Source organism: Antechinus flavipes, chromosome 4 (genome assembly GCF_016432865.1).
Source record: "Antechinus flavipes isolate AdamAnt ecotype Samford, QLD, Australia chromosome 4, AdamAnt_v2, whole genome shotgun sequence".
NCBI lineage: Eukaryota > Metazoa > Chordata > Mammalia > Dasyuromorphia > Dasyuridae > Antechinus > Antechinus flavipes.
The window spans coordinates 242120904-242192992 of record NC_067401.1 but is presented as its reverse complement, the minus strand read 5'-3'; the positions used below and the strand labels follow the sequence as shown (position 1 = coordinate 242192992).

The following is a 72089-nucleotide window of genomic DNA, read 5'->3' as shown; positions in this document are numbered from 1 at the left end:
AGACAATGTATTCTTCAAACTGTAGATCAGGAAAATTGCCTTTGATTCCAATCTGCAATTTATGGTTTTATCGAGTTTTCTAGAACACCAAGAGGCTTCCCTGTCTCCCTTAATTGCTTTTACCTAGGGAGTTGATTACAAGTTTCCCTCATACGCTCTAATATCCCAGATCCACAAACTGCTCAATTCTTAGAGAGCTTCTTAGAATAACTAATTAGTTTCCCTATCAAGAGATTAGGTGATTTGCTCATGGTCAGACAGTAATTTAAGTGAAATTCTTTTGGCAAAATCAGTTTCTTATAATTCCAAAATAAGAAAAGCCCTTCTAGGGTTTTAAGCCACTAAAAGTAATGTAATAAAAGGCTTTCTTATTTCTTTACATGAATTTAAAGAGAAAATTCACCTCTTCTCAGTCAATCCTTCACACAACAAAAATGATCCTTTCTTCAAGGTTCCTCAAATCATAGTTTTACTCCAGTCAGATCATCTTTAGGATCTTCCTGTCAACTGTGTTCAGCTCTTGGTTTCTCAACCTTTCCAGTTTCATCACGTTCTGTGTTCTTTCTAGAAACAACTTTTTCCATCGGTTTCTCAAGCTGTGCCTTCTTATTCTCCTGATAAGATTCTTCTGCCTAACATCAGAGCCTCTTCATATGTGGTGATTCACCTCTACCTTAAGATGAATAAATCAGAACCCACATTTCTGATACATATGACACAAATGATTTATATATAATTTTCCATAGTTCCCAATCTGTTCCTTGATTCCAGAATTTTCTAGCAATAAATTCCAAAATATATTTAAATTAGCTGCTGGCAAACAATTTACTCAAACCATCTCTAATCTATGACTCAATACCTAAGCAACTTTCATTCAAGTCTTCTCAATCTGATCTCTTCTAGAAATTTTTTGAGGTTTCATATTCTCTAAAGATATTATACAAATGTCTCTTTTTTTCCCTTTTCAGTAAATTAAAATATCCACATAAGAAAGGGAGAGTGCCTTACAATTCTATGACCCTAGGAATATTGGTCATCAAGAGAAAGAAAGTGGGGTACTAGGCTCTTAAAGCAGATATAGGTGAAATTAAATAAATACACATACACACTTCATAAAGAGTTGACTGTTCTCTCAATTATTACTACTGTTTCCATGGCAAAAATGATCATTGCTATTTCTTAAGTCCTAAACTTAAAGATATTCACAGAAATTCTTAGTGAATGAAGTATACATATAACCTAAGTCTACTTCCAAATTCATAAACTCATCTGCCATTCTGCTATTTTCATATACTAGTTTTCTGTTTCACTAATAAAATTAATAGTGTCCCAAGAGTCTTAGTGCAATAATCTACACTAATACTTTTAAGATGCCCTTTATTTCAACCCAATTGACTCCTCTATCAGACTCATATATGTTTTCCAATAAATTGTTTTGGTGCTTATTTTTTGAAATTTCAAAGGTAATCTGATTTACAAAGGAAAAATGAAAAGTTGTAAAGCAGATCACTAGGAAAGCCTTATGGTCATTCAAGAAAAGATGAGAAAGCTAAAGGTAGTTTTTCAAGATCTCATTTTTCATAAGGAAGAAAGTTGTAGCAGATTGATGATTTTATTGTGTAAGAAGTTTCCAGTGTGGAAACTACTTTTATCAATGAATGTCAACTGGTATCTCCATTCTGGTTTACAGTCTCAGAGAGTTCCCCATGGGCCCCAAGAGATTAAATGCTTTGCCTTTGATCACATAGTCCACATGTGTCATAGGCAAGATTTGATTCCAGTTCTTTCTGACTCCAAGACCCCACCTTTTATCTACTCTGCTACAGTGCCTCCCAAAAAAACCATAAAACATTTTCAGAAAGAGGAAGAACAAATGAAAGAATTCAAGATGAGGCCTGATTCCCTGGATGTGTAAATAAATGTGATTTGTTTTCAAGCCAAGAACATTTTTTACATTTTCATCCTTTTATATGTGCATGGAAGTAATCAAGACAACCTATATGGCAATCTCTTACTGCAAACAAGAATGTAGCCTAGACATTCTTGAAAAAAAAAAAACATTAAGGATAGGGGGTAAAAGGAAGGAATCTAAATTGAAAACTCCACAGTTGTTTAAAAAAAATTAAAGAGCGACATCTCTGTATCTTCAGGTTTTTATGAGTAGTAATTAAATTTCTTGGCATTTTTATGCAACAGATGGGAGCCTTCCTGTACTGATGTGTTTCAGAGATAATATGAGATTGAAGTACAGAACATAAGCACTCTGAAGTCAACACTGAGAACCCATCATCCTCACTCTCCCCACCCTACAAAGGGAACATTAAAACTAATCTAAATTTAGGCTAATTGCATTTTATATAAAGCTGGTCTGAATTTATTTTTCATATTTCAATTATTGAAAGTATGAGTAAAAATATTTCCATGATCTATCTATACTTTGCTGTTTCAAGAAGGCAAAATTTCCTAACAATTTCTCCAGTTAGATGTTGTTTCAACAATGGATTTGGGCAAAACCAGAAGATTTATTAAACTCCTGTGTTTGAAACTCCCAGGGAAGTACCCCAGTTTTCTTGCAAATTTGATCATGCACAGAAGATAAAGAACCTCATTGTGTTTAATCACGTCAGTTTTAACTCATCCATCCTTTGGCTTCAAAAAATAGCAAAGATAGTTACTGAATTTGAAATTGGATAGACTTTGAAGTTAAATCACACTAAAGACATTCACTTGCTGGGCTTATTCTTTTCTATTCTTAGCTTTCCTATTTTAAAAAAAAAGAGAGTGGGAAAGTTAATATCTATATCATTAACTTACAGGATTATTGTAAGGACCAAATGAAATGATATATATAAAGTACTTTGCAAACTTTAGTAATTAGCATTATTACCCAAATTATTTAAAGTTCTACACTTCAAAGATATGCTTCTTTGCCAGACATTTTAACATCAATGTTAAATTTAATTTTTAAAGACTTAAATATGCATCTTATGTAAAAATAAAATTCAATTATTTATAGTAGCTCTTTTTGTGATGACAAAATTGGAAATTGAAGGAGATGACCATCAATTGAGGAATAACTGAATAAGTTGTGGTATGTGATTATGATGAAATATTATTGTGCCATAAAAAATGATGAGCAGGATGATTTCAGAAAAATCTGGAAAGATTTATACAAACTGATACAAAGTGAAGTGAGCAGAACCAGAAGAACATTGTATACCATAACAGAAATATTGTTTGATGATCAATTCTGAAGAACTCCTAGGTTCTCAGCAATACAGTGATCCAAGAAAATTCCAAAGGACTTATGGTGAAAAATGCTATCCACCTCCAGAAAAAGAACTGATGGAATCTAAAAGCATATTAAAGCACATTATTTTTCATCTTATTTTTTTCTTTTTTCTTTTATTTTAGTATGTTTTCTTTTACAACATGGCATATGGAAATATGAAAGAAAATATAGTTAGATGCAAATTTATTAAAACATTGCTTATCTTATGAAATATAAAGTATGAATTTTGGTATGTTGAGACAGACAGAGAAAATAAGGGAATTGTAAGGAAAGGAAGTAGAATGATAATTTGGAAGGGGAGAACCTACCAGTTATTTTCATGTAAATTAGACCAGGGTGAATTCTGATTTTTGAAAGAAGGTGATAAAGGACAAGATTCTCAGTCAAGCCTACTGCACCCATCTTGTTTTCTTTCCCTTTTACCATCACAGCTCCCCTTCTTGGAAGATCCCTCATTTTTAACTATTCTTCCTTAAAATGAGGTGTTACAATGGCCAAATACAATTTGAAAAGTCTCATGGTGAAACATGATACCCACTTAAAGATAAAGACAATGAATTCAGAATGCAGATTGAGGATTTGGGGAGGAAGTGGAACAAACAATATGAGAATTTATTTTGTTTGACTATACATGTTTGTAATGGTTTTGCCTTTCTTGTTTTCTCAATTGAGGAGAAAGGAAAATAAGAAAGTCAACTGAAAATAAATAAAATGCGGCACTCAATTATGAAAACAATAATTTCTCAGATTTAATCTGAACAGAATAGAATAGAAAGTATTATCACTTCCCTAGTACTGAAAATCCTTTGATACTTTGATGAATTGGTGGTCTCATCAATCCAAGCACTCCATCCAGTCTTGCATATTGTAGCCTATCCATGTCTACACCTGCTATCCAATTATGGCCTGTGTTAGATCAAAATATCCACCTCAAGAGATACAATCAACATGCTCACAGCCATCTTCTGAATTTCTTGGCATAAATATAAATATCAAGGGTCACATAGGCTGCTCAACTATTATTACTCCTGCTCACTAAGTGATTAGTCTATTTTTTCCAGTCATCCATTACACTGATGACATTATTTATATGTGCAATACAATTCTTTATTCTTAATGAATGACAACTTTCCCATGCCCATAATATGCCTCTTCGTTGTCTTTTGGGTGATCTTCAATTTTCCTTCTTCAGAGACTGACAATTAAGAGCCATGAAATAAAATTAGAAAGCTATTAAGACTAAATATCTAAGAAGATTCTTTCTTCTCCTTGGAATTTTTCTTCCTTAATGTCTGGGCCCTCATTATACCTGAATAATGCTACCTAAGATTGCATTAGGTTCTTTGACTACCATATCATACTATTGATTCATATTGTGCTTCCTAGCCATCAAACAATAGTAGCATTTATATAGCATTTTACAACAAAAATGGCACATGGCTAGAGTGCTGAGTCTGAAGTCAGAAAGATATCTTCAAATCCAGTCTCAGACACTAATAGTATGACTCTGGGCAACTCACTTAACCCTGTTTGCCTCAAAATTCTTCATTTGTAAAATGAGCTAGAGGATGAAATAGCAAACCACTCCAGTATTCTTGCCAAGAAAATTCCAAATACAATCAAAAGGAGTAATATATGAGTGAAACAACATTACAATTAAATTTATTTTACCTTTAATTAATCAAACCTTAATTAATTTAATTTAAAGTTAAAGTTAAAATATTTAAATATATAAAGCATTTTACAAGTATTATCTCATTTTATCTTCACTACAATCTTGGGTAGTTGATGTTATCATTCTCCCATCTTACAGAAGAGGAAATTGAGGTTGAGAGAAGTTACATGACTTTTCCAATATCACATAGCTAATGAGTATCCAAGGATTGTTTTGAACTCAAATCTTCCTGATTCTAATTCTAGAACTCTATTCTCTGTACCATCTAGTTGCCAAAAAAGCTGCTCTTTCTCAGATAAAGTACGGTCTAGACACAACTCATCCGTCTTGTATTTGTAAAGACAATATTTTGAACCCCAGTGTAAAATTTTACATTTATTCCTAATAAATTTTATCATAATAAATTTGACCCAACATTCAAATCTGACAAAATCTTTTAGGAAACTCTCTTCCAGTATACTAGCCATCTTTCTCATTTTATTTTAAAATTGGATTGTTTAATTAAGGATTGTTAGTCTTTACACATCTACATATGCACATGCATATATACATATATATATATATATGCACATACATTTGTGTCTATCTACTTATTTTCACATGTCATTCTTACCGAACCAAGCAAATCTTTAAAAGGCAGACCAGACAATTTCTAAGCTATTATTGGCTTCTGTCTGCAGGAATATTTAGCATTCTACATTGCTAAATATGCTCATTTCAAATAGAGAGAAAAAATTGTCCTTTAAAGTCACCAAATATGCCTCCTAATGTTCCAAGCCTGGAGGAAAATCCAGATGATGGTTCTTTGAGTGCTCATGGAATGTCTAGTATGGCAGGTGAATGAAAAGTCTGAAGAGGTTTCCAGAATTTCACAATCAGGTCAATATGTACATTTTCGGTTTCCAAGATAATCTACTGCATTTCATGCATTTTTCTGACCTGTCTGTAGTTTTGGGGGCATCTTCTATTATGTTTCTTTCCTTATCACCATAATAATTAGAAGCTGTTGGGTGGCACCAAAAATAGAAAATTGGAATTGATTTCAAATGCAGTCTCAGAGCTCTAAGCAAGTTGTTCAATCTCTATATATCTCATTTTCCTCATCTGAAATATAATCACAGACATATATACACACCCAAGGTTGTTATGAGTATAAAGTGAGAAAATAGTTGCAAAATGCTATATATATTATAGATATTGTTATTAATTATCCAAACACATAAACCAGTCATGTTACAGATGAATACATTAAAATATTGTTGAACTACTGCATGTTTTTCGGCAAATATGGACTTGAAGGAATGGTTATAAATGGAGTGTAACCAGCTTGCTGATATTAAGAGAAAAGCACTTGTGTGGGAGTCAGGGGACTTGTGTTCAAATTCTAACGCTACCATTTATAAACTGTATGAATTTATGACCTGTGTGACTCTGGGCAATTTATTTAATTTATTTGTGTTTCAGTTTCCTCATCTGAAAAATGAGGCAATTGGATTAGATGACCTCTAAGATCTCTTATAGTTTGACACTCATGCTATATGTTGAAAGGAGAGAAAGTGCATGAGAAGCAGCTCTTGAGAGTATCCACTATCAAGGTAAAAGGCCTATATAATGCACAAAAGTTAATTTGCTACTTAATAGAAAATTGGGATAGGTCCCTATGGGATAGGAAATGGGAACCTGTTGTGAGCTTTTTCTTCTCAAAAAGCAGCCAGGTGATAAAAGTTCAGATCTTTTATTATCCCAATATAGCCCGGTTAGCTTAGAGGCCTATCTCTCTGCTTGGTTCCAAGAGCTCTCTCCAAATGTCTTTAAATCCAAAGGTCTGGTCCTTCAGCCTCTGCCTCTGCTTTCTTCAGCCTCCAGCCAGCTCCAGTCTTCATGTCATTCCGGTGAAATCTCAACTTGTAGCGTCTTCCTCTCTAGAACTCTCCGACTGGCCCATTGGCCTATTTATGCTCCTTCCAGAGAGAGGGATTATGGGTAGTTCTACTTAGTACCTTGTTTCAGGTTCTGCCCAAAACATCTTCTTGTAAGATTAGATCAACTCTAATTAGTTAGCAGTTAGTAAGGATTCCAACATCTCCCCCTTTCTTTTGTTTTAAAACATAGGGGGTTTCTGAGGGGGTACACATAAATCCATCAATATGGGCCAGAACTTTGTAACAGATATACATGGTATACATAAATCCATCAATATGGGAGGCATTATACATAATTTACATAAGTACATAGCAATATAACACAGGTTAGTAGTAATGTAACAACATGAATCAACCTGAAAATTTACACATGTCCATAAGTCCTAGAAATAGTCCATAAGCAATCCATTGTCCATGAGTTCATGTGCCAGGAATCTAATCTCAGGGAACCCAATGATTTCTGAAGATTTTAAGAATCCTTTTGACAGTCTCATTGTCAGCTATCTGATTCTTTCTTCATCTGTGGAAATATAAGCAGATCCTCTTCCCAAGCAGTTAATCTAATTCCCTTCTATTTACCAAATTTGGGATTTCTCCTCATCATCTGGTAATTACATTGGAGTTGTTTGCATTGGATATTGTCTTGTTGTCTTAAAAGGCCTGTATTCTTCCCAACTGTAATCCTGATTGCTTTTCTGTTGGTTGATGACATCAGAGTTCTGAATTTCTAAAGTCTCTCTGGGTGTAACCTCAGCTGCTATCATGCCCCACCTGTCCTTTGATTGATACTTTGGAGCTGGGCCTTGCCTCTCATTCTTCTGGGTCAATATACATTTAGAAGCCCAGTGAAAGCCTTGGTTACATTTTGGACATGGGGTTTTGGGTTTTCTCTCACCCTGTCTTCTCACTTTATCTCCATTTCTACATTGGGCTCTTAGATGTCCAATTTTTCCGCACTGGAAACATCGATGAGTTTCTCTATAATTCCTTTGCCAAGAAGGACCTTGTCTTTCCATGTTCATCATAGTCTGGGTATAATAAGCATTTGTGCCCACTGTGGCACAGCGTCTAATGATCTCCTCTAAAGAAGCATTTTTGTCTAGCCCCCATATAATTCTCTTGCAAACCTCATTGGCATTTTCCTTAGCCAAATGTCTAGTCATTATTTCTGTGGCTGTATTATTTCCAATGGTTCTTATTACAGCTGTTTGTAAACGTCCCACAAAATCTGCAAAAGGTTCATTGGGACCTTGATCTATTTTTGTGAAAGCATTATTTCCATCTTTCTGTCCAGGGAGAGAATTCCAAGCTTTTATTGCAGCCTTAGAAATTTGCTCATACACTGTTATGGGATAATAAATCTGTTCTGAACTCTCTGCATACTGACCTTCTCCAGTTAGTTGGTCAAAAGCAACTTGTACAATAGCTCCTGTTTGCCTATTGCATTGGGCTTGAATCCTACATAATTCATGAAACTCCGAAAGCCACAATAAATTTTGTCCGGTTCTAGACAAGTTTTCGTTATGGATTTCCAGTCATTCGGGGTTAGGATTTCATAAGACAAATTATCTAGTAACATCTTCACATAAGATGATGTAGCCCCATAAAGAGTGCAACCCTTTTTCAAATCTTTAATTTTTCCCAAATTAAAAGCAGTGTATTTTCTCTCTTTTTGACCTAAGGAGTTGAGCTCTTCAATCACAGGATATGCATTTATAAAATCAGATATATCTTCTCCTTCATTTTTTGCTTTAATTAATGCTTTTTCTAATCTTGTCAAATTCTGCTTTACAGGAGAAGCTGACTGTGTTTCTGTCTCTCTCCCTCCCCCTTGTTCCACCCATGAAGGGTTAATTGCAGGGGGAGGGTCATGAGATGTGGAATCACCTAATTCCTCCTGCCGTGAAGTATCATACTCAGAATTGTAATTAACTCCATTCTCATCTGATTCGTCCTCCTTTTCACCTAGTAAAGTTGGCACTTTTTCCTCCTGTACTTTCCTTTTCATCATTCTATCACTTAAATAACTTCTTATAGCCAATTGTATTACATTATATGTATTAATTATTGAGTTAGGCCCATTTTTATCATAGAATTGACAAAGATCCTCTCCAACCAATTTCCATTCATTTAGATCTAATTCCTTATCAAGAGAGAAACAAGGACATGTGTCCTTTACAATTTGTAAAAATTCAGTGATTTGCTGTAAACTTATAATTAAACCTTGGCTTTCCATAACATTAATAATGCTCTCTAAACATTTTCCTTGAACAGAAACAGGCTGTTTTCTAAATATCTGTCCCATCTTAGCTGAAATTCTACTTTAACTCTTCTAACAAAATTTCTTTGTTGCACTCACCCTAATTTCTGGGTTGAAGTGTCTTTTCCACTGGATCAGGAGCAGAGGCTTTTCCACTTGAATCAGGATCATAGCTTTTCCACTGAAATCCACTGAGGGGGTCTGTCAGCCCCACGTTGGGCGCCAAAATGTTGTGAGCTTTTTCTTCTCAAAAAGCAGCCAGGTGATAAAAGTTCAGATCTTTTATTATCTCTAATATAACCTGGTTAGCTTAGAGGCCTATCTCTCTGCTTGGTTCCAAGAGCTCTCTCCAAATGTCTTTAAATCCAAAGGTCTGGTCCTTCAGCCTCTGCCTCTGCTTTCTTCAGCCTCCAGCCAGCTCCAGTCTTCATGTCATTCCGGTGAAATCTCAACTTGTAGCGTCTTCCTCTCTAGAACTCTCCGACTGGCCCATTGGCCTATTTATGCTCCTTCCAGAGAGAGGGATTATGGGTAGTTCTACTTAGTACCTTGTTTCAGGTTCTGCCCAAAACATCTTCTTGTAAGATTAGATCAACTCTAATTAGTTAGCAGTTAGTAAGGATTCCAACAGGAACCTATTTCATTGATATGAAAATTTTCCTCTACCAATAGAGGTCAGTACCTTCTCTCTGCAATGGTAGTATTACAACAGTGCCTAGAGAACTGAGATATTAAATAGTTTGTATCAGTGGATGAATTTAAGCCTGGTTCTCCAAGATCAGCTTTTAGAGATCTTCAGAGGACAATCTTGTCAAGTATGAGAAAGTACTATTTCTTTCTTGTATTAATCAATAATTATAGATAGAACAAAGGTTTTGCCCCTTTTCTACTTCTTCATTCAGAAATGAACCAGTGTGGGAAATCTTTCTAAAAGACTTACCTAGACAGCAGAGCTAAGATCTAATCAAAGAGAATAGGAGAAATTCTAAGTTTGGGCTAATATGAGGATTCCTGCTCATTGCATTTACTTGAACAAATCTGAGAAAATGTGGGTCTTCCCTTTTGTCAGACAAATGAATAGAAATTGATAAGTCTCTTTGATCAAGATTTGAGTGATCTGAGTCACATACCCCAAGACCTCTGATGCAGTATAGCCCACCTCCCATTGTAATATTCATTTTCTTATTAATTATTAATCCACCTAAGGAGCATGCTTTTAAGGACATATAAAGTCTGAGCCCACCACAGTGAGGGATCTTCAGACTAAGTAAAACACTCAAACCTCTATCCTTTTTTTTACTGAACATTGCTGCTTTTTTTTAAATAAAATTATTTAATTAACCAGAAATTATGCCTCTCTAAAATTTTAAATGCCACAAGTTTTTAAATACCTTCTAATGATAAATAAAAGGAGAACAATTCAATTCAACAAACATTTGAGAGTTTAATGTGCTAGAAGTCAACTATACAAAGTGGAAAAAATAAGTGTTCCTGCCCTCAAATTTACAATGTAGAAGGCAATCATCATTTGATAGCTGTTTCAGAAATCACATATTCAAGATATAACAATGTCTATGGAAAGTGGACAGATATTTTGCTTTGAATAAAAAGAAAACAGTAGTAAAAACAAAAAGATTGGAAGAAAAGGGTAAGATACTTTTATTTAAAAGCACAAAGAGGATGTTCTATTTGCTACATGTCTCTAACATTTTAAAAACTCTTTAATATAAAATTCATTCTTATACTTAACCCCAGGAAAAGGGCACTTTAATTTATATGATAGATATGTTCCTGAAACTTTGTATATAAATCAATACTTTGATCAATTTGATCCTATTTTAAATGCATTAGGGAAGTTTGCTGCATACAATAATTCTAAAAATATTAGATTGTAAAATTGGAAGGAATCTCAGAGGATATCTATTCCATGCCATACAGGAAAACTCTCCATGATATTTTTGATAGTGGAACAGTAAGCCTTGAGTACTTCCAGAGAAGGGTATTCAATATTTCATGAGACTATCCTTTCTATTTCTGTACAATAAATACCTGCTCACTAGTTGTTGTATTGTAATCAAAAGCAGAAAGCCTAAAAACAGCCTTACTTTTTACAATACCATTTTGTAGAAGACTAAATAACAATCCAAAAAAAAAAAAAAAAAAGAAAAGAAAAAAAAAAAAAGAAAAGAAAGAAAAAACTGGCAAGTCCAATAAACAAATCTGGGAAGCAATAGAAAATTAAATCAAAGAAATGACAGTAAGATAACATAGCAAATAGTTTTTTAAAAGTCCTGAGGGTAGGAAGAAGAATGTAGATTTCATCCAAAAAAGGGGAGAGATAATAGATTAATGAATTCAAATGAAACTTCAAAAGCAACAAATCAAAAGCTTTAACTGCCCAACATATTAGAAATTCTGAAAATCAGAGATTTTTTAAAAGAAAAAATTGATGAATAAAATTAGTTTTAACATTAACAAAAGTTATCTAATTTGTGTTTTTTTTAAAAAGGGAAAAGCTAAGTAATTTGTATATAAATAAATCAAAACAATTGAGAAGAAATAAAGGAAAATATCAGAAACTATTTACCCAACAAAACTAATAACAGATAGCTTCTGGTCCGTCAGATATTTTGGAAATCAATACTTAAGAGACTCGAATTTTTGTTGCCCCAAACATAGTCTTTCTATATAGTTGGTTTATGCTAGATACAGTTTTATCCAGAATCTTGATACAGAGTCCAAATGTATTGGTTCCATTATCCTTGATGGTGAAAAGAATTTGTTAGAAAAATCTATAGATCTATTTCTTAGCAGTTTTCTTTCATCCTTAAATTCCTTTGGAATGACTTTCTTATTGAGTCTTTTGTCATGGTTTCTTTAGACTGGTTTTTCCCTCCATTACTTCATTTACTTAAGAAGTTATTTTGACAATCAGGAGGATTTTAGAGAGGCCTAGACAGACTTACATGAATTGATGAGAAGTGAACCAGGAGATTATTGTACATGGCAACATTAATATTATGTGACGATCAATTCTGATGAATGTGATTCTTTCCAACAATGAATGATTGATGCCATTTCCAATGATCTTGTGATGAAGAGAGCCATCTACACCCAGAGAGGGGATTATGGGAACTGAATGTGGATTACAACATATCATTCTCACTCTTTTTTGTTGTTGTTCGCTTGCATTTAGTTTTCTTACTTGTTTTCTCTCCTTTTTGAACTGATTTTTCTTGTGCAGCAAGAGAATTGTATATGTTTATATATATTGGATTTAATGTGTATTTTAACATGTATAACATATTGGATTGCTTGCCATCTGGGGAAGGGGTGGTGGGAAGGAGTGGAAAATGTGAAACACAAGGCTATGCAAGGGTCAGTGTTGAAAAAATTATCTATGCATATGTTTTGAAAATTAAAATTTTTAATAAAAAAGTGATTTTGCTCATAATTTATCATCTTTCTCAAGATTTCACTAATAAGTGTCTATTCTAAATAGGTATTGCTTTATGTCTCCATTTGGCAAGTAAGTCAAGTGTTTGCTGATGTGACATTTTTCAGACTCCAGATCAACTTATTATGGCAACTGATTTAGAGTAATGAAATCTCTTGCTTTCCATAAACATTTTAAATGCTTATTGTGTGTCAGATACTGTGCTGAACAATGAGACTTCAAAGACAAATACATGAAATAATCTTGTCAAGATATTTCTTTCCATTGAGGGAGACAACATTCATATATATATATATATATATATATATATATATATATATATATATATATATATATATATATATATATATTATATATATGTATATATGTATGTATGTATATATATATATACAAAAAATAAACACAGTGTAGTCAAGGTGGGAAGATATGAATGGTTCTCAGGTTCAGGAAAAATTTCATAGAAAAGGTGGTACTGGACCAGTGTCATAAAGGAAGTGAGAAATTAAATGAAGAGAAGATAAGAAATAAGTACATTCAACCATAGTGGATAGTCAACACAAGAGTATAAAGATGAAAAATTAAGTGTCATACAGGAGACAGGGATCAGTGACAGTTTGAAGACTTTTTCATACTCTTTGGTCCTTGGATTTGAAGAGTGATCCCAAGTTCCATTTAATCATCTGAGTGTTTAACTAGATGGTCTTTGAGATTCCTGTTTCTTTTAGATCTGTGAGTCCAAGATTCTGTCTATAAGCTTCTTGCCATCTTACACTGACATTTTCCATAGTGAGTTGTGTTTAGTTTTTGGGTTTTTGTTGGGGAGGTGTTGTTTTTTGTCTTATTTTGCTTGGTTCTTTGCTATCACTGGAAGTAAGCAAAAGAAATTGTTGTTGCATGTACTACCTACCACACTAAGCCCCTTGCTTTCCTGACCTTCCATTCAAAGATCACTTGAAGAAGATAAGATTTGAGCTAAGTCTTGAAAGGATCCAGGGAAACTCACAGATGGAGGTAAGGAAGGAAAACATTCTAGTCATGGGAGATAGTGTCCTAGAACAGAAGTGAGAGATGGAGTTTTTTGTGCCAAGGTTTAGCAAAAAGGGCCAATGACAATCATGAAATATATAGAGCAGAAATAAAATGTAACAATACTGGAAAGTTATGAAGGGTAGTGAAAGGTTTGAAATTCCAAATGGTATTGAGGTAATAGAGAGTCATTGGAATTTATTGAAGAGGGAATAATAATCAGAACTTTACTTTCGAAAGATCACTCTGACAGCTGAGTAGAGAATAAACTGGAATTAGGAAGAAACATGAGGGATGGAGTTGCAATAGCAACCAGGATGCTATTGTAATTTATTGAATTGAATTGGATTGGAGGATCCATCAGGGTGTCACCAGAGTGACACATATATTGTGAGGGAAAAGGGACATATATGGCAGATATTTTAAATTTGTGGATAAATTGGGTACATGTAAATGAGGAAGAAAGGATGACATCAAGGTTGTGAACTTGTTTGAATGGGATAATATTGAATCCTTCAATAGTAATGGGGAATTTTGGAAGAGAGACAGGTTTAAGGAAAAAGATAATGTTGAATATGTTGAGCTTAAAGTATCCATGGGACTCCAATATGAGATGTCCATTAGGCAATTGGTAATAGGAGACTGGAGGTCAAGAGATAGAATAGGATTGGATAAATGAGAATCATCTGCATAGAGGTGATAACAGAAACCACAGAAATTGATGTGTCAGAGGTAGGAGTTTATCCCATATCCTCTAACTTTAGAGCTATGGCTCTTTCCATTATGCCTTATTAAGATATTTGCCCATGATCACATACAGAATAAATGTCCAAACTTGTATTCAAACCCAGATCACAACAAATGATCTTAGTCCTGGCACCATCATCACTAAATGACTATGTAACTGAGCAAGTTATTTAATAACTCAGAACTTTTATTTTCTTAACTATAAAATGAGAGGGTTAGAGGCTTTTTAAATTGTTAGCTCAAACATTTTGTGATTTTAACTTTTTTAAAACATATTTTAGCATAAAAATACACTTGTTTTTAAAAGTCTACATTTGAAGCATCAAAATTAATAACCATTTTAATCTTTTACAATTCAAAATTCCTGTCATAAAATTGACATGAACTTTTTTTTTGCTTCTATAGTGAATATAAATTTTGTGACTTTCATTTGTGCACTCTCTGTTCTAAACAAGTTGCCTAATTTGCTCTTCCCTATTTAATGCATGGGTAGTATGACTATTCACTATCATAATGCTGCATATCTTTCATAGGGGCATATGAACATGTACTCACTCTTTGACCTGTTCTCTCACTACAATCTGCAGGATCACTACCATGAGGCTATACTTCAATTCTCTTAGAATCTTATTATTCTCCAAGTTCACCAAACTCTCAAGTCACCTCCAGTGTGCTTCTATTTACACAAACCCAGCAACTTACAATGATAATACATCTTTAATATAACCATTTGCTTGACAAGAAGGTGAAAAATCCTAAAATCACAAATACTTATATATTAAAACAAATCCTACATAAATTTGATTCACACTAATCTTCCAACTCAGTATCTATGATGTGGAATAGGCACAGACTTAGAAACCTGAAAGGAAACATAAGTAAGGAAAACCCATATTTTCTAGATTAATTCACATTGGTCCATTTAGGAAGAACAACAAATTTTAAAAGTACTCTGATAACTACTCTCCTTTTGAATCTCACCATGCTCCAACAGGGAAAAAATCCACTCTTCTTTTGAAGCATCTAAGAAGACTTTTCAACTTATAATTATTCTTTAAAAGGCCTTAAGAAAGTTTTATGTTCTAAATTTACCTACACATTCCTGAACTTGAGAACTACAAAATTCAATAAGCAAAGCTTTTCTCTCTAGGCAATGGAGCCAAATTTAGATTGAACAGTCAGATTGTAGCAAACAGAGCTCTCAGCAAAATAGCACATTGACTCTCTGGGCAAAGCAAACAAGCCTACCCAGTTCTTCACTTAGCAAGATAGTGTTTTAGTTCATCATATTGTAGCAAACAAGAATTCTCAGGAAAGAAACAACAAAGCCTGTATATCCCTTGTTTTTCCCTCTCTAAGAATATGGCTACAGAAAAGATTATGGATTGCTAAAGATGCTTTATCTTTCTTGAACCATGAGTGGTACTGAAGGATAGTTGACTGGGAATCCCTTGACTGATGAAATTGAATCTCTCTCCAATTAGGAATCTTCTATCTAAAGCTTTTGTCTGTTAAGTATCCTGTTTTCTTCACTCACCTCCAATAGATATGGCCATTTTACCAAGAGTTGTTTCTTCCACCTTCACTTGTAAAGTTCTTTTATGGCCACTTGGGATTTCCAGTGACTTAAATCAGAGCCTTCTGACAATCAGTGACTCACCAAATCTCCCCTATAAAATCAACAATATTTTATAATATATTTTCTCCTTTTAAACCAGAAAATAAACTGAGCAATTACAATGCTCCATAAATCAAATAGTCATTTCAATCTTAACAAGATCCACATTAAATCTGTGCCTCAGCTTGTTTCTTTTTGTTATGATAGTTTCAGCTTTTAACTAATTCCTTTAAAATTCCCTCTGAGCAGGAGCAGAACCAAAATAGCAGAGAAGATACACACTTCATTCTGAGCTCCCTTCTACCCTAACTACTAATTACCAAATTCAGCCTCTGAAATAGTGCTTGACTGACAGAATCCACAAATATTGGGAATACAACAAATTACCAGCAGAAGATAATCTGGAAGATCACCAGAAAAGGTTTGTCTTGATCAGTGGGAACAGGCCAGCAGAGGCAGGGAAATGGAAGGCAGAGGCCCGCACACTGAGGCAGGGGCATCTCCACAGGTGGAGATTTTGCAGAGAGGACTCTATCACAGGTGGGATGCTCTGATTTGGTTGCAAAACAATAGATTAGCAGAGAAGTTACAAAAAGGTGTAAGGTACAGTGTACCCCAAAACATCAGAGTTTAACAGGACCTGGCCACACTGGGAGTGACTCAGCACAACCACAGAGTAGCTCAGCAGCTGGCATTCCACAATGGGGGGAAGGAGGACTGCCCAGGGCAGTCATACTTACGGCACAGCGGGACTCTGCCTAGGGCAGTTACACTTCTGCAGTGGGCCACTCTTCATAGCCAGTTCACAGGACAGCTACTGTCCATCTGTCCCTGTTCTGTAGAGGAAGCTGAGAACCTCTTTGCCCTGAAGGCAAACCCCAAGGCTTTTTAAAAAATGAGTAAAAAGGCAAAGAGAGGTCTAACTATAGATAGCTTCTATACAAAAAGAGAGCAGATTTCCAACTCTAGGACACTAATAGTAGATAGTCTACAGACAAAACCCCAAAGGGAGATGTAACCTGGTTCCCATCACACAAGGCTCTCCTAGAAGAAATTATAAAAAAAAATCTTAAAAGAGAGCTAGAAGAAAAATGGGGAAAGGAAAGAGTTCTGTAAGAAAGTATGGAAAAGGCATATAACTCATTAAAAGAAAGATTAGATAAAGTGGAAAAAGAAAACAACTTCCTGAAATATGAATTGGAAAAGGCAAAGAACTCCCAGGGGGAAAGAATTTGTGAACAGGAAAAGATAAAAAACTCCCAGGAATGTAGGATTTGTGAATTGGAAAAAGAAAATAACTTATTAAAAAAAATTAGTGAAATGGAAAAAAATTCCAAAGAGCAAAACAACTCATTTAAAAACTCAATTGGACATATTCAAAATGAAGTTTAAAAAAGTTAATAAAGAAAATAACTCATTAAAAATCAGAATTGAGCAAACAGAAATGAATGATTTGTTGAGATATCAAGAATCAATCATTGCAAAACCCAAAAAATGGAAAAACGGGGGGGGAGGGGGGGAATGTTAAATATATACTTGGAAAAACAACAGGACCTGGAAAATAGATCTAGGAGAGATAATCTGAGGATTATTGGACTTCCTGAAAATTATGATTGAAAAAAAGATCCTAAACACTATTTTACAGGAAATCATCAAAGAGAACTGCCCAGATGTAATAGAATCAGAAAGTAAAATAGGGATTCATTGAACACTTTCTGAAAGAGACCCCAAAATAAAAACTCCAAGGAATATTGTGGCTAAATTTCAGAACTATCAAACAAAGGGAAAAAATATTACAAGCAGCCAGGAAAAAACAATTCAAATGCCAAGAAATCACAATAAGAATCACTCAGGATCTAGCAGCTTCCATATTAAAGGATCAAAGGGCCTGGAATCTGATATTCCAAAAGGCAAAAGAACTTGGAATGCAAACAAGAATAAACTATCCAGATAAGCTGAGCATTTTCGTCCAGGGAAGAAGATGGATATTCAATGAAACAGGTGAATTCCATTTATTCCTACTGAAAAATCCAGAGCTAACCAAAAAAAATTGACCTCCAAATATAGGATTCAAAAGAAGCATAAAAAATAAAAAGAACTCTTGAGAACTGTATTTCTGTTATGGGCATACATAAAGAGCATGTGTATAATTTGATTTTACTGTTACAATATAAAAAAGAGGAAGTAGAAGTGGAAAGGGGATTGTATCAGAAAAAGGGAAAAGGGGAAATAAAAAGAGGGAAATTACATGCCACAAAGAAGCAAAGGAAACCTATTATATCTGAGAGAATTAAGGGAGGGGGAGAAACAATGTGTGAATCTCACTCTCATCAGATTTGGCTCAAAGAGAACATATTAGACATATTTGGTTTACAGAGAAACTTCTCTCACCTCATTAAAAAATGGGAGAGGAAAAGAGAAAAGGAAAAGAGTAGGCTAAATAGAAGGAAATAAAGAAAAAATAAGGAAAAGTATAAGAAAGGGGAAGGGACTCAAAGAGGGTGGGAGAGATTCAAAAGAGGGAGAGTTGTATGAGGCAAGTGGTGCCCATAGGTTCAATACTGGAGAGAGGAATAAGGGGGGAGAAAAAAAAAGAAAAATATAATCTGGGGATAAGATGGCAGGAAATACAGAATTAGTAATTTTAACAGTAAATGTGAATGGGATGAACTCTCCCATAAAGCAGAGGTAGATAGCAGAATGGATCAAAAGCCAGAATCCTACAATATGTTGTTTATAGGAAACACTTTTAAAGCAGGGTGATATATACAGAGTAAAGGTAAAAGTCTGGAGCAGAATCTATTATGCTTCAGGTGAAGTAAAAAAAAGCAGGAGTAGCCATCCTTATTTCAGATCAAGCAAAAGCAAAAATTGATCTAATTAAAAGAGATAAGGAAAGGCACTATATCTTGCTAAAGGGTAGCATAGACAATGAAGCAATATCAATACCGAACATATATGCACCAAGTGATATAGCATCTAACTTCCTAAAGGATAAGTTAAGAAAGTTGCCAGAAGAAATAGGCAGCAAAACTATAATAATGGGAGATCTCAACCTTGTACTCTTAGAATTGGATAAATCAAACCATAAAACAAATAAGAAAGAAGTTAAAGAGATAAATAGAATATTTGAAAAGTTAGGAAAGATAGATCTTTGGAGAAAACTGAATGGAGATAGAAAGAAGTACACTTTCTTCTCAACAGTTCATGGAACCTATACAAAAATTGACCATGTATTAGGACATAAAGACCTCAAAATTAAATGCAGAAAGGTAGAAATAGTAAATGCATTTTTTTCAGATCACGATGCAATAAAAACTACATTCAACAAAAAGCTAGGGGTAAATAGACCAAAAAGTAATTGGAAATTAAATAATCTCATCCTAAAGAATGAATGGGTGAAACAGCAAATCATTAACACAATTAATAATTTCACTCAAGATAATGATGAGATATCATACCAAAATTTGTGGGATGCAGCCAAAGCGGTAATAAGGGGAAATTTTATATTTCTAGAGGCTTTCTTGAACACAAAAGGGAAAGAGAAGATCAATGAATTGGGCTTGCAAGTTAAAAATCTAGAAAAGGAGCAAATTGAAAGCTCCCCATCAAATACTAAACTTGACATTCTAAAATTAAAAAGAGAAATTAATAAAATTGAAAGTAAAAAAAACTATTGAACTAATAAATAAAACTAATAGTTGGTTTTATGAAAAAAATAGATAAACCTTTGGTAAATTTGAAAAAGAAAGAGGAAAATCAAATTGTTAATCTTAAAAATGAAAAGGGAGAAATTTCCACCAATGAAGAGGAAATAAGAGCAATAATTAGGAGTTACTCCAAGAAAATATTTTAATGATCTAGAAAAAATAACAACAAAATTCATATGGAACAATAAAAAGTCGAGAATCTCAAGGGAATTAATGAAAAAAAAATCAAATGAAGGTGGCCTAGCTGTACCTGATCTAAAATTATATTATAAAGCAGCAGTCACCAAAACCATTTGGTATTGGCTAAGAAATAGATTAGTGGATCAGTGGAAAAGGTTAGATTCACAAGACAGAATAGTCAACTATAGCAATCTAGTGTTTGACAAACCCAAAGACCCTAACTTCTGGGATAAGAATTCATTATTTGATAAAAACTGCTGGGATAATTGGAAAGTAGTATGGCAGAAATTAGGCATGGACCCACACTTAATACCAAGATAAGATCAAAATGGGTCCATGACCTAGGCATAAAGAACAAGATTATAAATAAATTAGAGGAACATAGGATAGTTTATCTCTCAGACTTGTGGAGGAGAAAGAAATTTGTGACCAAAGATGAACTAGAGACCATTACCGATCACAAAATAGAAAATTTTGATTACATCAAATTAAAAAGCCTTTGTACAAATAAAACTAATGCAAACAAGATTAGAAGGGAAGCAACAAACTGGGAAAACATCTTCACAGTTAAAGGTTCTGATAAAGGCCTCATTTCCAAAATATATAGAGAACTGACTCAAATTTATAAGAAATCAAGCCATTCTCCAATTGATAAATGGTCAAAGGATACGAACAGACAATTTTCAGAGGATGAAATTGAAACTATTACCACTCATATGAAAGAGTGTTCCAAATCATTATTGATCAGAGAAATGCAAATTAAGACAACTCTGAGATACCACTACACACCTGTCAGATTGGCTAAGATGACAGGAAAAAATAATGATGAATGTTGGAGGGGATGCGGGAAAACTGGGACACTGATGCATTGTTGGTGGAGTTGTAAACGAATCCAACCATTCTGGAGAGAAATATGGAATTATGCCCAAAAAATTATCAAATTGTGCATACCCTTTGATCCAGCAGTGTTTCTATTGGGCTTATATCCCAAAGAAATACTAAAGAAGAGAAAGGGACCTGTATGTGCCAAAATGTTTGTAGCAGCCCTGTTTGTAGTGGCTAGAAACTGGAAAATGAATGGATGCCCATCAATTGGAGAATGGCTGGGTAAATTGTGGTATATGAATGTTATGGAATATTATTGTTCCATAAGAAATGACCAACAGGATGAATATAGAGAGGACTGGCGAGACTTACATGAACTGATGCTAAGTGAAATGAGCAGAACCAGGAGATCATTATACACTTCGACAACGATATTGTATGAGGACATATTTTGATGGAAGGGGATTTCTTTGACAAAGAGACCTAACTGAGTTTCAGTTGATAAATGACAGACAGAAGCAGCTACACCCAAAGAAAGAACACTGGGAAACGAATGTGAACTATCTGCATTTTTGTTTTTCTTCCCGGGTTATTTATACCTTCTGAATCCAATTTTCCCTGTGCAACAAGAGAACTGTTCGGTTCTGCAAACATGTATTGTATCTAGGATATACTGCAACATATCCAACAGATATAAGACTGCTTGCCATCTAGGGGAGGGGATGGAGGGAGGGAGGGAGGGGAAAAATCGGAACAAAAATGAGTGCAAGGGATAATGTTGTAAAAAAAATTACCCTGGCATGGATTCTGTCAATACAAAGTAATTATTAAATAAAATTTTTAAAAAATAAATAAAGAAAAATTTAAAAAAGAAAAAAATAATAATAATTAGGAGTTACTTTGCCCAACTTTTGATAACCTAAGTGAATAGATGACTCCCTTCAAAAATATAGGCTGCCCAGATTAACAGAGGAGGAAGTAAATTGTTTAAATAGTCCCATTTTAGAAAAAAAAAAATAGAACAAGCTATTAATCAACTCCTTAAGAAAAAATCCCCAGGACCAGGTGGATTTACATGTGAATTCTACCAAACATTTAAAGAACAATTAACTCCAATGTTATATTAAACTATTTGAAAAAATAGGGAATGAAGGACTCCTACCAAATTCCTTTTATGACACAGACATGGTACTGATACCTAAACCAGGTAGGTTGAAAACAGAGAAAGAAAATTATAGACCAGTGTCCCTGATGAATATTGATGCTAAAATCTTAAATAAAATATTAGCCAAAAGATTACAGAAAATCATCCTCAGGATAATACACTACGACCAAGTAGGATTTATACCAGGAATGCAGGGCTGGTTCAATATTAGGAAAACTATTAGTATAATTGACTATATCAATAACAAAATTAACAAAAATCATATGATCATCTCAATAGATAAAAAAAGCATTTGATAAAATCCAACATCCATTCCTAAAAAAACACTTGAGAGTATAGGAATAAATGGACTTTTCCTTAAAATAGTCAGTAGCATCTATTTAACACCATCAGTAAGCGTCATATGTAATGGGGATAAACTGGAACCCATTCCCAATAAGATCAGGAGCAAAACAAGGTTGCCCACTTTCACCATTACTATTCAATATTGTATTGGAAATGCTAGCTTTGGCAATAAGAGTTGAGAAATAGATTAAAGGAATTAAAGTAGGTAATGAGGAATTCAAATTATCACTCTTTGCAGATGATATGATGGTATACTTAGAGAACCCCAGAGATTCTACTAAAAAGCTATTAGAAATAATCCACAATTTTAGTAAAGTTGCAGGATACAAAATAAACTCACATAAATCATTAGCATTTTTATATATCACTAACAAAATCCAATAGTTAGAGATACAAAAAGAAATGCCATTTAAAGTAACTGCCAATAATATAAAATATTTGGGAATCTATCTGCCAAGGGAAAGTCAGGAACTATATGAGCAAAACTATAAACACTTTTCACACAAATTAAGTCAGATCTAACCAATTGAAAAAATATTAAGTGCTCTTGGATAGGTCAAGCGAATATAATAAACATGACAATACTACCTAAACTAATCTATTTATTTAGTGCTACACCAATAAGACCCCAAAAAAACTATTTTAATGAACTAGAAAAATTAACAGTAAAATTCATCTGGAAGAACAAAAGGGACTTTTGACTTTCAAGGGAACTAATGCAAAAAAAAAAAAAATCAAGTGAAGGTGGCCAGCTCTACCAGATCTAAAACTATATTATAAAGCAGTCACCAAAACCATTTGGTATTGGCTAAGAAATAGACTAGTTAATCAATGGAATAGGTTAGGTTCACAAGACAATATAGTCAACTTTAATAATCTAGTGTTTGACAAACCTAAAGACCCCAGCTTTTTGGCTAAGAATTCACTGTTTGACAAAAACTGCTGGGAAAATTGGAAATATGGCAGAAACTAAGCATTGACCCACACTTAACACATACACCAAGATAAAGTCAAAATGAGTTCATTATCTAGGAATATAATTATAGATCTCGAACAACTTCCAAAACAACCAGAATAATAATAAACAAAATTCAACCTAATAATTATAAATAAATTAGAAGAACTTAGGATAGTTAACTCTCAGACCTGTGGAAGAGGAAGGAAGTTGTGACCAATGAAGAACTAGAGATCATTATTAATCACAAAACAGAAAATTTTGATTATATCAAATTAAAAAGCTTTTGTACAAACAACACTAATGCAGACAAGATTAGAAGGGAAGCAATAAACTGGGAAAACATTTTTACAATCAAAGGTCCTGATAAAGGCCTCATTTCCAAAATACATAGAGAATTGAGTCTAATTTATAAGAAATCAAGCCATTCTCCAGTTGATAAATGGTCAAAGGATATGAACAGACAGTTTTCAGACGAAGAAATTGAAACTATTTCTAGCCATATGAAAAGATGCTTCAAATAATTATTAATCAGAGAAATACAAATTAAGATAACTCTGAGATACCACTATACACCTCTCAGATTGGCTAGGATGACAGGAAAAGATAATGCTGAATGTTGGAGAGAATGTGGGAAAATGGGGACACTGATACATTGTTGGTGGAATTGTGAATACATCCAACCATTCTAGAGAGCAATTTGGAACTATGTCCAAAAAGTTATCAAACTGTGCATACCCTTTAATCCAGCAGTGTTACTGCTGAGCTTACATCCCAAAGAGATATTAAAGAAGGGAAAGGGACCTGTATGTGCAAAAATGTTTGTGGCAGCCCTTTTTGTAGTGGCTAGGAACTGGAAATTAAATGAATGCCCATCAATTGGAGAATGGCTGAATAAGTTGTGGTATATGAATATGGAATATTATTGTTCTGTAAGAAATGACCAGCAGGATGATTTCAGGAAGGCCTAAAAAGACTTACATGAACTGAAGCTAAGTGAAATGAGCAAGACCAGGAGATCATTGTATATTTCAACAACAATACTCTATGATGATCAATTCTGATGGACATTGCTCTTTTCAACAATGAGATGAACCAAATCAGTCCCATTTGTTCAATAATGAAGATTACCAGCTACACCCAGCAAAAGAACTCTGGGAAATGAGTGTGAAGCACAATATAGCATTTCCACTCCTTCTGTTTTTGTCTGCTTGCATTTTTGATTTTCTTCTCAAGTTATTTTTACCTTATTTCTAGGTCCGATTTTTCTTGTGCAGCAAAATAATTGTATGGATAGGTATACATATATTGTATTTAACATATACTTTAACATATTTAAGATATTTTGATCTACCTGGCATCTAGGGGAGGGGGTAGGGGGAAGAAGGGAAAAAGTTGGAACAGAAGGTTTTGCAAGGGTCAATGCTGAAAAATTACTCATGCATATATCTTGTAAATAAAAGGCTATAATAATAATTTTAAAAATCCCTCTGAGCCTAAAACCAAACTAGTCATATACAAAAGAGACACTACCCTCAATCCTTTACTAGAGATAAGTTAAATCTTTCTGCTGGTGATACAGATCATTTTTGTTTTTGCAATCAAACTACTCACAGCTTAATCTAAAATTTGTGTTTCTTCACTCAATTTCTAGTTAGTCTACTAGTCAATTAAGCACTTATTATGTCCCTGGCACTGTGCTTAACTGGATACAAATACAAGCAAAAAGACAGTCCCTGCCCCCCAAGGAGTTTACATTCAAATGTGGAAGAAAGTATGCAAAAGGATGCAGAAAATGTAAATCTCCAGAGGAGCATAGTCTAGTAGGAAATGAAGAAGTGGCTGATCTGAATGCCCTCCTTTAATGAAAATTTAAGGAGGAAGTCTCCTCCAAACAGAGGGAAGAACATCAGGGCAGAAGTACTTCATTAATTTTTACTGAAAAGAAAAAGTTGTTTTTCAACTAGTTTTAAGAACCAAAGTGTTTACCCAATAAAAAGTTAATAACTCACAGTCTTTATCTTTTGGTTTTTATTCTTTTCTTTATGTAAAATCAATTTTCTGGCCCTGCTTCACCAAATTGCTCCATTTGAAAGATACACACATATATATAAACATTCCCAAGAAGTTCAGGGTTAATCTGAAATATAATGAGGAAAAGAAAGAAAAAGAGGAAGAAGAGGAGAAAAAAAGGAAAAGGAAAGGAAAGAGAGAGAGAAAGAATGGAAACCAAGGAAGAGGGAGAGGGAATCAAATTGGACAAAAACGTAAAACAAAAATACAAATTTTCAGATTACTAATAACACCTTTAAAGAGAATCACAAATCATAAAAATCCTGCACAAACAAAAAAGAAAAAAAAAATCTTTAAAATATAAGGAGAGTTTGATGTTGTTTGAGTGGTCTCAGTTCCTGGTGGTCTAGATAGTGTCAATAAGAGAGTTGTTAAAAATCCCCTTTAAATTGGCCACAGGTTTTAGGAGTGAAAGAATTCACTCATTCCAGAATTATTAGTTGCAAAATGGAAGATTATTGTTGGATAGAAATCAGTTTACCAAGAGACTGACTTCTATAGTGGCAGATCTATTGGAAAATGGAGTTTTGCAGTGAGCATGCTTTCTCAGTGGACAGAAGGTCCTGGCAGCTGAGTGAGCTACCTAGGTCTATCTGCAAAGACCTTAGTTGATGGAAGCTGTTATATTGGGTATCTTGGTGGAGGGCTGGGACAGCTCGAGCAGATCATGCTGACAAGGGTCAGACCAGGTGGGGGGCTAGGACAGCCCAGATCTTCTATTGGAATTAACAACACTTCAAAGGGATGCTTTTTGACTAGGATTTCTAATTGAATCAAAGGCCCTGCCATACTGGAAAGATAACTTGTCTAGGGAGGATATGCCTTCCCCAAGAGGAGCTGAGAATCTGAAAGGGACCACAGATCAAAAGGAAATACAGTTTCTTAAAGGAACCACAACCTGCTTCAAGTTCAGTCTTTAACACAATGCTTGGCACATAATAGGCATTTAATAAATGTTGATTGATTGATTGTTTCCTCTTATCAATTTGAAAAATATATTACCACACCTATAGAAGAATATGAATTTTAAAAGAATGAGATAAAGATGAAATAAAAAGATAATTTAAATATTTTATTTTACTTATTAATGATGCAAAACTTTTACTTTTATGTAAGTATTGTTATTGCAATAATTATATATAAAATTGCAAATAGTATTTTTAAAAAGAACAATGTGATTTAATAGTTTCATTTTTAAATATTTAAATATTAAATATATGTATATATATACATGCACACATATATTGTATATGTGTATCTATTCATATATATGAACATGTGTGTGCACGTGCGTGTGTGTGTGTGTGTGTGTGTGTGTGTGTATCCTGGGGAAATAAGATGGTCTTATCCATAACAACTTCATTAATAATTAATTGCTCAATTTTTTAAACATAGCTAGCCAAGCCAACAAATTTCACATGTGTATTTATACAAACACACACACATACATATATGTAACTACACATTTTTTATAGAAGACAATACAACAACAGAATAATATTATGTAAGGAATATTACAGCTTTTCAACCATAACCATTTTTCTGTGTGAGAATATTCACAATGCACAAACAAGCCAAAGTGAATCATCTCTGATTCCAATTCAGTAGAATGTTTTCTATATATATATATATATATATATATATATATCCCTTTTTCTCTATAGTTTGTTGATTAATGAATGAATTTCCCACTCAATATCCTATTAATATTTTATTTGTGCTTTTGTACAAGTGTGAAGAAAAACTAAAAGAAAACTCCTTTGAATATATTATAAGAGTAAAGCTTTTAAAATTATGGGTCATAACCCCATATGGGATCACATAATGACGGTGAGGATCACAAGAAATTTGACAACAGTAAAAGGCATCAATTATTCTGTCAAGATGTAATTCTTCATGTAAAATAAACAAACATCTTCTTAGTATGCAAATTTGCTTTTATCTTTAATAAATGATAAAATTATGTGCATACCAAAGAACTGTTTTAAAATAAATCTTTTTATGATTATCAGGAAATGTTTGATTTGTATACATGTTTTTAGTTACCTATATACCCTGGTTGTATAAAAATTCCTTGAGCAAAAAGAGGTCTCAAGTAGAAAAAGTTTAAGAAGCCTTGAAGAAGACCAGTTATTAGTCAATTTATAGGAGCAATGTCAAACAGAGAAGCTTATGTAAGATACAATAATCAATAAGAAGACATTAAATATTTGGGTGTGGGAGGAAAGAGAGCAACGGAATAAGGAGGATGTATAGGAGTGGGGAGCAACCTGAGAAAGGCAAACCAATTGGGAATTTTCTCAGGGAGCCTGAATAGCTATTGCTGTAAGTACCTATCAAAGTTAGGTTATGATTGCCTTAATTAACACAAAGGAGGAGAGTTTGGGAATTTGGATAGTAAATAGTAGGAGAGAACAGAGTAGGAGAATGTTAGGAGATGGGCTAGGTAAAGAGTAGGTTGATCATATTGGAGACAAAGCCCATGATAAACTATCACTATGTCTTATGGAAAGACAAATGAAGTAACTCAAAGCAAAGAACAAGAACAAAAACAAGAACGAGAAGATAAGAACAATATATACACATATAACCAGAGATGGAAATGGACACAGTAGAAGTAAATTTAAAAGATACTATGCATATATGGCATAAAATTCATTTTAATATACATAATTATAAATGATTATTTGGTTCTGTTTTTAAAGGACATAAAATATTTATATAAGAAAAGTGCATAATAATTTTTGACTAGGAATTAGTTCTAAGCAGGACAACAGAAGACTCTTAAGAAAAGAATCAAAGGCCAATTTTAATAACACTAGAGTATTTCATTAATGTCGATTTATTTCATAAAGATGAATAACTAGTTATGTGGCTTATTTGTCTGGAAAAAACTGGAAATTTTAATAGAATGACAATTTAATTTGAACCAAAATAAAAGACATGACAACCAAAAAAAAAAAAAAACCTAATATGATCTTAGGTGAAATTAAGGAAGGCATTATAATATTTTTTTTAATTTTTTATTTAATAATTACTTTATATTGACACTCGTTTCTGTTCCGATTTTTTTTTCCCCTCCCTCCCTCCCTCCGCCCCCTCCCCTAGATGGCAAGCAGTCCTTTATAAAAAATATGGAACGCTTCACGAATTTGCGTGTCATCCTTGCGCAGGGGCCATGCTAATCTTCTCTGTATCGTTCCAATTTTAGTATATGTGCTGCCGAAGCGAGCACGGCATTATAATATTTTTAAATGATAATTCACAAAGTGGAGTACATAAGTAATAAAGAAATCAAGAGGATCAATAATCATAACATCATTCTATAGAAAAAAAGTTGAAGAAATGAAGGACAGTGGAGTAAGTGCAGAGAGAACTAATTTTAGATGAGCTGTAAAGAAAAACTTCTAAATGATGATAATTAACCAAAAGTAAATTGAGTTGTCTCAGAGAATGGTATGTTTCCCACTCATGATAGACACTCAAGCAAATGCTGAATCAATATTTGTCAGATATATCACAGATAGAATTTTTGTCCAGATATAGTTAGATCAATTTTGAAGGTCATGAGATCATAACAAGAAAGATTTGGAACTAAAAAGAACTCCAGAGATAATCTAGTGCAACCTTCCATTTTACAGATGAGGAAAATGAAGTCAAAGTGACTTGCCAGACAGTGCATATCTTGTATCTAAGGCAAACTTTAAACACGAGTTTTTTTGGACTCTAAGTCTCTAGTCCAGCTAGCCCATAAATATTTTCTGAACTTTTAGAGGTCATTTAGTCCTAATCTTACTCTCCTGTGACAATCTGTTTAGATCTCAGTTATATCATCAGTAAAATAATATCAACATCAATCTACGTCAGAATAATTGCACAGGCTAAAATAAGTTTAAACCATTTTCAATGGTGATTTTTTTCTGTGTGTAAGAAAGTATAACATTTCAAATATATGAAGAAATAACATGCACTAGCATGGGAGACATAAATATGACACATCTTAAACTTTATAAACATGAAGAATGCAAATGAAAGTTTTGGAATGGTTCAGGAAGCAATTAAATGCTGTCATCTAAAAAACAGAATCTATGGGACAATATGTGATGCACTAAGTGATCTTTCCAAGAAAAATGCCTTATGACCTTAGCTTGAACAATATCATTGATAGGAATCAAGTTTATTTAAAACATCTTTAAAATATGAACAATTCTTTCAATGGAAAAAGCTACTCACATTCCATTGGAATGCTTCCCATTACTTTACCAGCTGCAAACCCTGTGTTAAAATAAAATAAGGGCAGTTTGTATTCTGTGGAATTCTCAGAGTTTATACTATCACAAATTTTAAAACAGAGATGATGCTGTAAAAAATAAAAGACAGCTCCCCAGCATTCTCAAAATAAAAACATTTTAAATACACTTATATTTCATTCCTCCACCACTACCTGCCAGTAAATAGAAAAATTTTTTGGTGATTAGAAGATGTATAATATCTTCTTCCTATCTCACTCTCCTCTTCACTATCTGCTCCCTGATTTACTAGTTTTGTAAGCATTCTTCTCAAGGAGATCATCACAAGTCAATTCAAAAAATATTAATTATGCATATATTATATGCAAATTACTGCTATGGTTATTAGAGATACAAAGATGAAAAACTTCCCTAAAGAATTTACAATCTCATAATCTGTTGTCCTACAATACAGAGAAGCAACTATGTCTAATCATCAGCCTCAAAGATTAGCATTGGTTGACTTTTTTAAAATACAGTTTCAAGCTTGAAGGGTCTTTTCATCACATTAAATTGTTTTCATTGCTTTAATCTAAATCTACACATGACTATTTATGTATTCTTTGTGGCTCTATATGTGACAACTGCGTGTTGTTTTATGCAAAAAGCAGGGCTCTTTCAGAGCTCACTTGATCATGTTCTGACCATTGGATTTCTGTCCATAATTGAATAAGAGGCACCATTTTTCCCACATGACCCAGGTCCAGCACTCTCTGCCTTTGTGCTAACTAGCTGCCTATATTACCTAACTTCTTCATGGTCTTTTAGATCTCATTTAAATTTAGTTTTCATTGTTTCCTCAACCATTCTGCAACTTTGATCCCATGAAATATATATACCTATACTTTAGACAATAGCAACCAGTTCACTTAACGATTGGTAACAGAGTCGGGCTCAAAACATGGGAGTCTTAATATACCAGATTTTTCCTTGCATTTCTCTAACGAATCTGAATAAGAACTGAAAATGAATGAAAAAGTGGTGAAAGAGCATCCAGACGTTTTTGATGAGTTCCAGACTATAGATTTGGAAGAACTGCATTCTAGGATATACTGAAAAAACTAGTAGAAACTAGCATTGACTTATTATTGATTAAATATTTGAAAAATCTTTGAGAGGTAGTACAAAACTCTAAAAGGGGGAATTTAATCTTAGTTTTTTAAAAAGGGAAAGAAGATAGAGTCTTTGATTCTGTAAACCAGTGAGCTAATTTCAATTCCTGGTAAAATTCTATAGTGCATTATCAAAATGAGCACTTTGGAAGAAAAGTGGTGATAAATAAGAAATAAAATGGTTTCATTAAGAAGGGATTCTGCCAAAACTAACTTCATGTAATTTTTGTAACACAGCAAAAATCCAGAAAAAGGAGAGTTTCGGCATTTGAGAAAATGTTATGTATGTGACACTACTAAAATTGCTTTTATAGGACTTTATTTTTTTATTTTCATTTTTTTTAAATAATTATACTTTTTATTGACAGAGCCCATGCCTGGGTAATTTTTTACAACATTATCCCTTGCACTCACTACTGTTCTGACTTTTCCCTTCCCTCTCTCTACCCCCTCCTCCAGATGGCAAGCAGTCCTATACATGTTAAATATGTCACATTATATCCTAGATACAATATATGTGTGCAGAATCGAACAGTTCTCTTGTTGCACAGGAAGAATTGGATTCAGAAGGTAAAAATAGCCCTGGAAGAAAAACCAAAATGCAAACAGTTTACATTCATTTCCCAGTGTTCTTTCTTTGGGTGTAGCTGCTTCTGTCCATCACTGATCAATTGAAACTGAATTAGATCTCTTTGTTGAAGAAATCCAAGATTTCTGCTGGATCCTGAATACAACCTCATACAGTATCATTGTTGAAGTATCTAATAATATGGGACTTTATTATTATGGGGTTAAATTTTTTTTTAACGAAGAGAAAAAAACTAGACAGTTTTATATAAATAGGAAAAAATTATGTCTTAAGAGGAAATTAAAAGAAGATAATTTATTTAATGTGGTGTCCTGGAATATTAGAATTTTTTAAATAGGAACCAAGTCAAAATATTAGTCATGTGTATCTATTCTTAAAGCATGGAGTAGGAGGAAAGAATGAGGATTAAATGTATCTATAGATGGAGGGAAAGTTTCTGAGTTCTATTAATCTGTGAATAAAGTTCCCAAAGGAAGTGGTGAAAACTCCAGTGCTTGAATCTTTTAAAAATGAGACAGGGTTAGCACCAGGGAATGAACCATGGGGAATACTCTGGCAGGCGCACAAGAGAATAAAACTAGATGATCTAATGATGGACCTTTTTCTTTTCCAACAATGATAATACTGAAGAGCTGCTGAGATTTTTTTAAGCAAACTGAATGTTAGAGAACAAAGAGATGAAAATAGTTGTTATATTATGGAAATTCAACTAAATCTTAATTGAGAAAGCATTCTATGCTAGTGAATAATAAAATGACCTTTCTGGGAACATTAATATGAAAATATCAGACATCAATTCACTTTATAACCTGTCTACAAGTATTGAAAATGAGAAAGAGTGATAACATTACAGACTAGGTTAAGAGAACTTAAAAGGCAAGGCATGTAAAAAAAATATAATAATTCTTCAAGTATACAGAATAGTAGGGGTGGGAAGTTTCAGACAATAGGATTTTCCAAATAATTAAGTATTGACATCTTTTTTTTAAAGCAAAATATTTCAGCTGTTTTATAGGATTTTTTCAAGGATATGCTAGGTATTTCCCTGCTTTTTTAAACAGAGTATAAGATACTTAAAATTTCATTACCGTAGATATTTCCCTCCAGTGATATTGACCATTCATTCCATAGCTCAAAAATTCTTTCTAGAGACCCCAGGAGGCATAAACATACATGGACACAGAGGTCTATAAATGTAGACTGTTAAATGCATGAGACTTGATAAGATAAGCAAGAGAATGTAGGGAGAAAAGAAGAAAGGATCTAGGACAGAGTTCTTTTTATATATTTTTTATTATTATTATAGCTTTTATTTACAAACATATTTGCAAGACAAGTTACAAGACATTACAAGATATATGGGTAATTTTTCAACATTGACCCTTGCAAAACCTTCTGATCCAACTTTTCCCCTCCTTCCCCCCACCCTCTCCTCTAGATGGCAGGTAGACCAATACATGTTAAATATGTTAAAGTATATGTTAAATGCAATATATGTATACATATTTATACAGTTATCTTGCTGCACTAGAGAAATCGAACATAGAAATAAGGTAAAAATAACCTGAGAAGGAGAACAAAAATGCAAGCGGACAACAACAGGAGTGGAAATGCTATGTTGTGTCCCACTCTTTTCCCATAGTTCTTTCACTAGGTGTAGCTGGTTCTCTTCATTACTGAATAATTGGAACTGATTTGGTTCATCTCATTGGTGAAGAGAGCCACATAGCACAGAGTTCTTGAATACAAGTGGGGTAGAATATGGATGATGATACTACAGAAGATGTTGAGAAGAGATGATCAAAAAGGTGAGAAAAAACCATGATGGAAGAGTGTCACAAAATCCCAGTGAAGTTAGAGTGTCTAAAATGAGAGGAAAGGCAACAACATCAAATGTTGCAGAGAAAACAGGAAGAATAAGGACTGAGAAAAGACCATAGGATTAAGCAATAAACAAATCACTGGTGATCTAGAAAAATATAGTTTTAGTCCTATAGCTGGGATAAAAATTAAATTTGCAAGAAGGATGTTTACTAAGGTAGTAAAAGTTGAAAAGGTGGAGGTAATGAATATAATAAGTTTTTTCTAAAGTTTGACTTCAGGTTGGTAAGTAATGGGATAGTAAGCTAATGGATGGCTTTTCCCCAGGACTTAGATACTGGATTGTAATGATTTGATCCACACTAAAAGTTCCCAGTGTCAACATCACAGATTTTTCAGATATTTTACATTTACAAAGATTATCCCCAGCACTGTTCATATTCCAAAATGAAATAAAAAAGGGAAGAGACTGGAAATTGATTTAACCTTGACTAAGTGTGTCTTTCCCTAGACTCAAGGGAATTCAATGCCTATACAAAAAACTTAAGTCACTTAAGTGAGTAATGAATAAATAAATCATTTATCATGTGTCTACTAAGTGCAAAGTAGTTTGCTAAGTATTAGGATACAAATAGAAAATTAAGACTACATGAAGCTCACATTTTAAAGGGGAAACATAACATATGGAAGAAATGAAATGCAACTGAGATGCATGGTCCTTAGAAAGAAGAGGTAAAAACAGGTGGTAATTCCTCTTCTTTTAAGTCCCTTCCGTAGATAAAAATCAAAAAAGTTTCTGATGTTGAACTATTTGATAATGCCAAGGCCTCTGATGTCAAGAATTTTCTTTTCTGGGTCTTCAGTAGCTGCAGTGATGGCCCCAAGAGCTGGTTCCAGCCTACCACTGCACAGAGGCTGCTTGCCAAGATGATGGCTGTAGGCACTGGGATACAAGTATTATTTCCCTGATTCAAGATCGTGAATTGTTTGATTGGAAAGATCCCAATCAAAGTGGCCAGGGTGGTTGGACCTTCCTGGCATATGCTCCCTCCTGTCTCTCCCTTAGGGTGCTTTTCTGCTTGCCTTTAAAAAAAAACATTCTGTGAGCACATCCTTTATAATTTCATTGGTCTCAGGAACAATGGGAAAGGGCCATTCTCTTTTCCCATCTGCTTTGTCAACTTCTCATAAAGAGAACTTGGAATTTTAAGACAAAAAAGATTGGAGTCTAATACAGTTAGTTCAAGCCAGTCCTTTGTTTGTTTAATTGGTATTCAAATACATCACCAAAAAAAAAAAAAAACCATAAAAAATAAAAAAAGATTTACCCTTCCTGAAGAACAACATGCAATCAATAGCAGTGGGTATGGAATCATGAGGCCTGGGTTCAAAATCCAGATTTCTGAGTCTTAGTTTTCTTGTTGGTAAGATTTAAAAAGGTTGGAATAGTGAGCTCTGAGCTCTCTTCCAATTCTGAAATCCAGGATCATATGTGAGAGGCAGAGCACTGTATTAGATAGAAGGCTGACTTTAGCTTCAAGAAGTTGGATTCAAATCCTGCCTTTATGACACATACAAGTATTATGATCATGAGCAAGTCACTTGACTTCTTAGTGCACCAGGCTAATCTCTAAGATTATAAGTAACAGACAAGTTACTGATATGCTTTGCTGAAGGGAGTTTCCATGAATGAAAAGACAGGTCTAGACAAAAAAAAAAAATCCTATGAACCTGCTACCCTGAGAAGCAGCCCAATTTCTCTGTGATAGCTCTAATTCTTAGGAAACTTTCTCCTATATTAAACTAATTTCCACCTTTTTACTCACTGCTCCCAGATGTCCATCCTGGGGTCAAGCACAATATGTCTAAATCTTTCCTCTGAGTGACAAGCTGTTGAATATATGAAAAAAAACTCTAAATATCTTCTCTAAAGCAAACATTCTTAATACTACATAATTGTGAACTCTAAACATATTTTAGGCAACATTTCTTAATCCAGCTTGATAATTAGTGAATTAATAAAAACCATTACATTATTATAACATTTTCTAGTTGAATATCTTCATATGGCAAACAAATTATGTTACTGACACAAAACTAAATCAGTCTTGTGAATCCCTCACTGAGAGGTGCTTTGGCTTAATGGATGAAGGACCATCTTAACGAGATTCTACAAATCACTCACTAAGAGACAATGTGGTTTAGTGGATAAAAAATGAGCAACCAAAAAATTGGTATTCAATGCTTGCCAATAAACCACATTATCTCTTAGTGAGTTATTCATAGAATGCCAGCACAATTGCTATGTAAATTGCAAAATGAAAGGATGAAAAGATCATTTCTTACAAAATGTATCAAAAGCATAAAAGTGTTTAAATAGGAGAAAGATTCAAGAAGATACTGTTAAGATCTATAGGTGTTTGACAGAATAAAATAGTGATATTTGGGTTCTTAATCAGTCAGTTCCTTTTCTATCCCTTTTGAAAATTATGTTAATTTGCTAAATTGCTTTAAATTTTTTGTCTTTTGTATTCTGCTTTTTTTTAAAAAATAGATCTTGGTAATTTCCAAAAATTAGTCCATCCTGCCATTCTCCTTTTTTTCAATTCTAGATCCAATTCATAGTCAATTTACATGGTCTTTCCAAAATTAATTTTAAAATGAGTAATATTATAGGACATCAATAAAACAATATAGTAATAAACATTTTTCATCTATTAAATTTTTCCCATGTGGTTAGTTAGAACAAACTTGTGAATAATAATGAATCTCACTTAGTAAGCTCTGCAATGTAAGGGCATAATACAATCAGTAGAATGTGATCCATAAGCAAGAGCATCTGGAAAATCTTTCCATCTACGGAAGGCACATGTAGGTTTGAAATAATAAAATGATAATTATTAAGGAGAAATAATATTAAGGGCATCATTAAAGAAAGATATGACTGAAAGAGTAAATGAGATGGCAAAAAGTAACAATGATGGATAAATTGAGTACTCTATTGTTATCTTCCTGAATGGCAAGAGAACTTGAGGAAATTATGCATTATAAGTGGAATCTCTGGAATAAAATAATGACATCACGATACAGTACATAGAAAGTTGATCTGGGAATCAGGGGAAAATGGAAATACCAGATTGTGACCCAGGGCAAAACACTTAACTCTTCAGTTCCTCAGGATCTCTCTGAGATTCTTAAGTTACAGACTATATACACTATATATTGGTAGAGGCATTCTTCACCAGAAGTGGATATACTAATGAAATCACAGATCCATACAAGGAAAAAAAATACATGCAAAAGTAGTCATGAGAGGTTACAATATAATTTTAGAGAGAATTTTCACTACAACAAGATCACAGATCCATTAGACCATTAGAATTAATTTTTTAAAAAAGTTTTCATTTGTCATTTAGCTCTCCAAACTTATTACTTACTTTAAATCACTTTCAGAAAAATAAAAAACTGTTTGGAATGTAAATTATCTGGGTTGATTGATTGCAATTTTGAAAATTAGGATCCATAATCTCTAAACCTCAAATTCAGGATTCTAACTTCTCTAGGAGAACGCAAAACTTCAAATAAAATTTCTCTCATATCCTGTAGAACAGAACTATCAGATAAAACTGATTTTTAAAAACAATGACAATGTTATGGAATATTATTGTTCTGTAAGAAATGACCAACAGGATGAATACAGAGAGGCTTGGAGAGACCTACATGGACTGATGCTAAGTGAGATGAGCAGAACCAGGAGATCATTATACACTTCGACAACAATATTGTATGAGGATGTATTCTGATGGAAGTGGATTTCTATGACAAAGAGACCTAACTGAGTTTCAATGGATAAATGATGGACAGAAACAGCTACACCCAAAGAAGGAACACTGGGAAACGAATGTGAACTATTTGCATTTTTGATTTTCTTCCCGAGTTATTTTTACCTTCTGAATCCAATTCTCCCTGTGCAACAGGAGAACTGTTTGGTTCTGCAAATATGTATTATATCTAGGATATACTGCAATATATTTAACATATATAGGACTGCTTGCCATCTTGGGGGGGGGTGGAGGGAGGGAGGGGAAAAAACGAAACATAAGTGAGTGCAAGGGATAATGTTGTAAAAAATTACCCTGGCATGGATTCTGTCAATACAAAGTTATTATTAAATAAAATTAAATTAAAAAAAAAAAAAAACAATGACAATGACAATGGTGATAGTTAGCATTTATATAACCTACTAAGTTTAGGGGAAAAAATGCTTTATAAATAATAGTTCATCTGATCTTTACAATAATCTTGATTAAGTATTCTTATTATCCATAATTTACAGATGAAGAAACTGAGACAGGCCAGTTAAATGACTGGAATCATTTAATGTCTGAATTAAATTGGAAATTAGGACCAGCACTATGTCCATTATTCCATCCAGCTATCTCTAAAGCAAAACTTTTTCTTTATGGATTTTTGCCTCTCATGGTCCATGTGTTCTTTCTTCAACCAAATCAATTAAGTCAAAATTACTAGTAATAACTTAAGTTTGTCTTTATGCTAAAGAGATGGAGTTCTTCTAGTTCAGGGATCCAACTCTTTGTCCTCTAGAATCAAATTTACAGTTTCAGTTTTTATCTTCCCTAAACAGATACATTGAGAGACTCGTCTTTGAAATGACCTTGAAAAAAGAAAAACCACATGTCAAAGCAATTCATTGATGGTCATTAGCTACAGGCCCCACACCCCTCCTTTTTTTTTATTTAATTTGATTTTGTTTGTTTCTTTTTACCATCACAGTCATTTCATGAAATAGTCCTCCCTCAGAGAAACCTTCCCTCAAGCAAAATGTAACACCAAGGATATCCCTGTGTCAGACATGGAGAATTAAGAATAGCTATCCCAAGTTCAAAGTATCCATACACACTCAAAATTTTAGTCCATGGCTGCCATCAATGTGATTACTTTTACCCTAATCAGACAGGAAATACAATTAGTCCAAAGCAAAAATATATGATTAAATAACATGGTAAGAAAATTCACAATGGAGTATTCTCCCCATAAATCTGGTATGCTTACAGATTTGAGGTAGGTTCCCTACCTCAATGTGTGTCACAAAAGAAAAGAGCACTAAAATGTTGTTCCCATTTTGGATATGGCCATTTTGAAATGCATCCTTATCCCCATCTCCTTCTTTATTGAAAACGGCATCAACTTAAAAGCATGTGTTTCTTCATTAACTGCTGAAAAATTCCTCCATCAGGGACAATAATCACCACAGGTTTATTTCACCATCAGTTTCTGTCATCATATTGGCTTGAATTATCTTTGGGTCTTAATTTCTCTAAACCCAAACTACTGTCTATACTTACAAATATTTCTTTTGATAAGATTTGTATCAAAATAAACATATTGTTCAGTAGAAAAAGGAAGCTAAGGATTATTCTTCTCAATAAGGGAACCAATGGTATACAAGTAAAAATAGAAGTTGGCAGTTAGGTGGCACAGTGGATAATGAAGTGGGCTATGTTATAATGCAGGTAAAAACAACTCATTTATAGAGAGCCTTAAGACATATCAAACTGCAAAAGTAAACAATAACTGATGGATTTTTAGTCTAGGGATATGATTTGTAGGTTCAAAAGCCACTCACTTTCCTAGTCTTTATTCATAAAAAGGAAAGGTAACCCTTTGACTTATACCTTCTCATAATTGAAGTTAGATGAAAGATCTATTTATCCAAGCTAATAGCAAAAGGAATTTTGAGTTCTACAGATCAGAATCTACAGAAAATATATGATTGAGTTCTTTAAGTAAGAGATCACATCTTAACTAAGAGAGAGAGGCCCCAACCTCTCCTAAGGAAAACTTCTCCTACATTTACAGGGAGGCAAGTGAAAGTCAGGAACATAATGAGGAGTCAGATTCTCCTATGCCTCCTTTTTAAAGTCTGCTGCCATCTGTGTGGGTTCGATTTCAAGAAAGTATGAAACCACTGTGTCCTTCCTAAAACAAACAAAGAAAAAAAGACTATCTCAGCTATTCAAAGTTCTTGCACCAAATTTTCCTCTCATGTGGTCATGTAGGGTCACATTAGCATTCACACCAGGGGTGATTTTTTTGGTCATGGCAATTCTCAAAGACCATACACTATGTCATGAAGATAGTGTGTTCTGGATCACTGGAGAGAGTAACCACAACCAATAAAATCATAGGTCTTTTAAGGTAAGAACACAGTTTACACATTACAAACATTGCCTAAAGATGTGATTCTTAAGAAGAGACTAATCAGATTATTTCCCAGAATTTATCAATTGGGATCTCTTTGGTATGTATAATTTAGGGAAAAAAACCTAACAACCTCTGAAAAAAAGAGAAGTTCCCACAAATGAAGTGATTCATCAATTATATGAAAAAATAAAAAAGAAACTATTCTCATTAATAAATTGTCCAAATACCTTCCTCCTGGGAAAAGGTGGGAAGTGGGAAGGAGTTGTCTGGCTAAATCAGAAGGGACAATAAGGAATCTGACATTTTCTTGCCTAGCCCCATACTGCCTCTCAACTTACCTACCATTATGAAAGCCATTAGACTTTAGGTCAGCTACTCAGCAAGATTTGGCTTTGGACTCTGCTGCCATCACTGCAACATTCTTTGGTTACAGCTATTCTTACTAATGTGTCGATTCTGAGACTAGAATAAGAACAGAAATTAATATTAAACTATATGTAAGTAGTGGAGGGAAAGGGGGAGGAGATTTGTAACTAAATAGCTTGAGCAGGGGGTAAAATCAGCTCAAATCAACTACAGAATCCAAATAACTAGAATTCAACAGCCTTGACCAGAAACTGGAGATAGTCCAGACTGGAAAAAGTCCAGAGATATTAAAGTCCAGCAGGAAAGCCAGGGATTAGAGCAGATGACCTATTCAAGGTCCCTTCCAGCCTTGACAATTTTATGAATCCTAGCCAGGTATTAAAATAGGAACAAAGGATCCTGCCTATCAAAAAAAAAAAAAAAATACAGATCTAAGTGGAATGTCCTCTCATATCTAACCTGTATCATTTAAATCAACTAATCCTTCACTTAAACAAATGCATACATGTATATTCTAATACTTAAAATGATGGAGTAGTGCTCAACCTGGGCCAAGGACCTGGATATTAGATTTGGCTCCTTCATCTTTTCCAACTCTAAGTAGTCATTCATGAAACTCTCTCCCAGCACTGGGAAATGGGTTCTGGCCTTACTATGAGCAAAAGAATACACCTTGGGCTTAAGCTACTCAATCTAAAAAGTAGTTCACTTGGCTCTAGCCAAGCTCAAGCCATCTACTAAAATGAGTGATGTATGTGTCCAATTTGAATTTAGGGTTTCCTGATTTCAGGCCCAGCACTCCTTCAACTATACCACCAGCTACCTAGATAACTCTATGTTTTCTCCCCTTATAGCAATATCTCTCAAACAGTCTCTCAAGATTACCCCAAGAGCACTGAGATAAAGAGAAGTAGACCAAAGTTGAATCAGCCTTTTTAGAAGTTCCTGGTTCTGACTCTACAGCAAATCAAAAATGGTTTCCTCCTAAACACATGGTTAACAGACTGGAACCAAATATAAAATGATCAGGTATTCTCTGAAGTCTCTCCAAGATACTTTCATTCCATATACCACAACTTTCAAAACAGAAGCAGTTTTCTTAGCTTTTTAATATGGGGAGAAACTATGTCATAGGTGCCTTGTTAAATGTTTCCCCCTTTTGAAAAATTCACCACCTTTGGAAAATCCTCATAGGTACTAGGAACACCTTGTCATTATCTCTATCCAGAACAACACTCTGGAATCATTGGAGAAGCAAAAGCTTTATCCTTTTACTTGCTTCTCTAGTGTCATATGAGAAAGTGTCTCAAAATAATCATTGTCTATCCACTGTGCCACTTAGCTGCCCCAAAGATTACTAGTTATTCTAAATCCAGAGGGCTATAAAATCATCCATGCTCTTTGACCTAACAATACTACTTTTAGGTCTATATTCCCCAAAGAAATAAAAATCAAGAAATAAAAGAACCTATATCATACAAAAATACTTATAGCAGCTCTTTTCTGGAGGCAAAGAATTAGAAATTGAGGGAATTCCCATCAATTGGGAAATGGCTGAAAAAACTGTGGTATGTGATTATGATAGAATATTATTGTGCTACAAGAAATGATGAACAGGATGCTGTCAGAAAAACCTGGAAAGATTTAATGCAAAGGGAAATGTACTGTGTACAAAGTAACAATATTGAAAGATGATCAGCTATGAATGACATAATTATTCTAAGCAATACAATGAGCCAAGATATCTCTGAAGGCTTTATGAAAAATGGTGTCCATAGCCAGAGAAAAATCTAGTGGTGACTAAATGCAGATTGAAGCATACTTTTTTTTTACTTTCTTTATTTTTCTTGAAGGTTGGGGTTTTGGATCTGATTATTATGGAAATGCTTTGATGACTACACATATATAATATATTTGAATTGCTTGCATTCTGAATAGGGATAGAGTGGGGAAGAAAGGAGGGTAAGAATCTGAAACTCAAAGTTTTCAAAACAAATGTTAAAAATTGTGTTTACTTGTAACTGGGGGAAATAAAATATTAAATTTAAAAATAATAAAGTATTATATAAATTCCATAATAAAAAAATAATAATGATTATTGGTTGTTTATTTTCAACAAGTGTCCATCCAGGTGTTTAAATAGCTCTTTTCAATCTAAAGGAAGAAAATTGGTTTCCTATCTCAGAAGAAAACTGTATCTTTAGTACTTGCTAAGTACAGACAAATCATTGCAAAAAGAATTCATTTAACATTTTTCTTTGCTAGCTTAAGCACATCCTTATTTAAAAATCAATCTTTACAATTAAAAAAAAATAACATTCTAGAGTATATATGCAGTTCACTCAGATTTCAAAAAGACATTAGCTTCTGTTAGCTTGAATATCTAATACTGCACATTAACCCATAAAACCAAAAACAAAATTTTCTTATGCCTGATGTTCCAAATGATATGAAAGTTATCTATGGTAGGTTCATAGCTGTAACTTCAAAATATAGTATTCCAGGTACAAATTCATAATTTTATAATCAATAGGCAGATAATTCATCATACAAATTAAATCTATGCTATAAGCAAACTTGTTAGCCAACCTCTACTTTGGCTGTGAGTATTTGTATTGGTAGAAGGGATCTTAAATTCCTCAGTAAGCCAATTAATTGCCTTAGAATTTACAAAGCTCTTATTAGTTGCATGCATTCTTGCATGTCCTTGCTTGTCCTTTTTTTCAGAGAGCTGACAAGATTTTTTTGACTTGGCAAGTTCTCAAAGAACTTCAACAATGATGATAATTTTAAATTTTTTGCACTTTTCCCAACTGCTAAATAATTGGAATTATTATTCATCTTGAAGAAAAACATACTCAACTATTTAAGTTTTTTTATAAAAAAAATAGTAAAAATTACTTATAAATGATAGCTCAGATTCATAATTTTATGACATTCAGATCAGAAGAAGAGCTATTCTAATGATAAATGCATTATACTCTGGGTACCATTTTTCAAATTAACAGTATCATGAAAAAATATTCATTACCATTAACTTTTATCAACTCAGATTAGAACATTTCTGAATTATCTTACACATATGATATCAATCATATGTGCATTTTGGCATTTTTAAAAATTCATCAATTCCATATTCCTGTCCTCAAGAAAACCAAAGTTTTACTTTAGACTTCTTTCTAATTGAGCTTCACCTCACTCTGTGTCAGTGAAAAAGATCTCCAACTTTCTTTAATTTTCTAAAAAAAATTTTTTTTTCCAAATAAAGTTCACAGTTTTACAAACATGAACATCTTCCTGTGTTCTTCATGTTTCAAGGAAATGTAAAACTTCCTTCCTTAACCTTTCTTTCTCCTTTTTCCTGTAGAGACTAGTTAAGGCCCTGCGAACTTCAGAATTGTACCTCTTATTTCATACTCTATTTCCTTTACTTTGTTCCATTATTTTCCCAATTATTTACATTTTTATTTACAATCATATCTCAATCTATCTATAGAACTAATTTTTCTCTATTCCACTGAAATCACACCTTTGTAAATTGTACAAGTTTTCTCATACAATGCCCATTGGTTACAAAACTTCAAAGTTTACAGATAAATTTATTTTGTCAATAGAGCTTACCCACTTTGATTTCTTAATGACTTGCAAATGCATACTCTTTCAATTCCTTTTAAATGATTTTGTTTCTAATTTGTCAAAGTAAGAAGGTTCTACTAAATTATTTATAGAAGAACTTAGTGATGAAGTGAAAAATTCTCCTAAAATAAAATTTTTATTTACAAATCTTTTGCTTTTTAATGTAGACAAGCTGTCTGTTTTTTAAACTGGAGAAAAAACAAATTTAGTTTCCTTATGCGGTTTTTAAGCCACCCAAAAGACTTCAAAATTTCAGACTGTAAAACTACTTGCTTTTTTTTCTCCATGTTTCCTTAAACAGAACTATTTTCAGTTCAATTTAAGAACTGAGCATAAGGACTGAATAAAATTACCTTCTCCTTCTACACTAAAAAAAACTTTTGCACAAAGTAGAGAAAGTGATATAAAATGTGCTATTTATATGAAAAATTTACAAAATTTATACTTTTAAAAATCTAAGGAAACTTCAACTCCCAAAACTGCCTGAGGTATTTTGGGATTTATTTTTTAAATAAATCATATTTTATTATAATATAATAATAATATAGAGAGAGAGAATCTATTGCAATTTGAACAAATTATATTTTAGTTACAATTTTAGTTTCTAATTAGTAAACAATGCTATGTTTTCCGGATAGGGAAAGGATTTCTTCCTTCTTATGTATTTCTCTTTCTGAAAACTCTGAATCTCTCTCTGAATCTCCAAGCCAAAACTTGGAAGATAGAGATGAGATTATATCTTTTGAAAGCTCTAAAATTTGGCAGAAAAGTTCTCATTCTTTTCATTCTTTTTTCCTTTTGCTGATAAGCTTTTGATTTTTCCTGAGATCAACTGGATTTTACCAATTTGTTTGTTTGTTTGCTGACAAATTGGGTTTGCCCAAGCCAATACTTTAGTTGTTTCAAGAATTGATCCTCCCTTTAATAGAAAAGGCATGGATTGTCCATTTAGAGTGACAGAGACTACATTTAGACAAGCTCTTCTTGGGATTTTTGTTCAATAAGATCCCATAATGATCACCAGTGACTCAGATATGGGTTGAGATTTTGTCGGCTTTTATACCTAAGTAATAAAGATTGACCACTGACTATTTGAAACTTATGTTAGCTTTATATCCCTAATGAAAGTTGATCACTGATTTCTTAGGGATGGACTAAAATTGATGTCAGATTTACAACACTATCAGGAATTTCAGCAGGAAAGGTAACCTATATATATATATATATAATTATGAATGACAGAGAATATAGAACAAAAACACACAAAATGCAAAACTTCTGTCTGTATACCTCTCCATTTAGAGAACAAAGGTGTTCAATTGCCACATTGTCAGCCTTCCCACTTCACCTTCTTTAAAAGTCTATGAATTTGTTAATTCACCAAGTACACACTGGAAATTTTTTAGAAACTGGAATCTTAGAAGGTCTGAGTTAGTCATTCTTTTTGTGGTTACTATAATTGTTAGGTGAATTTATCAATTAGTCATTGTCAATAAACCAGCATGAGTCAGAGATGTATTTTACTACAGTTTATTCATTCAAAATGAAGTAGATACTAAATAACTATATCAATGTATGCCCCACATATTTGAGCCTCTTTTATAGTATTCAGTGACATAAGCATTGAATAAGAGAAGAATAAAAGAGGTATATTAGCAGAAACATTAGGGAAAAAACGCTCAAAGAGGAGAGAAAGAGAGAGAGAAGAATAGGATAGAAGGAAACACATAGTTAACATTAACAATTGTGACTATGAAAAGAATGAATTCACATATTTCAAAGTGATAGATCAGAATTCAAAATCCAACAATATGTTTTAGACAAAAAACACTTGAAACAAGAATTATATAAAGGAAATCAAAACAAGGACTTAGCCAGAATATATTGTGCTTTAGCTGAAAGAAAAAAAAGTAGGGTTAGTAACTGTGATCTTATACAAAGTTTAAAATATATATATATATCTAATTAAGAGACAGAGAAACTAGTTTTCTAGAAAGTAACTTAAACAATAAATTAATATCAAGACTAATTACATATTAATATTATATACTATAATATTACAACAATGATGTAATATTATAATATTATTATATATAAACAATAATGTAATAAAAATACTAAATACATATAAATACACATACATATGCACCAAATGGCATGGCATTTAAGTTTTTAAGGCAAAAGTTAAATGAATCATACTACATGTTTTGACAGTAAAATTATACTAATGCGATATTTAAATTTACCCCTTTCGGATCTAGATAAATATGAACAAAAAATAAACTAGAAAGAAGTAAAAGACTTAAATAGAATTTTAGGAAGCTTAAATATTATAGATCTCTAAAGAATATTAAATGGGAATAGAAAACAGTTTACCTACTTTTTTAGCTTTTGTACCTTTACAAAAATTGATCATATCTTGGAGTATTAAAAAACCCCATAAAGAAATGTAGAAAAACAGAAATATTAGATATATATTTTACTAATCACAATGCATTAAAATTATATTCAGGAAAGAGCTTTTTAGACTGAGATTAAAAATTAATTAGAAACTAAATTACTTAATCTCTTAAAATATAGAAACAATAATTTAATTTAAAGTGATGGCAACATTGGAACAATATCAATTGCTCATGGATGGGTGGGCCAAGTTAATATAATAAAAATGATAATTCTTCCTAACTTGGTCTATTTGTTCAATGTCATACCAATTAAACAGCCAAAAATATTATTTTATAGTGCTATAAAAAATAACAAAATTCATCTAAAAGAACAAAAAAGCAACAATATCAAGGGAATTAATGTAATGTGTGTGTGTGTGCGTGTGTGTGTGTGTGTGTGTGTGTGATGGTGACCTTGCTGTACAACACCAAAAACTGTATTATAAAGCAGCAGTCAAAAAAAAAAAAACTTTTAGCACTGGCTAAGAAATAGAGTGTTGGCTCATTGGAATAGATTAGATACACATGACACAATAATCAATAACTAAAATAATCTAGTGTTTGATAAACTCCCAAACTTCAGCTTCTAGGATAAGAACTCACTATTTCACAAAATTTTCTGGGAAAACTAGAAAACAGTATGTCAGAAACTTGGCTTAGATCTACATCTCACATTCCATACCAAAATAAGGTCAAAATGAGCATATGATTTGGAAGTAAAGAGTGATGAAATAAGCAAATTAGGAGACCAAAGGATAGTTTGTCTATCAGATTTTTGGAGAAAGGAGGAATTTATGATCAAAGAAGGACTAGAGAATATTATGAAATGGACAATTTTCAGATGATGAAATTAAAGCTGTCTATAATCATATGAAAAAATGCTCTAAATTACTATTGATTAGAAAAACACAAATTAACACATGTTTAAGATACCACCTCACACTTCTCAGATTGGCTAAGATAACAGAAAAAGATAATGATAAATTTTGGAGGGAATGCGAGAAAACTAATGCATTGTTCGTGGAGTTGTGAAATGATGCAACCACTCTGGAGAGCAATTTGGAACTGTGCCCAAAGGATTATAAAACTGTGAGTATTCTTTGATCCAACAGTACCACTATTAGGTCTGTATCCCAAGGAAATCATAAAGAAGGAGAAAGGGCCCAAATGTGCAAAAATGTTTGTAGCAGCACTTTTTTGTAGTGGGAAGGAACTGGAAATTGAGTGGATGCCTCTCAGTTGGAGAATGGTTAAATAAGTTATGGTATATGAATGTATCCCATTACATTATTATTCTGAAAGAAATGATGAGCAGACTGATTTTAGAAAGAATTGGAAAGATTTACATAAACTGATGCTGAGTGAAACAAGCAGAACCAGGAATATACTGAATACAGTAACAGCAAGATTGTATATTGATCAACTATGAAAGACTTGATTCTTCTCGGTGGTTCAGTGATCCAAGGTAATCTTAATAAACTTTGGATAGAAAATGCTATCTACAACCAGAAAGAGAGCGATGGAAGTTGAATGTTATTTGATTTTATTCCACAATTATTTGCATATAGTTTCATTGATGCCATCACTTTATTTTTTTTAATTGTTTTAGTTTTTTTGAGTTATATATGCACATACAAATTTTAACACAAGCTGTGTTCATCTTTCCTTTTTGTTTTCTGGGTTTTTTTTTTAATATACATATCTAGTGATTTTTCCCTTTTGTTCTGATTTTTCTCTCCCAATATGATTCATAAAGAAATGTATATTTTAAAATTTGTATGTGCATGTATAACTCAAAAAAACTAAAACAATTTTTAAAAAATAAAGTGATGGCATCAATGAAACTATATGCAAATAATTGTGGAATAAAATCAAATAAGTACTTAAGCAAAAATTTCTATCTCTGAACTCTTTCCTTAATAAACAAAAGAAAATAAACAAAATAATGAATTGGACATGCAATAAAAAAAGCAAATCAAATCATAACCCCCTAATTAAATAAGAAAATAAAAATCCTAGAGATTAAAGGAGAGATTAACAAAATCAAAAGATTTTTTTTAATCTATTGAACTAAAAAACTAGGAGCCAGGATAATTTTTTTAGTTTTTTTTATTGTTTTTTTAGAAAAAAATTAACAATATAATAGATAAACCATTAACTAATTTTATTTTTAAAAGAAAGAAAACCTTCTGCTAGTATCAAAAATAAAAAAGGCAAATTCACAGCCAATTAAGAAAAAATAAAAAGAAATTAAATTAAATTAAAAAGCAATTTTAGTAGGATTTTTTACCCAACTATTTGCCAATAAAACTGACAATCTATATGAAATGGATGAATATTTAAAGAAATATAAATTGTTTCAATTAACAAAACATAAAATAAATTAAATAACTTTACTTAAGAAAAAAATTCGAAGAAACCATAAATGAATTTTTAAAGGAAAAATCCTGAGACTAGATGAATTTACAAGCAAATGCTACCAGATATTTAAAGAACAATTAAGTTCAATATTGTTTCAGCTATTTGAGGAAAAAATAAGTAAATAAGCTCTACCAAATTTCTTCTATGACAGAAATAGGGCCTTGAAATCTAAACCACAAAGAATCAAAAGAAAGAAAACTGTGGACCAATTTCCTTAATGAATATTAATGGAAATATAATTTTATCAATTTTATCTAGGAGATTACAGGAACATATCACAAAGATCAGACAATATGATGAAGCTATTTTTATACCAGCAGTACAGAGCTGGTTCAATATTGGGAAAACTAGAAACATAATTGACCACATTAATAGCCAAAAAATGATAATTTAAATAGATACAGACAAAGCTTTTGGCAAAATATATCACTTACTCATGTTTAAAAAAAAAAAAAAGAAATAGAAATAAATGGAGCTATAAAAAAAACCTATTAAGTAGTATTTATCTAAGCCAAGAGCCAGCATTATATTTAATGGGGACAAGTTAGAAACCTTTCCAAGAAGATCAGAAGTGAAACAAGAATGTCTTTTATAACCATTAATATTCGATACTGTACTAGAAATGTTGGCTATAACAATAAGACAAGAAAATAAAATTTAAAGAATAAAGGCAAAAAGAAAACAAAACTATTATTTGTAAAGGTGATATCATAGTTTACTTAATGAACTGTAGATACAGAGAAATAGATACAGATATAGTTAAATGTAATATATAATAAAATATATATAATAAACCCATGCAAATCATCAGAATTTCTAAATATTACCAGCAAAGTCTAGACAGCAGAAATAGAAAGAAAAATCACATTTAAAATGATTATGAAGAGGGACAGCTAGATAGAACAGTGCATAGAGCACCATTCCTGAATTCAGGAAGTCAGGAGGAAGGACTGAGTTCAAAGCTGACCCCATAAAAGTAACACTGCTTAGCTGTGTGACCATGGGCAGTTTTTCCCAAGTGCCTCAAAAATAAAATAAAATAACTGTGAGAAGATTATAAAATACTTTAGAGTCTATACAATTATTCAATACTTCACTCACAAAAAAAATAAATCTAAATAATTAAAAAATCTTTATGACTTATAGATACACCAAATCAATCAATCAATCAAATCAGTGCTGTACCAATCAAATTACTAAAGGATTACTTGATAAAGCTAAGGAAAAATAGCAAAATTCATATAGAAGAAAAAAGGAAAATCATGGGAAAGGATAAAAAAAAGGGAAAGAAGGGGTTCTAATAGTATAAGATTTCAAACTATACGATAAAGCTGTACTATACACAGCTGTACAATTCGGTATTAGATAAGAAATAAAAAAGTTTATCTGTGGAACAAATGAGGTATATAACATATGGAAAATGAACACTGGAGCCTAATATTTGATAGAACAAAGAGCTGAGCTATTGGGGAAAGAACTCACTATTTAACAAAAACTGTTTGGAAAATCTGAAAGTAGAAATTTTCTAGCAAAAACTACCAAGATAAGCTTCAAATGAGTACATGATTTAGCATAAAGGGTGACATCATAAGCAAATTAGAAAAGTGAGAATGAAATTTCCTATTAGAACTATGACTCAGGAAAGTGTTTATGACCAAAAAAAGAAAGAGAGAGAGAGATGCAGGAAGCAAAATGGAGAATTGTTTTATTTTAAAATGTTAAAGTTTTGCATAAACTATATCTAAAATGAAGAAAGCTATAGGAGGGAGATGGAAGTAGAATCTTTATAGAAAATTTCTTGGATAAATGCCTTATTTCTAAGATAAAGAGAACTAAGCCAAAATTTCAAAATAAGAGCCATTCCCCAATTGATAAATGGTCAAAAAAATATAAATAGGAACTTTTCAGAAGAAGAAATCTAAACTATCACAAACCATATTTGTAAATGCTCTACATCATTAACAAGTAGAGAAAAGAAAATTAGAACAACTCTGAGATACCATAAGATCAACAAGATTTACTAAAAAAGAAAAATAAGAAATATTAGCAGAATTCTGAGAAAATGTGTACTCTAATGCACTGATAATGAAATTTTTCATTGGTCCAATCATTCTGGAAAGAAATGTGGAACTACACTCAAAAAACTATTAAACTGTGCATACCTTTTGACCCACCTATACACTGCCTAAGTCTGTACCCCAAAGAGCTCAAATAGATTGAAAAAGAATTTATAAATGGGAAAAATTTAGTTATTTTATAGGAGCAAAGAATTGGAATCTGAGGGGATGCCTATCATTTGGAGAAGTACTGAATAAGTTATGATATAAGAATGTGATAGAATACTATCATTCTATAAGAAATTATGAAGGGGGTGAGTTCAGAAAAACCTGGAAAGCCTTGAAGTGGATGTTCAACAAGGAGCCACAAAGATACTACAATATTTATCATGGGACAAGCCTGGCAAAAAGAAGTTTGAAGACATTACCAGAAAATATTGACAATTCTGCATCATCAAAAGTGTATATGCCCCTCCATGCATGTCCATCCCTCCACATTTGTACCCTGACCACACATTACCACAGTACATATGTTCTCTATTGATTGACCTGCATGTGTTCATTTTTCCCACTGAGTGTGTGAATATTTTCAGAGAGTAAGTGACTTTATGGGGAAATATTCTTTTGTTGCATTTATCAATATGGTTTTTTTTTACTGTATTTTCTGACAGACAAGTTAAAATAAATAAATGGCTAAGTTTTTTTTTGAGATATGGTTTAGAGAGAATTGTGACACACAAAGTATCCAAACTCTAATACAGCTCTCTGAAGGTCCATGGGACCTCAGGTACTACATTTTTCAAAATCGCCTATATCAAAGAAAAGAAAGGCAGAGTCCAGTTGTTCAATACAAATACAGACTGCATCTCTGATACTTCTTCGAGGAAATTTGAAACAAAAAAAATCTATTTCCAAAGTTAAACCTACATCTAGATGAGCCAAATCATAATAAAACACCCATCTTGAACTGATTTGGCATTGTACACAAAAGCCTCTTTTGAAAAAAAAATTAGGGACTTCCGGTTAAGATGGCGGAGAGGAGGCTCACAGTTGCATAAGCTCCGCGCTTTCTCTCACTATCCACTTCATTACAAGCCTCTGAATCAATGCTTGACTGAAAAAGACCCATAAATAGTTACCAAGAGAAGCCATCCTTGAGATCCGCCAAGAAAGGTCTGTCTTTACTGGAGGGCTGGGGCGGTTTTAGATCGGGCGCAGGCTGAGGGCAGCGGCAGTGAGAGCACGGGAGCAGACTGGAGAGGGGGTGGAGAGTGATCGTAGCCGTTTCTGCGGGGAGAGCTTCGCTACAGGTTTGGATAATTTCCTCCGGCAGCAAGTCAACAGCCCAGCAGAAAAGCTAAAAACACCGGGGCTGAAGAATACAACCGCAAACAGCTGAAGTCTCTCAGGACCTGCCCCCCCCCCCTTCCCCCCCTCAGTGACTCAGCACGCTCTGGGATCTCAGAGCGCAGGCGCAGCACAGTCCTGCTAGTGCCTCACTGCTGCCCCCTGCAGTCTGTAGAGGAAGCTCGATAACACACCCAGCCCCCTCCCCCAAAGAAAGACTCCAGTTTTTTTTCTGTTTTTCTTTGGTAGTTTATCTCTGATTAATAGACAGAATGAGCAAGAAGCTGAAGAGGACTTTAACCCTTGACAGCTTCTATACAGATAGAGAGCAGACTCTAAATCCTGAGGAGACTAAAAACAGGCAGTCCCCAGGTGATTCCCCAAAGGAGGAGATCGGCTGTTCCTCAGCACAGATGAACCTCATAGAAGTGATTAAAAAGGCTCTCACAAGGGAGCTAGAAGAAAAATGGGAAAAGAGTCTGGAGAAAGTTAAAGAGAGAGTGGATAAAGAAGTAAAATCCTTGAAAAATAGGATTAGTGAACTGGAAACAGAAAACAGCTCTCTAAAAAACAAAATTGGCGAAATGGAAAAAAATTCCACAGAACAAAAGAACTCAATTGGACAATTAGAGAAAGATTTTAAAAAAGTGAGTGAAGAGAATACTTCACTGAAAATCAGAATTGAACAAGTGGAATTGAATGACTCGAGGAGACAAGAAGAATCAGTCAAGCAAATCCAAAAAAATCAAACAATGGAGAAAAATGTGAAATACCTTCTGGGGAAGACAACAGACCTGGAAAACAGATCCAGGAGAGACAATCTGAGAATCATTGGACTCCCAGAAAAACATGATGAAAAAAAAAGCCTGGACACTGTCTTCCAGGAAATTATCAAAGAGAACTGCCCAGAAGTCATAGGAACAGAGGAAAAAATAAACATTGAAAGGATTCATCGATCACCCACTGAAAGGGATCCTAAAATCAAAACACCAAGGAATATAGTGGCCAAATGCCAGAACCCTCAGGTGAAAGAAAAAATATTGCAAGCGGCTAGAAAAACCCAATTCAAGTATCAAGGAGCCACAATAAGGATCACCCAGGATCTGGCAGCATCCACATTAAAAGATCGAAGGGCCTGGAATATGATATTCCGAAAAGCTAAGGAACTTGGTATGCAACCAAAAATAACTTACCCAGCGAGAATGAGCATCTTTTTCCAGGGAAGAAGATGGACATTCAACGAAGTAAGCGAATTTCATCTATTTCTGATGAAAAAACCAGAACTTAACAAAAAGTTTGATCTACAAATATAGAACTCAAGAGAAATCTAAAAAGGTAAAGATTAATCTTGGGAACTATATTTTGACTATATAGATGTATAAAGAATACATGTATACCTTGTTCTAGAAATTGATGTGGAAAGGACATTGTACCAGAAAAAGGGTAAAGTGGGGGTAGTACATCTCATGAAGAGGCATAGGAAACCTATTATATCTGAGAGAAAGAATGGAGGGGGATGAATATAGTGGGTATCTTACTGCCTTCAGAATTGGCTTTAAGTGAAAAATCTTAAGACATATTCAATCTATGGTGAAACTTCTCCCATCTCATTGAAAAGTGAGAAGGGAAAAGTGGAAAGGGAAGGAATAAGCTAAGGGGAAGGGAATACGGGAACTGGGAGGGAAAGGGGTAAGATAGGGGGAGGAACTCTAAGGAGGGGGGAGGGATACTAAAAAGGGAGGGCTGTGAGAAGCAAGGGGTGCTCACAAGCTTAATACTTGGAAGGGGGGGAAAGGGGAAAGAAGGGAGGAAAGCATAAACCGGGGTTAACAAGATGGCAAGTAATACAGAATTGGTCATTCTAACCATAAACGTGAACGGGGTAAACTCCCCCATAAAGAGAAAGCGGTTAGCAGAATGGATTAAAAGCCAGAATCCTACAATATGTTGTTTACAGGAAACACACCTGAAGCGGGGAGATACATGCAGGTTAAAGGTAAAAGGTTGGAGCAAAATCTACTATGCTTCAGGTGAAGTCAAAAAAGCAGGGGTAGCCATCCTGATCTCAGATCAAGCTAAAGCAAAAATTGACCTAATTAAAAGAGATAAGGAAGGACACTATATCTTGCTAAAGGGTAGCATGGATAATGAAGCACTATCTATATTAAACATATATGCACCAAGTGGGGTAGCATCTAAATTCTTAAAAGAGAAACTAAGAGAGCTGCAAGAAGAAATAGACAGTAAAACTATAATAGTGGGAGATCTTAACCTTGCACTCTCAGAATTAGATAAATCAAACCAGAAAATAAATAAGAAAGAAGTCAAAGAGGTAAACAGAATACTAGAAAAGCTAGATATGATAGATCTCTGGAGAAAATGTAATGGAGACAGAAAGGAATACACTTTCTTTTCAGCAGTTCATGGAACCTATACAAAAATTGACCATATATTAGGACATAAAAACCTCAAACTCAAATGTAGTAAGGCAGAAATAGTAAATGCATCCTTTTCAGACCACGATGCAATGAAAATTACATTCAACAAAAAAGCAGGGGGAAGTAGACCAAAAAATAATTGGAAACTAAATAATCTCATACTAAAGAATGATTGGGTAAAACAGCAAATCATAGACATAATTAATAACTTCACCCAAGAAAACGATAATAATGAGACATCATACCAAAATGTATGGGATGCAGCCAAAGCGGTAATAAGGGGAAATTTCATATCTCTAGAGGCCTATTTGTATAAAATAGAGAAAGAGAAGGTCAATGAATTGGGTTTGCAATTAAAAATGCTAGAAAAGGAACAAATTAAAAACCCCCAGTCAAACACTAAACTTGAAATTCTAAAAGTAAAAGGTGAGATCAATAAAATTGAAAGTAAAAAAACTATTGAATTGATTAATAAAACTAAGAGTTGGTTCTATGAAAAAACCAACAAAATAGACAAACCCTTAGTAAATCTGATTAAAAAAAGGAAAGAGGAAAATCAAATTGTTAGTCTTAAAAATGAAAAGGGAGAACTCACCACTAACGAAGAGGAAATTAGAGCAATAATTAGGAGTTACTTTGCCCAACTTTATGCCAATAAATTCGACAACTTAAATGAAATAGAAAAATACCTCCAAAAATACAGCTTGCCCAAACTAACAGAGGAAGAAGTAAATATCCTAAACAGTCCCATCTCAGAAAAAGAAATAGAACAAACTATCAATCAACTCCCTAAGAAAAAATCCCCAGGACCAGATGGATTTACATGTGAATTCTACCAAACATTTAAAGAACAATTAACTCCAATGTTATATAAACTATTTGAAAAAATAGGGATTGAAGGAGTCCTACCAAACTCCTTTTATGACACAGATATGGTACTGATACCTAAACCAGGTAGGCTGAAAACAGAGAAAGAAAATTATAGACCAATCTCCCTAATGAATATTGATGCTAAAATCTTAAATAAAATATTAGCAAAAAGATTACAGAAAATTGTCACCAGGATAATACACTATGACCAAGTAGGATTTATACCAGGAATGCAGGGCTGGTTCAATATTAGGAAAACTATTAACATAATTGACTATATCAATAACCAAACAAACAAAAACCACATGATCATCTCAATAGATGCAGAAAAAGCATTTGATAAAATCCAACATCCATTCCTAATAAAAACACTTGAGAGCATAGGAATAAATGGACTTTTCCTTAAAATAGTCAGGAGCATATATTTAAAACCATCAGTAAGCATCATATGCAATGGGGAAAAACTGGAACCTTTCCCAGTAAGATCTGGAGTGAAGCAAGGTTGCCCACTATCACCATTATTATTTAATATCGTATTAGAAACACTAGCCTCGGCAATAAGAGTCGAGAAAGATATAAAAGGAATTAGAGTAGGCAATGAGGAAACCAAACTATCACTCTTTGCAGATGATATGATGGTATACCTAGAGAACCCCAGAGATTCTACCAAAAAGCTATTGGAAATAATTCATAATTTTAGCAAAGTAGCTGGCTACAAAATAAATCCCCATAAATCCTCAGCATTTTTATACATCACCAACAAAACCCAACAGCAAGAGATACAAAGAGAAATTCCATTCAGAATAACTGTTGATACCATAAAATATTTGGGAATCTATCTACCAAAGGAAAGTCAGGAATTATATGAGCAAAATTATAAAAAAGTCTCCACACAAATAAAGTCAGACTTAAATAATTGGAAAAATATTAAGTGCTCTTGGATCGGCCGAGCGAACATAATAAAGATGACAATACTCCCTAAACTAATCTATTTATTTAGTGCTATACCAATCAGACTTCCAAGAAAATATTTTATTGATCTAGAAAAAATAACAACAAAATTCATATGGAACAATAAAAAGTCGAGAATCTCAAGGGAATTAATGAAAAAAAAATCAAATGAAGGTGGCCTAGTTGTACCTGATCTAAAATTATATTATAAAGCAGCAGTCACCAAAACCATTTGGTATTGGCTAAGAAATAGATTAGTGGATCAGTGGAAAAGGCTAGGCTCACAAGACAGAATAGTCAACTATAGCAATCTAGTGTTTGACAAACCCAAAGCCCCTAACTTCTGGGAAAAGAATTCATTATTTGATAAAAACTGCTGGGATAATTGGAAATTAGTATGGCAGAAATTAGGCATGGACCCACACTTAACACCATATACCAAGATAAGATCAAAATGGGTCTATGACCTAGGCATAAAGAACGAGACTATAAATAAATTAGAGGAACATAGAATAGTTTATCTCTCAGACTTGTGGAGGAGAAAGAAATTTGTGACCAAAGATGAACTAGAGACCATTACTGATCACAGAATAGAAAATTTCGATTACATCAAATTAAAAAGCCTTTGTACAAATAAAACTAATGCAAACAAGATTAGAAGGGAAGCGACAAACTGGGAAAACATTTTCACAGTTAAAGGTTCTGATAAAGGCCTCATTTCCAAAATATATAGAGAACTGACTCAAATTTATAAGAAATCAAGCCATTCTCCAATTGATAAATGGTCAAAGGATATGAACAGACAATTTTCAGAGGATGAGATTGAAACTATTACCACTCATATGAAAGAGTGTTCCAAATCATTATTGATCAGAGAAATGCAAATTAAGACAACTCTGAGATACCACTACACACCTGTCAGATTGGCTAAGATGACAGGAAAAAATAATGATGAATGTTGGAGGGGATGCGGGAAAACTGGGACACTAATGCATTGTTGGTGGAGTTGTGAACGAATCCAACCATTCTGGAGAGCAATCTGGAATTATGCCCAAAAAATTATCAAAATGTGCATATCCTTTGATCCAGCAGTGTTTCTATTGGGCTTATATCCCAAAGAAATACTAAAGAAGGGAAAGGGACCTGTATGTGCCAAAATGTTTGTAGCAGCCCTGTTTGTAGTGGCTAGAAACTGGAAAATGAATGGATGCCCATCAATTGGAGAATGGCTGGGTAAATTGTGGTATATGAATGTTATGGAATATTATTGTTCTGTAAGAAATGACCAGCAGGATGAATACAGAGAGGCTTGGAGAGACCTACATGAACTGATGCTAAGTGAAATGAGCAGAACCAGGAGATCATTATACACTTCGACAACGATATTGTATGAGGACATATTTTGATGGAAGTGGATTTCTTTGACAAAGAGACCTGAGTTTCAATTGATAAATGACGGACAAAAGCAGCTACACCCAAAGAAAGAACACTGGGAAACGAATGTGAACTATCTGCATTTTTGTTTCTCTTCCTGGATTATTTATACCTTCTGAATCCAATTCTCCCTATGCAACAAGAGAACTGTTCGGTTCTGCAAACATATATTGTATCTAGGATATACTGCAACATATCCAACATATAAAGGACTGCTTGCCATCTAGGGGAGGGGGTGGAGGGAGGGAGGGGAAAAAAAATCGGAACAGAAATGAGTGTAAATATAATGTAATTATTAAATAAAAAAATTAAAAAAAAAAAGAAAAAAAAAAAAAAAAAAAAAAAAGAAAAAAAAAAAAAATTATAATGTGTTTATAAAATTCTCTTAAAGACTCCAGATCAAAAATATAACTTAGAAGGAACAAGTATCATTTCACAAGTGTACAAAGTAAAGAATACAATATAGCCAAATCTGAAAGGTTAAAGTTAATACCTACAGGCTGGGAAAATAAAATAGAATTCCAATTTGTTGGAGGATAACAAAATATCTCTTTTCCCAGAAGGGTAATGTCTCTTTGCAACAATTATAAAAAAAAAAAAGTGAGCAGGAATTACCCAGCAGAGTTGAGGGTAGTAATTTGAACTTAAGGTCACACACTTGGTTGGACTAGTCATTTAACCTCTTCTAGACTCAAGCTCCTTATCTGTAAAAAAAAAAAAAAGAGAGAGAGAGAGAGAGAGAGAGAGAGAGAGAAAATAATTAAACCTGTAACATTATCTCATCTGGTTTTGGTGATGATCAAATGATAAAATGGATATAAAGTGCTTTATAAACTTTAGAATACCATATGTGGAGAGAGATAGTCAGTTTCAAATGAAGAACAAAAAGTCATATTTCTTAACTCCCTGCCCAGTGCTTTTCCCACAAGGCCACACTATCTTTGAACAGCTTTAACCTAGCATAATACCTTACACATAAGACATAGAGGTAGGGATGTTTCTTGAATCTGTGGTTTCATTTTATAAAGAATTCTTAGGAGAGAGGAAATTGTCTCCACCAGTTCAGATTGACTCCTTTTCTACAACTTTAGCCTTCTAAAGTTGCCTAGAGCAGAGATGTCAAATTCTCTATAGCTAAACCAGATTAAAGCATAATTGGGAAGTATATAATAAAATAAATAAAAATATAATAACATAAATGATGTTAATTTATGATTTTCTAAGTCAATATGCAGCCTATAGGGAATCTGTTCCTATTTAAGTTTGATCCAATTGGCCTAAAACATTAAAATGTTCAATGGTTTACATAACCAGAATATGTCTAAAATAGATTATGAACCCAGGTCTTCATCCCTAAGGTCATTAATACCTACTGTGCTATGCTGCCTTAGCTGTGTTTAATCAATGCTTATTGAGAATGAGGATGGTTCATCATTGATTGGGAAGAATACTCAGAGGAGTATGGGATTAAAAGTAAAAAGAGATGATCCAGTTGATGAGCTTTATATTTACTCAATTATAAAGTTCTCATTAGGACAATTAATAAGAATATTTTCACCTTAAAAAAGGTGACACCTTATAAAATTTCAATTCCCAAAGCAAGAAACATCTTAGCCATATTTCCAGCAAAAATTTGTTGAATTGATATCACATAACTTTTATCTGAAGATCTACATGGCCCGCTTATCCAGGATGTCTTTTACAGATAAGGAATGAGGCCCACAAAGAAGTGATTTGTCCAAGCCACATAGATGATAAATGTCAGAAGGAGGATTTGACCAAGGTTTATCTGATCCCAGAGTCAATTTTCTTCCCACTGTATGGTATCATTAAAAGCTCATGGCCTCTTCATAATCCTATTTTGGGGTTTTCTTGGAAAAGATACTTGAATGGTTTGCCATTTCCTTCTCTGGATCATTTTACATATAGGGAAACTGAGGCAAACAGGATTAAGTGATTTTCCCAGGGTTATACAGCTAAGGTCTAATTCAGATTTGAACTCATGTCTCCCTGACTCCAGACCAGATATTCTATCTACTGTTTCACCATCTTAATCCTAATTTTACCACTACATAATTTTGTGATCTTAACTTTAAGGTATTTAATTTCATTTCTCCTGGGTCTATATTTCTCTGTAAAATGAGGAAATTAGAACAAGCAATTAATTTCCTTCCAGGTATTAGAACCCATCATTATCTTTATGATTTAGACAAGAAGATTAGAATTTGCAGGAACATATATGAAAATAATGTCACTATTCACCTAAACTAAGCTATTTCTGAACAATTAGATGACAAAAATTTTCCCAAACCTGGGACAGACACTATTTCCCAAGTGCCTTGATGAGATCAGTTTCTTGGAGTTATCAGCTTTTTGGCAGGCATGCACATTTCACAAGCTTGTGTTTCAGGAGCTCATTGGGATTGACAATGGAATGGGGCTGCTTGCCATTCTCTCCCCAGTCTGTAAAAAAGCCAAGTATTAACCCCCCCAGGGAACTGTAGAGCACTAATATTTTCAAATTTCAGGACAGAAACTGGAACCTAATGAAATTCAGGTTTGCTTCAGATGTTCCAACATCATTCATTTGGTTGGCTTTTTTCTCTTCTTTCCCCTCTCCACCCTCTCCACCACTTCCATCAATGATCCCCATCTGTTTCTAAATTGCCTTCTTACTGACAGGACAAAGCTAAATCTGGATGGTAACCCTTTCCTTCCATCAACAATATGTGTGATTTTCATTCCCAAAAAGTGTCAACATTTCCTGAGATTTTTAAGGTAATAGAAAAGGTAAAGAAGTGATATCTTTGATGTTTTTATTTTATAGAACTTTTATTGTGCATATTCTTGAATACCCTCAAATGAATCTGTGATATTTTTAATATGTAGAATGTTTTAAGTTTCTAAATATAATGCAGAACTTATGTGATTCATATGCATATAGTTCCCTAAATCTATCCCTACACAATCTGTTGATTGGAACCTTTCTCAATTTTCCCTTGCTACAGTAAAGATCAGTAAAATAAATGGGCCATTCACTGGATTCCACACAACCATCTAATACCTTCTTTTTTGCTCTTTTTTTTTTTTTGATGATTATACATACATTCTGCTTCTCCTTCACAATTCCTTGCAGTCTGCTCACACCCACTCTATACCTCTTCAGTGCCCTTTGCATGAACCTCTATTTCAATTATTCAGAGATGATTGTGTTCCATGACTCATAGCCATACAAAACCAGAAGAATATTGTATTTAAAAGATGGTCTTTCATTTCTGGGAAAAGTTTGGTGTCATTAAAAGACCATTAGATTTTCCCAAAGGAAGATACTACACAAATACTGAGAATTAGAGGGATTTTTTTGTGTAAAAGAATTTTAACTATTAACAATTAAATGTCCAAAATCAAAAATATTTCTTATTTTTTTCAAAATATGTAATTTATAGAAAATATGATGAGTCCAGGATAGGAAGTGTCCCAGCAAGTCTTTAGCAAGCCCCACCTTAGCAAACTAGCAAAAAAAAAAAAAAAAAAAAAAAAAGATCCTGAGCCCCATTACAATGAAGCAGACAGAAACCAACACCAAGACCTCCCATGTGCCTCAGTCTCACCAGAGAATTGGGTAGACTCCAACTCCAAAAACCTCTCCATGCTTCAGTACAGCTCTGGACAAACAGGAAATTTCCAGCAGCCAGACCACCAGTGCTTCACTGTAACTCCAAGGAAACACAGAAATATCCCATCAGCCTCAGCACAGATCACATACCAGCACTAAGATCCTGGCTCACACTAGGTAAGCTATCAGAACCCTACAGACTCCAATACTGCCAGCCACCCTCCACCTTATTCCCTCAATGCAATGTCAATATGCAGTTCCCCCAGAGGCAATATCAGCACAGCAATAGGTAAACAGCTAAGAATTGCAGCCTTTGGCACACTCTATCCAAGAACAGAGCTCAAAAATTTTTTAAAAAGGAAAAAAAAAACAGAAAAAATGAACAAAAAACAACACAACAAGAATAACCATACAAAGCTATCATAGTAACAGGGAAGATGAAGACACAAACTCAGAAGAGATCAACTGTATCAAAATACCTATGGTCAAAACCTTAGAGAAGAATGGGAAGTGGTGTCAATTCCAGAAAGAACTCATAGAAGAACTCAAAAAAATCATAAAAGATAAGTAAAGGAAAAATTAGTGGAAAATAAGAGTGATGCAAGAGAATTATGGTGGGAAAATAGTCAACAGCTTGGGAAAAGATGCTTTAAAAGTACAATTAACCAAATGGAAAAGGAGATTCAAAAATCCACTAGAGAAAATAAGTACTTAAAAGTTAGAATTGGACAAAGAAAGGTTTATGATTCTATGAGACTTCAAGAATCAAGCAAACAAATTTAAAAGAATGGGGAAAAAATAAAAGAAAATGTAAAATAAATATCTCATTGGAAAAAATAACTGACTTAGAAAATAGACCCAGGAAAGACAATGTCAGAATCATTGGACTACTAGAAAGCCATACTTAAAAGAAGGGTCTGAACAGGATCTTTCAAGAAATTATCAAGGAAAATTGCCCAGATATATTGGAACTGGAGGGCAAAATGGGCATTGAAAGAATCCACCAATCACCTCAGGAAAGAGACCCCAAAATAAAAATAAGAGGGGAAAGAGGACAAATAGGAGGAAAAATAGGTTGGACATATACAGTAATCATAATGTGAATATGAATGAGATAAACTCTCCCATAAAATGGAAGCAGATAGCAGAATGAATCAAAAAACACAATCTTACAATATGTCATTTACAAGAAACACACTTGAAATAGAGAGACACACAGAGTTTAGAACTGAATGCATTATGCTTTGGCTGAAGTAAAAATAATAATGATAGCAATCCTGATCTTAGTCAAAGCAAAAGCAAAAGTGGGCCTAATTAAGAGATAAGGAAGGAAATTATATCTTGCTTAAAGATATCATAGACACTAAGGTAATATCTATACTAAATCTATACATGCCAAGTGGTACAGCATCCAATTTTTTTTTTTTTTTTGCTGAGACAGTTGGGGTTAAGTGACTTGCCCAGGGTCACACAGCTAAGAAGTGTTAAGTGTCTGAGGTCAGATTTGAACTCAGGTCCTTCTGACTTCAGGGCTGGTGCTCTATCCACTGCGTCACTAGCATCTAAATTCTTAAAGGAAAAATTAAATTATAGATTCATGACCAAACAAGAGATAGAGAGTATTATGATATCTAAAATACATCATTTTGATTACATTAAATTAAAAAGCTTTTGCCCAAACAAAATCAATGTAATCAAGATTAGAAGGAAATCAGAAATCTGGTAAGTAATTTTTACAGCAAGTATCTCTGATAAAAGCCTCATTTCCCAAATATATAAAGAACTGAGCCAAATTTATAAGAATATAATCCATTCTTAAAGGATAAATTGTCAAAGGCTATGAACCCACAATTTTCAGATGAAGAAATCAATACTACCTATAGGCAAAGAGAAATGCAAATTAAAACAACTCTGAGATACCACCTCACATCTTTCAGATTGGCTAATATGATGAAAAAGGAAAATGATAAATGTTGGAGAGAACATGAGAAAATTGGGACACTAATGTATTATTGGTGGAGTTGTGAACTGATTCAACCATTCTGAAGATCAATTTGGAACTATGCTCAAAGTGCAACCAAACTGCATAAAATATCTTTTCATCCAGCGAAACATTACTAATCTGTATACCAAAGATATCATAAAAAGGAAGGAACGACATTTGTGTGCAAAAATATTTACACCTGCCTTTTTAGTGATAGCAAAATTTTGGAAATTGAGGGAATACCCATTAATTGGGGAATGGTTGAATAAATTGGTATGTGAATGTAATGAAATACTATTGTGCAATAAGAAATGATGAACAAAAAGATTTCAGAAAAACCTGGAAAGACTTATATAAATGGTTGCAAAGTTAAATAAGCAGGACCAGGAAAACATTGAACATAATATTAGCAACAATAATCAATTATGAATGACTCAGCTCTTCTCGCAACGCAATGATCCAAGACATTTACAAAAGACTCACAAAGGAAAATGTCATGTAATGAAACATACTTTTTTTAACTTACTTTATTCTTTTTCATTTTTTCCCTTTTGATCTGTTTCTTCTTTCACAACTATGACTAATATAGAAGTAAGTTCTACATGATAGCATATATAACCTATCTCAAATTGCCTACCATTTTAGGAAGAGGTGAGGGGAGAGAGGAAAAACAAATTTGGAACTCAAAATCTTGTAAAAATGAATGCTAGAAATTTTCTTGATATGTAATTGAAGATAAAATAAAATTTAAAAAAGAAAAAGAAAATAGGACACAGTAGCATGTCTGGGAAATAGACCTGAGCTCTTCTATAACCTCGCTATATGATTTTAAATGGGTTAGTGCCTAAAATGATTCAGGGAGGAAGGAATTGAGGAAGTCAATAATCTTTAAGATTCTTTTCAGATCTAAAATGATTTAATTTTTATATCCTGAATGGAAACATTCTTTTGACAACTTTAAAAAACTTAAGAACACTGCCCAATGCAATGACCAATCAGATTCATGTTGAATCATACTGCCCATGTTTTGACAGAGAGTTAAAGGACTAAAGATCCAGAATGAGATATATCTTTTTCAATATGATCAAAGTAGGAAGTTGTTTTGCCTGACTATGCATATTTTGTACAAAGATTTTGTTTTTAGTTTTTTTTTTCACTGGAAGAAGAGGTGATGATAAAGAAAAAATAAATTTTATCAATTAAAAAATATGTTTGAAAAATATAAAAAGAAATTGCATATTTTAAAGTTAACCTATATCAGATTGCTTGGTTGAGGAGGGGGAAGGTGGGCAAAAAGAGAAAAATTTGGTGTACAAGGTTTTGCAAAGGTAAATGTTGAAAATTATCTTTGCATGTATTTGAAAAAATAAAATACTATTTAAAAAGTAATAATAAATGTCAGACAATGCTGAACCCACCAAAAAAAAAAGTTACTTCTGGAGGTTTGAAGATTTTATTAAACTCCCAGAATCATAGATTGGTAAGGGACCTTCAAGATTATTTCTTCATTTTATAGACAAGGAAACAGAATTCCAGGAATATTAAGTGATCAAAATCACAAAGGAAGTAAGAGGTGAAATTTAAATCCAATCTGACTCAAAATCATTGTTTCACCTTGTCTCTCAGGTCAGAGACTTCTAAGAAATGATGTGCCAAAGAAAGAAATGAAATATACTGTAGCCCATGATTGACCTTTATGACAAGTCAGGGGTAATATATATTAGAATCTCTTTCATGTCATTTTATGACCTTTTTTGATGTGGGAAAAAAAAAACCCTTTTGCGGACCAATCTTTCTTATATCTAGAGATATAAGAGGTCTGCTTAGGAAAGGAAAATTCTGCAGCCCCTTTTTAAGACAATGTTATTATTGACCTCCATCTCCAAGACTGCTTTATGCCTACACACACACTTCAGAATTTTGTGTAATTTACTCTATAAATGGTGAGACTACTTAACTCACTAAAGATGATAGTGAGCAAAGTGCTTTACAAAATTTAAGATGCATTATGAATGAAGTTTTTTAATATAATTAGCAGGATCTTAGGGTTTGCTTATTACTGAATTTTGTTAAACCAGCACTTCTAGGTAAAAAGGCTTTCTCTTATTTCTGTTTTCTTATATTTTACTATTGTTATTTGTGTTACAAATTAAATAACAATTCACAAAACTCTGAAGCTCATAAAGTACAATCATGGATAATTGCAGATCGGTAAGAGAGCTCAGAGACTGATGAGCTAATGTTGATAAACTAATGTTATTTTTAGATGAGATATATGTAATCATGGACATAGAAAAAGTGTGGAGTGTGGTGGAGTGTGATGAGAGATACAAAGTTTTTAAAGATAAATTGAGGTGACAGTATTCTCAACAGGGGATATAAGGAAGAACTTCACAGAGAAGTTGATGTTAACAGCTGAGCCTTGAAAGAAAAAAAGAATGCTCAAAAGTAAAGAGGAGAAAGGAATACATTTCAGGTTTGAGGGGTAGTCTGAATAAATGCTTAGAGATGGGGGCTGAAAAGCAAGTTCAAAGAATAGCTACTTGTTCAGTTTGGCTAGAACTTAAGAGTGTGTGATGTGAATAATATGAGATAAAATTAGAGATGTGTCAGGCTGAGAATATGGAGGATTTTCCTTACCATTTTTATCTTTGCCAGATAAAAAACAGTAAAGAACCTCTAAAAGTTTTTTTAACAAGACATTGGTTTACATGTTAGAAATACCCAATTAAAGTATGCTTTTTTGACAACTGTGAGAAGAATAGTTTGCTGAGAAAAGAGACTAAAGTCAGAGAACCTAATTAAATAGCTATTATAATATGAAAATTATTAAATATTATTATCACTTGTAATAGTTCATTTAAAGTCTTCTTAGACTCTTAGTTTAATATTCTCCATGTAAAATTCTATCTCTAAATCTATCTGTGTCCTATTATCAAAAAACTGAGTAACTGCTTCACAATGTAGCATTTTCTGGTTCCCTATTTATACTTTGTGATCAGAAATTCTGAGCTCAGAGTATTTTTATTTCTTCAATTTGTTTAATATTTATCTTCTTAATCTTACTTCATCTGTAACATTTGTGGGATGAGAAGAAATGTCTGTAAAACTCAAGACAGACTATCCTGTCTTCTTTAAACTGCAAGTAGAACAGAAAACCACTAATCAAATTTCTAACCCAACAATTATGTCTATTTATGAGTTGTAGATAATAATGTTAAATTTGAAATTTACTTTGTGCTTTTGTAACAAAACATTTTATATTTGTTACTTTATTTGATCACAACAAACCAGTAGTGAAGGTGTTAATATTCCCATTTCTACAAAGGAAGAAACAGAGATCAGACTAAGAAAAATGACTTGGCTTTCTCATGATGACCTAGATAATAAGAGTTGAATGGGGACACAAATTTCCATCTTGACTGCGAGTCCACTGTTCTTTCCACTAGAGCATGCTGCCCCTTAGATAACAGTAGCAAATTGTTACCATAATGCACTTGAGAAAACAAAACAAAACAAAAAAACATTCAGAGTGGTAATATCTGAAGGAAAGTCAAGCCATTGTAGTTGCAATCTGCTGCCTATCCCTTAAGCTACTTTATGGTCTCAATGAAATTTGATTATATCATAAATAAATAGCATACACTGGCCACTATGGGCCACATTCTCATTATGACTTTACTGTAATGAATATAACCATGAAGTTTGCAAAATGTCCTGGAGAAAAAAAATAATTGATTTTGGGATAGTGTTTCTCATCTGGTTTCTGACCACAAAATAATTGTTTTGGAAATTTTTAGAAAAGTAGTTTAGCTAATTTTGAGTTATACAACTGTAGTAGTTGGAGACTATTACTTTCAATGTTCTATGGTTCAGATAAATATTGTCAAGAACAGTCACGTGAATAAATAGATAATTAAAGTTGGTTGACTTGACATTAAATATGGATTGATAAAGCAATTTCTTCATGATATCCCATGTGGATAGCACAAGTATTATCCTTGTTTTATAAATGAGGAAACTGAGGTCCAGTGAGATTATGTGTCATCAATTAATAAGGGTTGGAGTTGGAATTTAAAGCCAAGTCTACTAATTCACATTTCAATCACTATAAAACTTTTGAGGTAGTTTAAGAGAGTTCAGAATGACTAAAGATTTAAATTATGTATATTTTCTCACACAGTTATATTTTTTACTTTTAATTTATATAACAAAAGCAGCATTTCTATAACATAGTACAATAAAAAATGGCACATGGAATTACCAATCTATTACATACAATTTGCTATTCCATCTAAATATAAATATGCATTCTTCTAAACATTCAGATATCCAGGGACAGCATGACACAGTGAATAAAGTCAAAAAGACCTAGTTTCAAATCCCATCTATGACTCTTAAAACAGGTGTGTGACTATAAGTAAATCATTTAACTCTGTTTGCTTCAGGAAATTCCCTAGTCCTTATCTATTAAGTGATGTGGATTAGTGAACTAATTTATCATCCTTAAAGTTCTTTACTTAGTTGAAATAACAAATATGCCATGTCTTCAAGCATTCAACTATATTTCTATGTCTATAGTGACATATTTGCTTCTATTAAATTTCAGTAGCAGAACCTTTGGTCCCTCTCTCCAATGTTTCCAATGTACTATGACTTTAGAGTCATAGTACTCAGACCTGTGGCTCTCTCTCACACCCTTGAACATTCACCAAAAAACAAATCAACTGTAGAGGCTTAATGCTTGAGGTTTAGATAATCTTTGAACTGGAAGAGCAAATGACCTCTAAATTCCTTTCAAGTCTTCAGTCTAGATACAATGACAGATCAAGGAAGCCTTTCCATTTTGGGAAAGTGACAATTATTAAGAATTCTAATAGTCATTAGTTAAGATCCTGGATAATTCTAGAACTGGGAGAAATCTCAGAGGCCATCTAATCTAATCAAATGAGCTAATGTTACTTTGAATCCTATAGCTCCAAATCTAATGTTCTTTCCATTGTACCATCCTGTCTCTCAAGCCAGAAGCTTTTAAGTTATTTATGAAATGCAAGGATGAAAACTCTTATAGATTTTTGTTCAGTCTTTGACTTCCGTGGGGTATATGCCTATTCCTGGAGTTAGTGATTAGAATATTATCAATTTGGAACATGTTTTTATATGAAGAAGTTTGCACTAAGTTGTTCTTGGTGTTACATATTTGAAATATTCTTATATATCTTGAATAGCAGACTTTTGACAGATATATAGATTTTTAATATGCACATACATACATACCCTATATACTAATGCTTTGCCATAGTATACTATATATATATATATATATATATATATACAAACATATACACATACCATACCACATATAAGACATTCATATGCTAACTTTTACAAGTTATTTTCCAAATGATAGACATATGTATGTATGCATTTGTATATGGATCTATGAATAATAAACATTTGTTATTCATATTCATATTTGTTAACAAATATTCATGTGTGTGTTTTATATGTGTATATATCCATTGTTTATAAAATAAATTTTTAAAAATTGGTGTGAGAATGTATTTTAATATTATTGTACAATAAGAAATCAATAAAACTTTTTTTAAACTGTGGGGAGGACCACAGCTGTAATAGGCCTTTAAATCACTGGGGCAAAAGACTAAAGTATTGAAAAGCTGATGGAAGCAGGATACAGCTTCCTCCTGGAGGTTTATGAATTTCCAGCATCTCTTTAATGATTAGGAAGAAAGGAAGAAACTTTCAGAAAATTCATTTCACCTAATTTCAGCCATTGGAAAATGGTTAGAACCGATAAATTCAAAAGAAAATCAAACAGCTATCTATAGATTGTTTTTAGAGTAACCCAAATACACCAAAACACTCTCCCATTTACCTTTAATTTTATTGAATTAAGGCATTTTAACTTCCAAAAGAAACAGCAGATGAATTGATAACTGTATTTGCTAAGAACATAGAGATTATAAAAGGGAATAATGAAAAATAAAGTTTGTAAAAAGTAAGTTGGAGCTAAATCGTGGTGCTCCAGAGTTTACATTTTATCCTAGAGACAATAGAGAGCAAATAAGGTCTTTTCAGTAAGAAAATGACATAGAAAGACATAAATCTTAATGAACTTATTTTGACATCTTTGTGGAAGATATGGAAGATGAATTTCAAGAGAGAGAAGGAAAGACATAGTAGTCTGTCCTGAGCAAAGCTGGTTGCAGCAATGCATAACCATAAGTATCTGGGAGACAATGAATCAATAGCATTTATTAAGCATTTACTATATGACAATCACAATTCTGAACTGGAAAATCCGAATGAAATATCTTCTCTAGAGATAAGTAAGAATGATTTGGATCTGCATTGACTTCTGGGACTTGAATGAATCAGTGAATGAATGAATTAATAGCATTTATTAAGTGTGTATTACAAAGGACTCTGTTAAATACTAGACATATAGTTGTGATGACCACGTATTTAAAATCAGCCAGGGTTAGGAATTCAGGTCAAGGGAAAAATCTTCAATCTTTATTGAAGTGAAGAGATGAATAAGGATTGCGATAGCAATATGGGAAAGAAAGATTGTGATAGCAATATGGGCAGCTGCAACAGGAAGCCAGCTAACAGAGGGGGATCTGACTGAAAATGCCTCCCCTTCCTTTTCCACTCCCCTGCCTCCACCCACCAACATCGTCATTTCCTATACAACACATCAGGATTTGCACAAAGAATGGCAGGGGCCATTCTTTCTCCAAGCTTATATATTAATAGAGTATGGTCCAATTACTATTTAGCCTCATGTGCTTGGGACCTCAGTGCATCAACTTAAGCCTCAGCCCATTACATATAGTTTGTAAATATAGAAGTAGAAAAGACAATCTGAGCTGTCCAGAAACTCACATTCTAATAGAAGAGACAATACATCAAAAGTTTCAGCTGAAAGTTTTCAGATCAGATGAAAAGGTTACATTATCCTTAGAGCACAATGGTAAAAGAAATGGTTATATTTCTTTTTAAAGTTATTTGCATTAATAAAATGAAATTCATTTCTGATGTTGAATCATTTGACAATGCCAAGGACTTGGTGGCAAAAATTTTCTTTTATGAGTCTTTAGTAGCTATGGCTGTTACCTATAGGAGTAGGACCAGGTAGCATCTCTATGTAGGCTACTTCTCAAGATGGTAATTTTTTGCTTGTCTCCCAAGGCAAGGAAACATTACATTGTTTGGGACTAGTATTAGCTGAAAGGAGAGCTTAAGAAAAAAGAGATTTCCTCTCATGCACATGGAGCAGCAGAAATAGCAGTAAAGATGGTGACACAGTCAGTTCCCATCCTGTAACTTTTTTTCAGGGTGAAATATAGGTGTTGGTGTGAAATTGGATCAATCATATGTGATCTTTAGTAGAATGAAAGAACAAATTTAGAAATGAATGTTAGTCACATGCAATTGAAGTAAGGCAGGAAAGAGGATAAGGACATACAGTTCTTCCACATGCTCCATCCTTACCTGTTTTGTTATTTTCTAAGTATTGAAGCCACTTAATCCAATGCTCAGGACTTTTAAAATTTTATACTTTGCTGTTTTCCCCTTTTGTTTTCACCACTCCACCCTATCTTTGGGTGTGGGTTGTAAGAAGGGAAATACTAATTTCAACACCCCTCAATTATAAGTTGCTGCCATATGTACCTGGGCAAACACTGCCCCACTTTCCCCAACCCCCTCCTCATCTATTCTCTCTTTTTCCTGCAATCTTCCTCTTAGTCCATTCAGAAATCATGTACTATGTCCTTGCCTCAGAATATGAGAAAAATAATCAAAAAACAACTTTCCAAATTCCAGAAACCTAAATTTATCCCAAGTCATTGTTATCCCTTCTAAAAGAGACTTTATACACACACAAAAAAAAAAAAAAAAAATGTGGACTTGTCCCCAAGAAGATCCTATTCTAATGGAGAAGTCAACATGTCAGTAATTGGGTATATCCAAGATTTATACAGGATAAATGAAAATCATCTGAAGCGGGAAATATTAGCAGCTTGGGACTCCTGCAGAAGTTGGCATGTGAACTGAGTCTTAAAGAAAACTAAGGAAGTTGTGAAGCTGAGGGGCAGATTATTCCAGACAGGACAGTTAGGAAAAAGGCACAGAAACAGAGGGAGTTTTCATGTCTAGGAAGTGCTAGTAGACCCGTGTGCAACTGGATTATATAATGTATGAAAAAAAGATAAACCAGAGCTTCAGATGTCTAGGGATAGAAAGGTGTCAAGTACAACCTTTCCAATTGGTACTAATCACTGAAATAGAAATTTTATTGTGACCTAAACTTCTGACTCATTCCTTATGGTGATCTTCGTTCTTGTTCTTCTTTATAATAATAATATAATATGATGGTTCTCTCTGGGAGAAGGTAGGTTTCTCGAGGAGGTTTTCCTGGAGGCAGCCTTAGTATCAGTTCAGATCAATAATTACCCCAAAGTCAGCCAAGCAGAAATGTTTATTTCTCCTTCCAAGTCTTGTCTCTTTCCTTGGGCCCGGATAGCTAGATTCTTAGAGGCTTAACTCTCTTCTTGGTTCTAAGAGCTCTCTCTGAATATCTCCAACTCCAAAGGTTTTGTCCTTCAGCCTCTGTCTCTGCTTTCTTCAGGTTCTGGCCAGCACAAAGATGGAATGAATCTCTTGTCTACTTCACTTGGGGCTCGGCTAGCTTTCTGGCGAGTCTTTCAGACCAGCTTGGTCTCAGTGGGGGAAGTGCAGGAGCCCAGCCACCAAGTACAGTGGTGTGAGATGAAGATGAATCTGGTTGTGCCTCTGAGAGAGCCTTCTCTATCTTCAGCTCAACTCTCCATGTAATTTGGCTGAATTCTCTCTGAGAGCCTCTGTCTGTATCTTATATATGAGAGAGAGGAATTGTGGGATACGAGAGAGAGGGATTATGGGTTTTCTCCCATAGTGCTCTCTGGCCCTAAGAGCTTCAAGGGAGGTGTGAATTCACAAAGTTACAAAGTTTACTTTGTGAATCTCCCATACTTGTGAATTCCAATGAGTAAAGGTGTAAACACAAGCATTGTATCAATTAATTCTACTTAGTACCTTGTTTCAGGTTCTGGCCCAAAACATCTTCTTGTAAGATCAGATCAATAATCTATCAACTCTAATGAGTTAGCAGTTTGTAAAGATTCCAACAATTCCCTTTCTTAGGAAACCTAAAGACCCTGGCACCTCCTGTGGCA

General features: G+C 33.4%; 1 non-coding gene across 1 annotated transcript; it reads right to left on the bottom strand.

Annotated features, from left to right (window-relative positions):
• Nucleotides 1–28378: 28378 nt before the first annotated feature.
• Nucleotides 28379–28485, bottom strand: LOC127563536 (U6 spliceosomal RNA). The gene has a single exon (XR_007953993.1). It is a non-coding gene; the product is annotated as a U6 spliceosomal RNA (small nuclear RNA).
• Nucleotides 28486–72089: the final 43604 nt, after the last annotated feature.